The sequence below is a fragment of the Schistocerca cancellata genome, unplaced genomic scaffold, assembly GCF_023864275.1.
Source record: "Schistocerca cancellata isolate TAMUIC-IGC-003103 unplaced genomic scaffold, iqSchCanc2.1 HiC_scaffold_782, whole genome shotgun sequence".
In the NCBI taxonomy this organism is placed as follows: domain Eukaryota; kingdom Metazoa; phylum Arthropoda; class Insecta; order Orthoptera; family Acrididae; genus Schistocerca; species Schistocerca cancellata.
The window spans coordinates 3,217,003-3,289,091 of NW_026046793.1; the positions used below are offsets into that span (position 1 = coordinate 3,217,003).

The window sequence follows — 72,089 nt, forward strand, 5'->3', positions numbered from 1 at the left end:
GTTCTTATACCCTTTCAACTCATTCCTAATTTAACTACAAATTAACTGAGGCAGAACACAGGTAACATTTCATTTATGGCATTCACATCAGAACTATCAATATTACTGAAATTTCAACTGCTATAGCAGTAATGTGTGACAAGCTTGGAGTTTTGGTCGGACAGGAAGTGTGTTAAGATAGCCGAAGTTATGGCGACCGCTCGTGTAAAAGGGCCCTCGTAGTTCTGTTGGTACATTGTTATATATAAGTGAAACGTGCAACTGGTAACATAAGAAGAAAATTCTCTCTTGTCGTACTAATAATCCTGTGAAATTACCGTATTTACTCGAATCTAAGCCACACTTTTTTTCCGGTTTTCGTAATCCGAAAAACCGCCTGCGGCTTAGAATCGAGTACGAAGCAAGCGGAGGTTATGAAAAATGTTGGTACGTGCTGCCATAACTAACTTCTGCCGTCGAGTATATGTAGCGCTACGCAGGCATGCTTTGTAGGCACAAAGATAAATAATGGCGCCAAAACCTCTGCGTCAGTAAATAAATAAAAAAAAAATAGTGGAAGATGAGCTTTTTTCTCCACCGCGAGTTTCGACCACTGCATTTTCATACATTATCCAACGAAGTAAATACAAATTCCGTATTGTTCATCTTCGAATGTAGCACACTTTCAGTGTACTACGAAAATCTGACTGGCAAGACTGTTTGGGATGTTTGTCAATATGGCCAACTCTACGTTCTGAATTTTTTCCTATCTGTGAGAAGAGATGGTTGCCAATAGGAACCTGATGAAATTTGAATCACATACAGTATTCTCTTCACTATAAGAATGGTATGAATATAAACATTTTGCCATGTATTCTTTCGTGTTTGCTGCTATCTCATTTAAGTCCTGTCTGCCTAAAACTACGAAACTAGAGTGAGACAACAGCAAACGCGGAAGAATATACGTATAGTGTCATGTTTATATTCGTATTATTCTTATGTCTAATAGTGATAGTCAGAAATGAAGCACGGCAAGTGACTAGATTTTTAAATCTAAGATGACTCTAATTTGTGTGCAGAATTTGATGTAATAAAGAAGCGGCCACAAAGATTTTCAAACAGAGAAAAATTTTCGCCTAACTCTCATTCAGAACATGTTCTATCATACGCAGTCTATTATTTGATTCTTGCTGAACATTATCAAAGAAAGCAGCTGTGTAAGTAACAACAAATAGCAGTCTCTTGCCATTGTTTCGCTAATGAGATGATTCCTCTCTCTCTCTCTCTCTCTCTCTCTCTCTCTCTCTCTCTCTCTCTCTCTCTCTCTCTCTCTCTCTCTCTCTTTTTTTTTTTTTTAGAATGCGACAAACAATGCATGACACAGTGCAGTAATGCATTTTCATCTTAATGGTGACGCAAACACCTATAACAAAGAAAACGGCACTTATCAGATCAAAGCAAAATAAGCAATCGATTCAAACCAGACGAAGCACGTGAAAAAGGAAGGGTACCCGTATAAATACGGACGGAGTGCCTGACGCATAGCAATGGCTAAGTGGTAAAGCTTAACTGCTAAGCTTACGACTCGAACCAAACTACTGTAGCTGTATCGTCATTCGTTTGACCTAAATTGTGTCTCATATTACAATGGACCAACTTTGTTTCGATTTGGAGGTGCGGCTTAAAACTTTTCTCTCCCCTTGAATTTCGAGTCTCAAATTTCATGTGCGGCTTAGATTCGGGAATTTTTTTTCCTTTATTTCGAGTCTCATTTTTCAGGTGCGGCTTAGATTCGAGTGCGGCTTAGATTCGAGTAAATACGGTACAATAATACTACACTCTCTGTTACTAGGAGCAGCAGTCTTCACCATCAGAAACTCCTTCCATGGTCGAAAAATTTATAGCAGAACAGGAGGTGGTGATCGCAAAACTCGCGGAGTCTCGCATCTCGGCACCACCTGAACCGACGCCAGATGTAGGATTGTATGCTGAACTGATTGAGGCAGAAGTTCACAACGTAGCCCTGGAAAAGCAGTTGAAAGAGAATGAATCTAATATTGAACTGGCCACTGATAGTCTGGTGCAGAATACGATGGTAAGTACTACGAGACTTCCCAGATTCATTACTTTTTGTGAATAGTTCCCAAAGAAATGTGGACAGTTGTCTTATTAACAGAGCATGTTATCACCCTGTCACTGAAAATCTGAAAAAATTACTTAAATGTTTGTGCTGTTATGGTTGTGGTCTCTAATCAAAAGATAAGTTTGATGCAGCTCTCCACAGCTGCCTATCACATGAAAGCATCTTCATTTCTAAATAACTGATGCGGCCTCCATCCGTTTGAACCTGCTTATTGTAGTCATCCCTTGTTCTCTCCTACAGTTTTTACCCCTGGCACTTCCCTCCGTTAGAAAATTGACAATCCCTTCGTGCCTCAGGATGTGTTCTACCAACTGATCTGGTATTTTAGCCAAGTTGTGCCATAAATTTCTTGTTTCTCCAATTTAGTTCATTAGTTATTTGATCTGCCCATATAATCTTCCTTCTTGTCCAAACCATATTACATGTCTGCACAATGCTACACACCATATGAATATCTGCAGGAAAGAAGGAAAGACTTCCCAACCCTTAAATTTATCTTAAATCTTAGGAAACTGCTTTTTTCCCCAAAATTTAATACTTTCTCCCTGACAAGAAACAAATTGTTTATAAACAGAAGAAATGTGTTTAGAGTCTTGAAATGAATACTTCAGTATATACAACACATTATTCCATTCATCCCACTACAGATGCAGTTCTTTGAAATAGGAAATGTATTGTCAATCTCATAGGAAAAGAGCATACTTCAACAACATGTTCTATCAGTACGAATGTGATACTTCTGCATCTGTTTTATGACTTGACTTCATAGCATGTAAGTGAATTAGATCGTCGCAATTTTTTGTGGAGATCATAATACCAGACCTGATCGTATCCCCAGCAAATAAAACAAATTGCATTTATACACCAAGGCAATTACTGATCGCAAACTTTCACTTGGCTGCCGGTTGTAGAATGCTGGGAGTAGAGGCTCGCATTTGGCTCGTAGCACATTGGCTGTTGCGACAAGCCCCACCTCCTTCTCATAGGACAGCCAGCTTACAGCTGCAGCTTATAAAAGAAATGGAATAAGCATCACCTTAATGTTTGAGTAATTGAAAACAGTTATTACTACAATATAAGTATTACTTCCAAAAACAATGAGGAATGTGTAGGTAGAACTAAAATCTTACAAAACTAGTTGCTTCCACTGCAGTTGTCCATGGTTGTGTCCATGCTAGTGGACAGATTTGGTGGTGCTGGATGGACATGTGTTAATGACAGTGTTGTCAATGGCAATTTTCATCACACTGATGCGCCTCCAGTAATCTTCCTCCAGCTCTCACATTTTCAACAGTAAGGTTCCCACCCTCACTGGTGATATACTGATAGGTAGCATTGGCGAGATTTGACATGTTTCCGGCAGAAATATCCGAGGTAGCATAGTGGTTTGCAATGTGGACTCGCATTTGGGAGGACGACGGTTCAATCCTGTGTCCTGCCATCCTGATTTAGGTTTTCCAAGATTTCCCTAAATCGCTTCAGGCAAATGCCGAGGTGGTTTCTTTGAAAGGGCATGGCCGACTTCATTCCCCATCCTTTCCTAATCCGATGAGACTGATGACCTCGCTATTTGGTGCCTTCCCCCAAATCAACCCCCCCCCCCCCTCTCCCCCTTCTCAGCAGAGATATCCCTCATAACATTTTGTTCTCTGAATTGTCGTTTCAGTTTGGCCTGTGCAAACTCGGTTGCATTCAGATTGCAGTTGTATGGTGGCAACTAAATAAAATTTAATGAAAACAAAATATGATCCCTTTCCACAAAACAAATAATTAACAAACTTTATACTCAACACCCCTTCTGGCTGCGTTTCTGCCATTTACAAAATCAAGCTGACTCGGACATAAGTTGCAAATTCCCGTATTGCACAAACTTTCTCATGCATACATTTGCATAGTTCTAATGAAATATCACATTCTCAGCTTATGTATGCCATTCTCCATCCATCCGTCCATGGCTGTAGTTTCAGTTCATACAAAAGATGAATACTTTACGGTCCGTAATTCAGTTTCACAATGCCAGCACCGTTACTGTTTGTTTTAAATAAAAGTTTGTATCTCCAGAAGTATGGAGGTTATTGATTTGAAAATTTAACACTATGGTTGTGTTATCAATAGAATTTGGTATACAAAGTATGAAATAGATTAATATTTAATAGTACTACTTAGATTCGTAGAGGGTATGAGGAATGTATTGCATGCAGCTTTAGTCAAGGACATGGCTCGCACGGCCCAGTAGCCAGAGTGTGTGAGAAACAAAATCTGCTCTCCTCATGGCTCCATGCCAAGCTACGCTTTCAATGCAAGATGACAACTCATAATACAAGGGAGGATTGAAAAGTTTCGGAATCACCACAAGAGTTCAGCACTATTACAACACATATCACATATATTCATTGGACTGTTGCCTGTAAACACGTGCCACATCAGTACTCTTGGGGAAAAAACTGTTGTGGTAATGTGGCTCTGTTGTTGTTCCTGCAAAGTAATTTGCGAAGAGTAAAAAATTGAGATTCGAGCAGTTATTAAGTACTTTGTACAGAAAGGTATGAAAGCAAAGGCATTGATGCCGATTTCCAGAATACACTGGAGGACTCTGCTTCTTCATATACAACAGTTGCCAAGTGGACAAATGAATTTGCGCGGATCATCGAAGCACTCCTGACCGAATGTAGTGGTCAGCCGAGACGTCATTACTCCAGAAATAATTGCAAAAGCACACAAATTGGTCACAGAGGATTCAAAGCATGTGAAATTGCTCACGCTTGCCAGATGTCATCTGAAAGGGCATATCGTATTTTAACTGAAGAATTAGAAATGAAAGAATTATCTGCAAGATGGGTGCCGTGACTCTTGACGCTGGATCAAAAACGCACGAGAATGGACATATCAGAACAATGTTTGGCCTGTTTTAAGAGAAACGAACAGGATTTTTTCACCGGTTTGTGACCACAGATGAAACTTGGGTGCACTACTATACCTCAGAGACAAAAACAGCAGTCAAAGCAGTGGAAACGTGCCGATTCTCCGCCACTCCTTCCGGTCGTGGCATTAGTGTTCTAGGAAGCAAAAGGGATCCTGTTTGTACTTGTAGATTATCTCCCCACTGGGCAAAAAGTTACTGAAGAATACTATGCTAACATCCTGGACAAATTGCAACAAAAAGACCGAGGAGGAAAGTTAGCAAGGAAGAAAGTGATCTTCCCTCAAGACAATGCGCATCCGCACACATGTACCATCACCATGGCAAAATTACACAAACTAAGGCATTAATTGTTGCCACACCTGCCTTATTCACCTGATGTAGCTCCACTGGACTTCCATATCTTACAAAAACTGAAACTTTTTCTTGGTGGATGAAGCTTCACTTTAAATGAAGAATTGATGGCCGGAATTGGCAACTGTTTTGCAGGCCTGTAGGAAACTCATTTTTGAGATGGGATCAAGGCAATGGAACATCGTTGGACCCAGTGCATTAACCTACAAGGAGACTACACTGAAAAATAACAAACATTTCAGTGATGTAAGTACTTTTTTTTTCTATTTCGTTCTGAGAACTTCTCAAACTGCCCTCGTAACTTGCTGTGGTACAATCAGATGGCAATTTCTCGTTGTGCCTACTGATATGCTGTACAGTGCTGTTCACGACACAGTCCATCAACCACAGGTGTTGTTGATGAGCAGCGGACATGTTGAGCATTTACAGTTATGCTGCAGGCTAAAGCAATGAACTAAAATTTGTACTGTACTGAAATTGGAATCCTGGGTTTCCTGCTCACTACACAGACATGCTGATGTTATGCCAAAGTTGCCGCTGCTACCAGAGCTGCAGTGAATACTCTTGTAATCTCCCTCCCATATACAAATTCCAGTTCACACCTCAGCCCATTGCTATTCCACTTCTAAACTCGCATCAGTATTGCAGAGGCTCTCCAATATTGGAATAGTGCCTTGGCAGTGAGTGAAATGGGATTAATCCTGCCTGTACATCGTGTAAGTTGATGTTTCTGCCTCAGCCTATATCATTACTGTAGATATAGGTGAGGAACATAAACTGTATGTGATTAATCTTGAGTGCTTGTTATAAAGATAATCTTTACTGAAAATTGATTGTTGTGCTAAGTATTGCTTTTATAACAATGAAAACCATTTTTGATAATGGAATGTAATTGAATAGATAAGATTTACTCGTCAACCAGTGGCAGAACACAGATGGAACATAGCATCTTTCCTTTCCATCCCGTCCGTCAAGTCTTCCCTGACACGCAGTTCTAGGTGATTTTCCCCAAATCTGTGCCTTTTCCTGGACCTCTACAGTCCTTTTCCTTCGCCTCTCTTCCTTCCCCTTCAGCTCTTCTGCCTAGAGGAGCAGCCTCTGCCTCTGAAAGCTTGCCTAGCAACCTAATTATTGCTTTTGTATCGTACAAAGTGCTATCTGTTGGTTATTTTGCACACTTTTTGGTTTCAATAAAACCCTATGTCATTTCAAGCATGTGTAAATTTTTACATCACTACCTATGTTATTTTGCGAAGTATTGAATTTTCAAGTGTTAAGACTTTTGGCTAACCCTGTATTATTAATAATTAATGTGTACTGCATTTCTGAGTCGGCACCAATTCACGGGAGAAATCGTGTACAAAATAATAAAAACGTGTCACTGAACAATTATTACTGTCAGTCGTGATTAATGCGTGTGGCCAGTGGTTGAAAATATTGCTACAGTTGTAAGAGTCTTTTATTTAACACACGACCAGTTTTGAGCTATTAATATGCCCATCTTCAGTTGTCGTACTGGAAATGGTAAGAGACTAAAAATAATTTTTACACTCGGAAAACGCACAAAGAAAACAAAAAATCCATAAATTTAAAAACTGGCGGTCGGGCTAGGTGCCGTGAAACGTAAGTCGGTGCCAAAGTGACGTCTGGCAGCACTACGGAAGACTGCCCGGGTAAAGAAATGTGTAAATAATACCGGAACACTTACGCTCGGTACTGTGACCCCGAGGGCCGTGTCGGACGAGTAGAAGACGTGGTGTGCTTCCGACGGGCGCAGGTAATACGTTACATAAATTTTATGTCACAGCTTCCACTCAGTTTTACTACAGTTCTGTGCTGCCTCGGTCAACATCTTTCTTTACCGTGCGTAATGCACTGTTAACATTTTTTGTGTAATGTTTTTTAATGTAAATCACCAATTCAGATTGCGAATGGCCGGGCTAGTGGTCTCGCGTTCTTCTTCCCGTCAATAGATGGCAGTACCTCTGCCACTCTGGTTTACCACTTTGCTTCCTCCTTCGTGCCTGCTCTACTCAGAGCTCTGCACTCGTTGGTAGCACACCGCACCTTGTACTTGGCACTGTGGCTCTCGGAGTCACTGCACCGAGTGTAAGTGTTCTGGTATTCTGTGCATATTTCTTTACCCGGGCAGTCTTCCATAGTACTGTCTTGTCACTTTGGCATTGACTTAGGTTTCACAGCACCTGGCCCAACCAACAATTTATAAATGTTTCCAAATTTATGGATTTTTATGTTTGCTGCTTGTAAAAATTACCTCCTATAACTTCCTATTTTCAGTAAGACACCTGAAGACGGGCGTATAAGAGCCTGAAAGTGGTCGTGTGTTAAATAAAACGACCTTGCAACTGTGGCAGTATTTTCAGCCTCTGGTATAATTCTCAGTTGTGGATGTTCCTCCGACAGGATTGATTGTAGTGCGTGTGGATTAAGTTTTGAGAACAAGAGTCGGTAATATTTAGTATCGATATATTTTAGGTCGGCACCGTAACTGGCGAGCTTTTAAAATTACCGTAGTTTTACAGGATTGTGCTACCTGACCACGAAATTGTTCCACTTGACCTCCTGTAGGCATTACCGGAAACGTGCAGTGGTGTTACAGTAAACAACTAGAGCTGTGATTAAGGAAAGTGCATCACACTCTGAATTGCTTTAAGACAGTTGTGCATATACTGTCAAGTGGTTCAGCATGTCCTCACAAAATATCACGGTGAGATCTCGTGATAAGCTGACTACAGTGCCGTCACCCTCAGGTGCAATAATATTGTTTGACTAATACTACTGATAACGTTGTCGATTGACTTTTGTGGGCAGTGACAGCTGTCCTTATACCAGGGATGTTGCAGCTGTGTCAGATATTTAGCACGGTAGCTGGAAAGAAAGCAAATCAATTTGTAATTATATACTTGAATTTTTTGCAATGTAAATGTTCTGTCCATTTTCAGCACGCATTATCAGATTCAGCAGACATAGAAGTTGTAAGAGAATGGGCAAAGCTTCAAGTTACGAGACAGACTAGTGATATAGTCTGCCGTTCACTGAAGGAAATCATTTCGGCTGGTAGCTCACTTCGTTGCGACAGAGACTTTCTCCGTGTTGTTCTACTTGATGCTGAAAAGAAACTTAATGCACTTGATGAAAGATATGTAAGTATTAGCTTTTGTCCTACATACACATTACATATGTAAGCTGAAATAATATACCATTGGACATATGCAGTGCATAGTTCTAGTAACTAACTACTAAAGCACTGAGTGGTCTGTATTTCCAAATACTTACTTCTATTCTTTCAAAGTGTTGTTGTTGTTGTTGTTGTTGTTGTTGTTGTTGCCGCAGTCTTCAGTCCAGAGACTGGTTTGATGCAGCTCTCCATACTGCTCTATCCTACGCAACCGTCGTCATCTCTGAGTAACTACTGCAACCTACATCCTTCTGCGATTTTTACCCTCCATGCTTCCCTCCAATACTAAATTAGTGATCCTGTGATGCCTCAGAAGGTGTCCTACCAACCGATCCCTTCTTCTAGTCAGGTTGTGCCACAAATTTCTCTTCTCCCCAATTCTATTCAGTACCTCCTCATTAGTTACGTGATATACCCACCTAATCTTGAGCATTCTTCTGTAGCACCACATTTCGTAGGCTTCTATTCTCTTTTTGTCTAAACTATTTATTGTCCATGTTTCACCTCCGTACATGGCTACACTCCATACGAATATTTTCAGGAAAAAAGACTTCCTGACACTTAAATCTGTACCGATGTTAACAAATTTCTCTTCTTCAGAAACACTTCCCTTGCCATTGCCAGTCTACATTTTATATCCTCTCTATTTTGACCATTGTCAGTTATTTTGCTCCGCAAATAGCAAAACTCATCTACCACTTAGTGTCAAGTTTCCTAGTCTAATTCCCTCAGCATCACCTGATTTTATTCGACTAAACTCCATTATCCTTGTTTCGCTTTTGTTGACGTTAATCTTAAATCATACTTTCAAGACACTGTCCATTCCGTTCAGCTGCTCTTCCAGGTCCTTTGCTGTCTCTGACAGAATTACAATGTCATCTGTGAACCTTAAAGTTTTTATATCTTCTCCATGGATTTTAATACCTACTCCGAATTTTTCTTTTGTTTCCTTTACTGCTTGCTCAATATACAGATTGAATAACATTGGGGATAGGTTACAACCCTGTCTCACTCCCTTCCCAACCACTACTCCCCTTTCATGCCCTTAGACTCTTATAACTGCCATCTGGTTTCTGCACAAATTGTAAAAGCCTTTTGCTCCCTGTATTTTACCACGGCCACCTTCAGGATTTGAATGAGTATTCCAGTCAACATTGTCAAAAGCTTTCTCTAAGTGTAAAAATGCTAGAAATGTAGGTTTGCCTTTCCTTAACTTATCTTACGAGATAAGTCGTAGGGTCAGTATTGCCCCCCCCCCCCCCTCTCTCTCTCTCTCTCTCTCTCTCTCTCTCTCTCTCTCTCTCTCTCTCTCTCTCTCCCCCCCTCCCTCTCTCTTCATCCACTGTGCTGCTACCTCTGGTTGTTACGGGAGGTGGAGGGTAAAGTGTTGTCGCTCCGTCAACAGTGTTGCCATTCTTATTACTCCAGTTACACTGCTTATGAAATCTAGAAGAAATCAAAGGTGAGAGTCTATTTGCACCAGTGCCGATACTTTTGAATTTATTCACCATTCCTGCTGAATAGACGGCAAATGTTAGATTTGGGATGATGTCGTGCACTTGAGTAATCCAGTGCCTGTAAATATTGAAATATTCAACTTTTTAGCTTCTTGTGATTCCTTGTAAGGTCCACTGTATCATTACTCCTTTCAATACTTATTCCCATGTTAGCCATAATGGGGGGAATTGAGTATGGTTTGTAATAGACAGCATTTAACTAACTCACAAACACCTGTATATTTTATACTGTGTATTTTTCATGTAGATTTTACAAAATACTGCTCCATTTTCTCAAACAAACAGAGATTTGTACCTCTCACAACTGTTTGTCCCAACCAGAGAAGGGACTGTCTAAAAAAGTAACAGAAAAATCATGGAAATTTGCTTTTTATTTTGCAGTACTGATTCTGACATATCAATGATTATACTGGTTGTTACATAAAACTGCAGTTGTTCTGTAATAAGTACATGCTGATTCTTAGTCTTTGGAATGACCTTTTTCACAAAATTCCTATCATGTACTAAGCAACATCACATGTTTAAATAGTGATCAGATATTAAAATACATTTACAGCAGTCTTCAAAAGTTACAGAAATCAGATAAGCTACACACAGTCCCCACAGTCTCAATGTGATCAGAGAATGGAAACGTGGTCCAAGTAGTCTGTGTTCTTATCATCTTTGAAACTGACTAAGTTCAACCGTGGGTGATTTTAAAGCACCTGTAATACATTCAAAAATGGTGACGTTGGTTTATCTGTCAATTCTCTACAAGCTCTTGCAAATACATATACTTCCTAATCCAAGATACTTACCTGCTATAAACTTCCAGCTTCATTTCACATTCTGATATATCACTGGTACATGTGGACAGGTAGGTATCATATTTCTGTGTGTTTGTGGCACAGACAATACAATAGTGTACGTGATTAGGTCCCTTAGCTGACAAAACTGGGAAGCTGCCACATCATAGTATAGGCACAACTGTTGTGGCATGACCAAAGATGTTGAGTCTGATCTGTGGGTGACCAATGATATTAGGTAAGCTATTAGTGCAATATTCACTGACATATATTTGTTATTCTCACTTGTGCTATCTTATTAAAAGTAGAGGATCGAAACTCTTACATCATAAGACATGCTGCATGTAATATTAGAAACTACAGTACAAAGTCCATCTACAGAAAATTATGTTGGGCTTCTTAATGAGGTGTGCCAGTCAGTGTAGAAAATGAAATAATACTGATGTAGTAACAAATGGTATGACCCGCCAGGTTAGCAGAGAGTGCTAATGTGCTGCTTCCTGGGCTCAGGTAGACGCACCAGCCCCAGATCGAATCTGCCCAACGGATTAACGATGAGGGCTGGTGTGCCAGCGAGCCTGGATGTGGTTTTTAGGAGGTTTTCCACATCCCTCTAGGTGTAAACCAGACTGGTCCCCACGACCCACCTCAGTTAAGACACGCAGACATTTGAAACGTGTTTGCACTCATTCATGATTTACACTAGATGCAGACAGCTGGGGTACACTGATTGTGTCCTGGGGGGGTGGGGGGAGGGTTACGGGGTGGCGGCAGGAAGAGCCTCCGGCCAAATCAGATAGTCAGCACTCCAACTCTGTGAAAGGTGCGGGACAAGGTGCAAGCAATACTAAGTAACAAATGGTACATTAGAACCAGTTACAAATTTTATATACCATAGCCAGTACAGTTATTTCAACAATATATGACAGTACCGATGTTGGAATCTACAGGTGTTGTCTGAGGGAGGGGGACCTACTTTAGATTGCCTGTATGAGGAATCTAAATTACTGTAAGTCAATGCAGAAAGAAAGTATTAGCTACTGTTTTGTGGAAGATAGCCTCATTTACAGCTTATATTTGAAAGTCTTGTAGTACCAGCTGATTCATAGCTCTTACATGATGTCATGTTACATGTACAAATGTAACATTCATTGTCTAAAAATATGCCGGGCATAGACGTGGGGCATATTAGTCACACTAAAAGCTAAAATCTCCATTGGTAAATTATTAACAGGAGGATCATATTTTCCTCAAAACTGTAGCTACTACTTCCATTTCGCATAAAGTTGTTGTTATAAGCTTTAATCGCCAATAATTGCGTGGATATTCAAACACACTCACTTGGAAACAATAGCTGGTTACATGACAACAACTCAGTATCTCTCATTCGACTACCGTGCCGTGCCGTGACACGCGGCCAGCGCCGTTCGTAGCTAGGTGGCGCTCCCACGCTCAGCCGAGTTGCGGAGCGCCTCTATCACCATTTGCGCGTGCTGTCGTGGCGGCACTGTTAAATGTCGTGGCACTGTCACAACACTTTTCTCCCCTTGAAAAAAAAAGCACTCACTTCCTTGGAGACATGGACAGTGAGGAGACATCCGTGGCCTCTTGTGAGGCCCCGAGAACATCCCGCGGAGAGACACGAGAGTATGGTCGAAAATGTCCAGGACGGAAGCTCGTCTGTGGAACGTGCCTCCTGGACGAGATGATGGGTGAAAACTCCGGAGCAGCATCCGTAGGTGTCGTGGACCTGGGGTGTGCTCCAGCGAGATGGGTCCCGGAGAAGGCGGCGTATTCGGAAGCGGTAGAGACGTCGGCTGCATAAACACGTACGGTAGATCGGCAGCAGCTACAGGACTGGCTTCTCGGGCTGGTGGAGGCGAAGGAAGGGGCGGTGGCACCGGCGTGCCCACCACTCGTGGGCGCATCTGGTCGTAATGGCGAACAACCGTGCCGTCGTCCGTACATATTTCACAAAGCCAGTGGCCGCGAAGAGCCTTGACCACCCCTGGAATCCATTTAGGGCGAGATCCGTACCCTCGTGCCCACACGTCGGCACCCACCGAGTATTTTCCCGCACTAGGGGACACAGCACAAGGCCTGACAGGGTGAAGCAGGTGCAGTAGAGTGCGCGGTTGGCGGCCGTGCAAGAGTTCAGCAGAGGCGTGAAGCGATAAGAACTCAGAAATTGCAGCAGAGCGTCATCTGTGGAAAAATCACTAAGGAATTTTTTCATCTGGCTTTTGAAAGTGCGGACAAGGCGCTCGACCTCCTCATTCGATTGCGGATGGAAGGGCGGTGCTGTAACATGACGAATCCCTTGTCCGGTACAAAAATCACGGAAGGTCTGCGAAGAGAACTGAGGGCCATTGTCCGTGACGATCGTGGATGGAAGACCTTCTAGCGCAAAGATTTTGGTCAAAGCCAGCATCGTCGCCGCAGTGGTGGGTGACGGATACCGAACAACAAATGGAAACTTCGAGACGGCGTCGATCAACAGTAGCCAATAAGTACCGAGGAAGGGGCTGGCAAAGCCAGCGTGCACCCGTTCCCATGGCTGCGCCGGATCAGGCCACGGAGAGGGCATTGTAAGAGGTGCAGCCAGTCGTTGAGCACACTGACCACACGCAGCAATCGTGTGGGCGATGTCCAAATCAATACCGGGCCAATAAACGTGCCTGCGGGCCAGGGACTTAGTCCGAGAAATCCCCCAATGGCCTTCATGCAATAGTTTGAGAACATCTTTGCGAAGAGAGGCTAGCACCATGACCCGTGGAGATGCGCCATCCGTGGCCAGAACACCACCACCATCACGAACAGATGAAGGTGCAAGGCATGGTAGTTGCGAAGGGGATCCGATGCCCGGCCCTTGGTCCTGTCCGGCCAACCCCGTTGAACAAAACTGATCACCTGACACAGGACCGGGTCCTGCGCAGTACCTGACGCGACCTGCGAACCTGTAAGTGGAAATCCCTCGACCGCACGACGTTCCTCCTCATCAATGTGGAAACAGAGTAGTTCATCACGATCGAAAACCGGGTCAGGGCCCATCGGCAATCACGACAATGCATCAGCGTTGGTGTGCTGGGCCGTGGGGCGATAGTGAATCTCATAGTGAAAACGAGAAAAGTATAAGGCCCAATGTTGCAGGCGGTGAGCTGCCTTATCCGGAAGAGACGCCGATGGGCTGAACAGAGAGACCAGTGGCTTGTGGTTGGTGATGAGGTGAAACTTAGAACCATAAAAAAAAAAGCGCTGAACTTTTATAGAGCATAATGATAGCGAGCGCCTCCTTTTCGATTTGAGAGTAACGCCGTTGCGCATCGTTGAGGGTCTTGGAAGCATAGGTGATGGGTCGTTCCGACCCATCCTCATACCGATGGGCGAGAACAGCCCGTAGGCCATACTGTGATGCGTCAGTCGCCAGAACCAAGTGCTGACACGGACAGAATGTGGCAAGACAAGGCGCCGACTGCAAATGAGCCTTCAGGCGGACAAAAGCCTGCTCACACTCGTCGGACCAACAGAAAGGGACGTTTTTGCGTAACAGCTGATCAGAGGATGAGCTACCGCCGCTGCGGATGGATTGAATTTGTGATAATAAGCAATCTTGCCTAGAAACGCCTGAAGTTCTTTGACCGTAGACGGCCGGAGTAGAGGGTTAATGGCCGCAACGTGCTGACGTAGAAGACGTATACCCTCACGGGACAAGTGGAAACCAAGATATACAATGGAGGGTTGGACGAACTGTGACTTGTCCAGATTGCACTTCAACCCAGCCGAATGCAAAACCCGAAACAGTGAACGCAAATTGCGAAGGTTCTCCTCAGTGGAGGCCCCCGTAACAACAATGTCATCCAGATAGTTGATGCAGCCGGGAACGGAAGCCGTGAGCTGTTCCAAAAACCGCTGAAAAATGGCCGGCACGCTAACGACGCCAAATGGTTATCGCTGGTACTGATACAACCCACAAGGAGTGTTGATGACGAGAAATTCCTTGGAAGAAGCATCCAACGGCAACTGATGGTACGCCTCCGATAAGTCAAGTTTGGAAAAGAGCTGGCCCCCAGTGAGGTTGGTAAATAACTCCTCAGGACGGGGAAGAGGATAAGTGTCAGTGAGGCTCTGAGCGTTGACAGTGGCTTTAAAATCGCCACACAATCGCAGACTCCCGTTGGGTTTAGAAACCACCACGATTGGCGATGCCCATTCGCTGGAGGTAACAGGAAGGAGAATCCCTGAAGCTGTTAACCTGTCTATCCCAACCTCAACAGGTGCACGCAACGCCACCAGAATAGGGTGTGCCCGGAAAAAATTAGGGCGAGCTGTAGGTTTAAGAGTAATGTGGGCTTCAAAATCCTTGGCACGACCCAGACCAGCAGAGAACACGGACGGAAATTCAGAACACAATCCATCCAGCTGTTGATACGGAATATCCTCAGAGATGAGGTGCTCATCATCATCAACGGAGAACCCGAACAACTGGAAAGAATCATAACCGAACAGGTTTTCAGTGCCCGCATGATCCACCACATAAAACGTGAGGGGCCTAACAACAGACTTGTAGGCAGTGGAAGCATCGAACTGGCCAACGATAGGAATTTTCTGTTTATTATAAGTTCTCAGATTTCGCGTAACTGGAGACAAGGGAGGGGAGCCCAACTCCAAATACGTGCGAGAATTAATGAGAGTTACTGCAGAGCCAGTGTCCACTTGCATGCGAATGTCTTTATCCAGAACACGAACAGTAACAAACAACTTATTTGTTTGAGAAAGCACACAGTTAACATCCGTGTCCGATGCCTCGTCCTCGTCGACAGGAACTTTAGGGGACCGACATACAGAAGCAATGTGGCCTTTTTTCCTACACGAATTACATGTGGCCCAACGTTTCGGACACGTGGCCCCGTCATGCTGTGCGAAACAACGTGGACGAGAAGGAAGTGCGGAACGAACCTGTTTCTGCGGTTGCTGTTTTCGCTGCGAGCGTCGCGGCCCAACGCGACGTTGTTTACGTGAGTGAACCGCCGCCACATCTTCGTTCCCCTGTGAAACAGGCAAATTGTCCGTGTCGAAAGTTGACTGTACAGATGTTCAATCCCGTCTCCAGCCATCCTGATTTAGGTTTTCCGTGATTTCCCTAAATCGTTCCAGGCAAATGCTGGGATGGTTCCTTTGAAAGGGCACGGCCGATTTCCTTCCCAATCCTTCCCTAACCCGAGCTTGCGCTCCGTCTCTAATGACCCCGTTGTCGACGGGACGTTAAACACTACCCACCACCACCTTGACTGTACAGCGCCTCCGTCACACCACACGTCTATTTGCGCGCCAGCAGTGTGAGACACTTCAAAGGATTGAGCGATGCTTAGAACTTCAGACAATGACGGGTTTGGCAGTTGTAGGGCACGTTGTCTAACTTCTTTATCAGGAGCAAGCCCTAGAATAGCATCCCTAACCATTGAATCAGCATAAGACTCGTGTTGAGTGTCCGTGACAAACTGACTCAGACCGTGTAGTTCCGCCACCCGAGCCCGGTAAGATTGATTGGGCTGTTTACGACCCCGGTAGAACGCCACGCGGGCGGCAACGATGTGGGTGTTTCTGCGGTAATAGTTAGACAATAAGTCACACATTTCTTGGAGGGACAGAGAGGCAGGTTCCCGCAGAGGGGCTAACTGAGATAGCAGCTGATAGATCCGTGGGGGAATCCAAGATAGAAATAACGAATTAAACATAGGAGTGTCGACAACGCCGAAAGCCGAGAAGTGTTGCCGCAAACGCTTCTCGTAATCCTCCCAGTTTTCAGCGGCCTCGTCGTAAGGAGGGAACGGAGGCTGAGAAGAGGAAGACAGACGACGAGTAAGCGACGTCGACAACACCTGAATAGCAGCAGTCAACTGTGTTTGCTGTTCAATGAGTGCTTGCATAAGCTGTTCCGTGTCTGCCCCGTCACGAACACACAAATCCACAACGCAGTGAAAATATCCGACCTCGTCGCCAAAAAGTGTTATAACCTCTAATCACCAATAATTGTGTGGATATTCAAACACACTCACTTAGAAACAATAGCTAGTTACACGATAACAACTCAGTATCTCTCATTCGACTGCCGTGCTGTGACATGCGGCCGGCGCCGTTCGTAGCTAGGTGGCGCTCCCGCGTTCAGCCGAGTTACGGAGCACCTCTATCGCCGTTTGCGTGTGCTGTCGTGGTGGCACTGTTAAATGTCGCGGCACTGTCACAACAGTTGTAGTGTGGTTTAGGTGGTCCGTACAGGCAATCCAAAGTAGGTCCCTTCTTCACATAACACTTGCAGGTTCCAATATCTGTACTGTAATATATTGTTGAAATGACTAATGACATGGTGCAACCAACTATGGTTTTCCTGTTTCATTATAACACTGCATGGTGAAAAAAGATTCACCTACTGTGTGTGTGTGTGTGTGTGTGTGTGTGTGTGTGTGTGTGTGTGTGTGTGTGTGTGTGTGTGTGTGTGTGTGTGTGTGTGTTTGAGGGAGCGAGAGATATTTATTTTAATACATCAGTATTATTTTATTTCCTAAACTTACTGGCACACCTCATTAAAAGGCTTCTGTGGTTGGACTGTACCACAATTTCTAATATTACACGTGACATAATATCTGATGTAAGAGTTTCAATCCTTTACTTCCAACAAGATAGCATGTGAGAGAATAACAAGCTTATGCCAGTGAATATTCCACCAGTACCTTACTTAATGTTATTGACCATCCACAGATAAGATCGTAAACATCTTCAGTCATACCATAACAGTTGTACCTATACTATGACATAGGAAGTTTGTTTTTGTCAGCTAAAGGACGTTATCACATACATTGTTGTATTGCCTTTGTGCCACATACGCACCAAAATAAGAAGCATACCTGTTCACATGTATCGACAATGTATTGGAGTGTGAAAAGAAGCTGGAAGCATAAGATATGTAAATAACTTGGGTTATAAAGTGTATGTCTGTGCAAGATCTTGTCAACAATTGATGTATAAACCAATGTCACCATTTCTGAACGTGTTATGGGTGCTTGAACATGACCCAAGGATAATAAAAAGAATAGTCTACTTGGACCATGTTTTCATGCTCAAAACACTGGACTGAGTTTACCCTCTTCAAAACAACAAACTGTGGAGCTCTGATTGTGTGCCTCTTCCTGTTGGCGTGGCCAGCAATGCAACATAACCAAAAAAAGGTTCATGCAGACATAAGATCAGCTGTGCAAGATGTCTTTAGTGCTTTTGAAAGTGAAACCTGCATTGCCAGTTTGTCAAAGGATAAGTTTTGGTCCTGTGTGAAATCCACCAATGGATCAAATTTATCATTTGTAGATAGCAACTGCACAAAAATGGAAGATGGAAAAATTCTAGAGTTAGAAACAGTTACTCAGATCACATGTTCTCCACATTTACTTCCGTGCACACATTGACATATATGCATGTGACACGTGTAAGCAGGAGCGTTTGTGGAATGGAAAACTAAGAGTCAGGAGGAGGGGGCGAGGGTCCAGTGGACATTATGAAACAACTATTAGATAATACCTGTAGCCTCTCTTAAAGTAGTTGATGACAGACCTGTGGAACAATGAAAAACCTGTGATTACACACACACACACACACACACACACACACACACACACACACACACACACACACACACAAATATATGCATAATCTCCTGAATATTTATATCACTAACCTCAGTTTGTTGATTAATTATGGATCATGTTTCCCACGTATGACTTTCTGGAAATGAATATGTTGTCAGTGACTGTATATCCTCTAACACACAGTAAACAACTGTTTTTCGATATCTGAAGGAGCATGAGAAAATTATCATTTCCATAATTTTAGGGGCTCCGGACAGGTTGATATCTTAATTTCCATTCCCCCCCCCCCCCCCCCCCCCCCTCTAGTCATGGTCTACAGAATTTACCATTCCCAATAATAAATAAAACACGTATTATCTCCTTAGTTCTGGTTTATTCATTTGTTTCAACAAAACATTGTGCGAGTAACCATGTATACGAGGGGCATTTGAAAAGTCTGTGCATAAATAAAAGCTACTTATGTGTTTGGCGTAAACCTTTGTTTTTCGAAATAGTCTCCTTTTAGACTTATGCACTTCATCCAATGTGATTATAATTTGTTGATCCCTTCCGAATAATAGGAATTATCCGTATGCAAAACAGCTATTAGTTCCTGCAATCACCTCCTCGTTTCAATAAAATCATTGTCCTGCCAGCTATTTCTTCAAATTGGGGAACAAATAGTAGTCTGGAGAATAGGGGGGATGTGAAATGAGTTGGAATCCTATTTCCATTAATTTTGTGACCACAACTGCTGAGGTGTGTGAAGGTGTATTGTCGTGATAAGAAAGGACTTTTTTGTGGTCCAATTGCCAGCGTTTTTCTTGCAGCTCGGTTTTCAAACAGTCCAATAATGATGAATAATATGCACCTGTAATAGTTTTACCTTTTCCAGATAGTCGAATCCCAAAAGACAGTCGCCATAACCTTTCCGGCCGAAGGAATGGTCTTTGCCTTTTTTGGTGCAGATTCTCCCTTGGTAACCCATTGTTTAGATTGTTGTTTGAGCTCAGGAGTATAGTAATGTATCCATGTTTCATCCACAGTGTTGAAACGACAGTTAGTCCTGTGGATTCTTCCTGAACGGCTGCAAATCATCCTTGCAATGCTTCGCACAATTCAGTTTTTGGTCAAGCGCGAGCAATCGCTGAACCCATCTTGTGGATAGCTTTCTCATGTCCAAATATTTATGCAAAATAATATGTACCCATTCATTTGAGATGCCCACAGCACTAGCAATCTCACGCACCTTATCTCTTCTGTCATCCATCACCATATCATGGATTTTATCAATGATTTCTGGAATTGTAACCTCCACAGGGCATCCAGAATGTTCAGCATCACTTGTGGCCATATGGCCACTCCGAAAATTTTGAAACCACTTATAAACTGTTCTAATCAAAGGTGCAGAGTCACAGCAGTGTTTATCAAGCTTCTCTTCAGTCTCCTGAGGTGTTTTGCCTTTCATAAAGTAATGTTTAATCACCACAAGAAATTTTTTTGTCCATTTGTTTGACAATGACTCCACTTCCTTGATTCACGCGAATGTCAAACACAAAGAAATAGACCAATATGGCTGAAAAGATACTACTAACTGAACATGACCTCGATACGGGCCAGTGGTGCCATCTCTTGGACTTTGCACGGACTTTTCAGATGCCCCTCGTATGTAATAGTTCTCAGATTGAAATTTGATTTTTGAATCCCCCACCTCTGAGAGCAATTATTTAGGAGGTAGTGATTCAGTAGCTTTCAAAACACTTGAGGAAGAGAAGCTACGTGGAGAAAACGTAACGATCACCAAGCAGGAGTGCAAAAAAGCAAATGGGTATGAGGCTATGAGGACTGAAAACTGCATATAAGGGAAAGAAATTGGAAGATGGCTGACGATTAGATGGTAAGAATAGACATGAAAAAATCTGTCAAGGAAAGAATTCAAAACTATTATGGCATAGCAGTAGCATAGAAGATATTAGAAAAGCTGTGTGGGCAGTTTTGTTTCACCTCTTCAAGAGACAATAAACCCAGTCATAGGCCTTCCAGAAAGTGATTCTATTTACAAACCAGCTATTTCTTTTGCAAGTAGAAATCTTGAAAGAAACTTCCAAGGATTTGTCAGATGTAAGTCCACTGACGAAAATCACTCCCAAAATCCTAACGAGTCCACGAGCAGTGTAATCTGGGAGAGAATTCCCGAGAGTTTTGGTGGCAATCGGTATACTGCATTTTGGTGTCTTGGATGCAGTGACAACATTCAGTGAAGGAAATGTTGCAAGATATGAAGTACTGAAAAGGCTGCTTGAAACCTTTGGTCATTTTGCAGTAAAACAAATGTTAAATTTAGATAAAGAAAGGCTTTTTGTGTCTGAGAACTGTTTGAGACTTTGAAACAATGGCAAGACAGGGAGGAAAAAGGATATTGCAAGATGAAATGGAAGAGGATGCAGACAACTCAATGTATGGAGCTGGGAGGCATTGACAACTTTAATGGCTGTTTTCTGTAAGTTGTATTTTTCAAGAAAAAGTGTACTTTCTTAGTTTCTATTAACCAGAATTTGTTCAAAATTATGGGGTATACTCATTGGAGTATTGTGCATATTTTAACACGGGGATTTTCGTATTTTGTAAATCTCAAAGAAGTTAGCCTTATGTACATCGAACGGTGTAGAAAGTTTGTCTACTTTTCACAAATATAATTATCTTAAAAATAATCAATACTTTCAGAAATACCTTTGTTAGTGGCTAGAAATGTGCAACCCAAGGCATATTTTCTTCAAATTTTTATTCCCAATAATTGCTGAAAAAGGTACCTTTTATATGAATAAATATTACATTGTTTAAGATAGGGATTTTTCCAATCTGCCCAAAACTCTTTAAATGAAGTAAAATCATATCAGCCATATTATGTCTTATGTAACTGTGTAAAGTTTGTGATTGCTATTTGTCCTGTGGTTAATGCTTTCTCACAAAGGCGACACTGTGTGTGCAGTAGAATCAACATTCATTGGTGCTGAAGAAATGTAATACTTGCCAAGAAATAACTCCTGTTCCTCTATACCTGCAACAGCTGAAATGAATATTGTTTTAATGTATGACCCTTTTTTTCCAGAAAAGTGCTCAGAAGGAATTAATGAATTTAGCTAGCGATTTGTCTCATAGCTGGCACAATATTGAGAAAGCAGCGGAAAAAGCTAGAAGGAAACGTTCACAGGTAGACATAGAATGCAAGGAAGCACCAAATCATCTCACAGAACTAATGAACCAATTGAGAAGAGCTTCAGCAGAGGAACTTAAAGCTGTAAGTTACTCCTTCTCTTCCATGCAGATAAGCGGGTCTTGTATAGCTTTCATGTTGCATGATGCATATGTAGTTACACCATCATTTCTGTATATTTGATGTGGGAGAAAAGTAATGAGACTGATTTTTTGTGTACCGTAGTTTTTATTTTTTCAGTCAATAATATTGCCCAAGGGAACTCCCTTGGGCAACTATACACTGGCAGTCATTGTTCCCACTCTGGGTTGCAGTGCTCTCGGTCACATTCTTCTGAATGTTCCTGAATCCCAAAATGTCATTTTAAGACATTTTTCAATTTTGGGGAAAAAATCAAAAGGACTCAGTTCAGGTGAATAGTGGGCCACAGAACAATATGAAAGCCTTTTTAAGTAAAAAATTCCACGATGGAAGTGGCCGCATGGCATGGGGTGATCTCACGAAGCAGCATCCACTTGTGTGCAATGTCCAGTCTCAGTTAATAATTCTCTCTTTCCTGAGCCTTTCAACTTTAGCTTTGTAAAACATTTGGTTGAAAGTTTGTCCTGGAGGAACAAATTCTTTATGCACGATAGCCCTACTGTCAAAAAAGCAAATTTGCTTTGTTTTGATCTTTGATTTGCTTATTTGAGCTGTTTTTGGTCAAGTAGATGTGTGTGTGCCACTCCTTACTTTTCCACTTTTTCTCAGGATCCCACTCATAAATCCACGTGATGACTCGACTAAACCATTAGTGTGCCAAAGATTGATGTACAGTGAAAGTGTTTAACAGGTCACCCATCATCCTTATTGTTAAACTTCAGTCTGATCTCACAAGAGCACGCTCACTGAAGTGTTTTTCTTGGTGTTTTAGGGTTTCGTGTAGCTGCTGGCTCGCACCTTGTACTTGAAACTGAGTCAGAACACTTAACAAGATCTGTTACCCGACGTAACATCTGAAGTATTTACCTTTTCCTTTTAATCGAGTGCTACAGTTGATTTTCTTGAAGTCGGGGTCCTGCTAATCAGTGCCTCAGAAATCCTGTGTGTTGCTGAGGAAAGGCTCGACTTCTTAACATTCTGAAGTTACTGGAGCAAAAGAAGAAAACTTAGACTCATATCATAAAAAGCACGTCCTCTAGTTTCAGACATATATTTCCTTGAGTAGTTGTATGGCTCATTAGTGTGATTCACGAATTAGAGAAGAACACAACTTTCATAAGACATATGCCTTGAAGGCTCAATATGACAGTCCAGATTGCAGTATATTTCAACTGTCGCAAAACCATCCTGTCTCTCATGTTAATTTTTGGAGAGTGTGGTTGCTCTTTGACAGTCAAGCCACTGCCAAGCCACCACCACAAAACGTAAAATGTGCCACCCACAGCGGGTGAAGCAATTTGTCACCACTTCTTGCTGTTTCCTTGTATTCCACACTGCCCGCTTAATGTCTGCAAACACGAAAACAGCCATGCACAGTATATGTTCTGCGACTTACTTGCTACTACTTAATATTATTCTGTCATGTTCATCTTTCCTTGCACCACATGACGAGTGTTATACAGGCGCCCACTAGAACTGATAGACTCAATTCAGTGCGTACACATACAGGGGGCGCACACGCGTGCAGACGCACACAGTTTGAAGCCTGTGTTACTTCCCATCAAGTGGACTCTCCCAACATTCACAAAGTCTCTCTGCAGTGCCGTATAATTGTTAACCAGTTATTTTCAACAAGATGGTGTAACTTCACATACAGCTCGCATTTCAATGTCACTGCTTGCTGATGTTTTTTGGTGATCGCATTATTTAACTGACTTTGGCCTCCACGATCGCCTGACCTAACACCACCTGACCATTTTTTTTTCCCGGGGTTTAGCAAAAGCAACTGTCCAAAATCCATCAATGAATGGAAAACTGCAATATCTACTTTCACTGCTTCTGTTACAGAAGAAATGTTACAGCTTGTGTTTGGGAACATAAGACGAAACTATCTTTGGCTGTAGTTTAAACTATTGTTTCTTCAATAAACTGCCTCTGAGTATAGTGGCATCAACATAACATGGTTTTACACCCAGAACTGTTTTATTGAAGATGACAAAGGCTGTAAAAGCCTATGCTCTCGTAGGCAGTTGTACTGTTATATTTATTGTAGAATTGGAATAAATCCCCCCATGAACCATGGACCGTGCCGTTAGTGGGGAGGCTGGTGTGCCTCAATGATACAGATAGCCATACCGTAGGTCCAACCACAACAGAGGGGCATCTGTTGAGAGGCCAGACAAAGGTGTGGTTCCTGAAGAGGGGCAGTAGCCTTTTCAGTAGTTGCAGGGGCAACAGTCTGGATGATTGACTGATCTGGCCCTGTAACACTAACCAAAACGGCCTTGCTGTTTTGGTACTGCGAACGGTTGAAAGCAATGGGAAACTACAGCCGTAATTTTTCCCGAGGGCATGCAGCTTTACTGTATGATTAAATGATGGCGTCCTCTTGGGTAAAATATTCCGGAGGTAAAATAGTCCCCCATTCGGATCTCCGGGTGGGGACTACTCGAGAGGACTCGGGAGAAAGAAAACTAGCGTTCTACGGATCAGAGTGTGGAATGTCAGATCCCTTAATCGGGCATGTAGGTGAGAAAATTTAAAAAGGGAAATGGATTGGCTAAAGTTAGATATAGTGGGAATTAGTGAAGTTCGATAGCAGAAGGAACAAGACTTTAGGTCAGGTGGATACAGAGTTATAAATACAAAATCAAATAGGGGTAATGCAGGAATAGGTTTAATAATGGATAAAAAAATAAGAGTGCGAGTAAGCTACTACCAACAGCATAGTGAACGCATTATTGTGGCCAAGATAGACATGAAGCCCGCGCCTACTACAGTAGTAAAAGTTTATATGCCTACAACCTCTGCAGATGATGAAGAAACTGATGAAATGTATGATGAGATAAAAGAAATTATTCAAGTAGTGAAGGGAGACGAAAATTTAATAGTCATGGGTGACTGGAATTCGACAGTAGGAAAACGAAGATCAGTTTGGATTCCGTAGAAGTAATGGAACACGTGAGGCAATACTGACCCCTATGACTTATCTTAGAAGCTAGATTAAGAAAAGGCAAACCTATGTTCCTAGCATTTGTAGACTTAGAGAAAGCTTTTACAATGTTGACTGGAATACTCTCAAATTCTGAAGGTTGCAGGGGTAAAATACAGGGAGTGAAAGGCTATTTACAATTTGTACAGAAACCAGATGGCAGTTATAAGTGTCGAGGGGCAAGCAGTGGTTGGGAAGAGAGTGAGACAGGGTTGTAGCCTATCCCCAATGTTATTCAATCTGTATATTGAGCAAGCAGTAAAGGAAACAAAAGGAAAGTTCGGAGTAGGTATTAAAATCCATGGAGAAGAAATAAAAACTTTGAGGTTTGCCGATGACATTGTAATTCTGTCAGACACAGCAAAGTACTTGGAAGAGCAGTTGAACAGAATTGACAGTGTCTTGAAAGGAGGATATAAGATGAACACCAATAAAAGCAAAACGAGGATAATGGAATGTAGTCGAATTAAATTGGGTGATGCTGAGGGAATTAGATTAGGAAATGACACTTATAGTAGTAAACGAGTTTTGCTATTTGGGGAGCAAAATAACTGATGATGGTCGAAGTAGAGAGGATATAAAATGTAGACTGACAATGGCAAGGAACGCGTTTCTGAACAAGAGAAATTTGTTAACATCAAGTATAGATTTAAGTGTCAGGAAGTCGTTTCTGAAAGTATTTGTGAGGAGTGTAGCCATGTGTGGAAGTGAAACATGGATGATAAATAGTTCGGACAAGAATAGAATATCAGCTTTCGAAATGTGGTGCTACAGAAGAATACTGAAGATTAGATGGGTTGATCACATAACTAATGAGGAGGTATTGAATAGGATTGGGGAGAAGAGGAGTTTGTGGCACAACTTGACTAGAAGAAGGGATCGTTTGGTAGGACATGTTCTTAGGCATCAAGGGAGGACCAATTTAGCATTGAAGGGCAGCGTGGATGGTAAAAATAGTAGAGGGAGACCAAGAGATGACTACACTAAGCAGATTCAGAAGGATGTAGGTTGCAGTAGGTACTGGGAGATGAAGCAGCTTGCACAGGATAGAGTAGCATGGAGAGCTGCATCAAACCAGTCTCAGGACTGAAGACAACAAGAAGATATTTGCATGCAGTGGGGAAGGGTAAAAAAAAATTAGATATTTGGGTAGCACATGGCCCAAGCCAAAATCACAAAATTGAGTGGGTGGCCATATATGCATCTCCGCTTGTGTCATCAATTAGCTCATGAACAACACCGACCATTTGTATGTTGTTGTTGTTGTTGTTGAGAAATGATGTCTTTATGCTAACTTAAGGAAAACGCAGCAGCTACTCACTGTACAAGACGTGCATGCATCCACAAAAGATAATGTTATGCATCTGGTAGAACAATGACGGTATGGTGTACTACAAATTGCTTCGCTAAGGCGTAACCATTACTGCTGACATTTACTGACAACAACTGAAATGTCTGGCAAATGCAATCCAAGAACAATGACCGGGAAGATAGCGTGATGTGATGCTACTCCACAGTAATGTCCTCCTGCATTCTGCAGGACTGAAAAGTAATACTGGAGCTGGGTTGGAAAGTCACTCCGCACCCACCTTATTCACCTGATTTTGCGACCTCAGATTTCCACGTTCTCTGCTCTCTATCAAACAGCTTTCAAGGTACTCCCTTTCCAGATGGAAACACCCTCTGAGCATGGCTCGACTAGTTCTTCACCTGATAGCCACATGATTCCTACAGTTTAATTGGAAAGTTACCCTGGCATTGGCAGACTGTTGTAAACATTGAAGAAGAATATGTCAGTGATGACTAAATCCTTGTTACGTGTATCTGTTGTGTTTAATAAGCTTAGGTACAAATGCTATGAACTTACGCAGCAACCTAATAGTATGGAGGTTAGTGCTTAATGAAGAAAAGATTGTAGAAAGTCAAACAATGGAAAATTCAGGTTGGAATGCAACAGTATTATGAAAAGGATAGTTGCTTCTCACCATATACCGGAGATGCTGAGTTGCAGATAGGCACAAACATAGGTTGTATTTGTGTGTGGAGAAGAGGGAGGGGGAGCATATTTTTGATAAATATCTTGTTGGCTGAAAGCTGATTTTCTGACAGTTTTTTGTTGTGCCTTTCTGCAACTCGGCACCTGTGCTATATGATGAGTAGCAGCTGTCCTTTCCATAATATTGTTAGATTTTAGAAAGTGTTGCAGGTATCACTAAGTGGAAGGAACACCTTGGCATTTTATACGAAGCTGGAAATTTAATTAAGATATGAGGATGGTTTGAAAAGTTCTCAGAATGGAATAGAAAAAAAAGTACTTACATCACTGAAACATTTTTTTCATTTTTCAGTGTAGTCTCCTTGTAGACTAATGCACTTGGTCCAACAATGTTCCAGTGCCTTGATCCCATCTCGAAAATGAGTTTCCTCCAGACTTGCAAAAGAATTGTTAATTCCAGCTATCAATTCTTCATTTGAAGTGAATCTGCGTCCACCAAGAAAAATTTTTAGTTTTGGGAAGAGATGGAAGTCTGTCAGAGCCATATCAGGTGAATAAAGTAGGTGTGACAACAATTTATACCTTAGTTCGTGTAATTTTGCCATGCCGCTGGCACGTGTGGGGGCACATGTCAAGAGTCGCAGCACCCATCTTGCAGATAATATTTTCATTTCTAATTCTTCAGTTTAAATGCGATATACCTTTTCAGATGATATCTGGCAAGTGTGAGCAATTTAACGCATTTTCAATGGGCGATCCTCCACACCTATTTTGTGCACTTATGCAATGATTTCTGGAGTAGTGACACGTCTTGGCCGGCCACTGTGCGAATCATCTAAGATCTCTCGACCAAATGTAAATTCGTTCACCCACTTGGCAACAGTTGTATATGAAGATGCATTGTCCCCTAGTGTATTCTGGAAATCGGCATGAATGTCCTTTGCTTTCATACATTTCTTTACAAAGTTCTCAATCTCTGCTCGAATCTTGAATTTTCATTTTTTTTTTTTTCTTCCTTTTTCCCCCCATCTTTGCAAATCACTACGTGGGAGCAACAGAGCCAAGTCACAGCCACAGCTCTCTTCCGAGAGCATGACACCTGTTTACAGACAACAGTCCAATGAATATCACGTGAAACACTCGTTGTGCTGGTGCTGACCTCTTGTGGTGATTCCGAGAACTTTTCAAACCACCCTCGTACACCAAAGAAAGGAAGGAGTGCCTTACTTGTTGTTGGTAGACTAAGCTACATGAAGACATGTGAAAATTTGTTCAATAAAAATATTAGAATGGAGGAGGGATCATGCGCTTCCGTTATGATACAATGGTTAAATTGTGTTGAAATTATTTCAGTAATGTATGAGATCATGGAAGTAAGTGCAGTCAGCTGGTTATCACCATTCCCTACATCTACATCTATACTCCACAAAGCAAAGTCAGGTGAGGGTGGATGGTACGTTATGTATCAATGTCGCACCCCCACACTCTTCCCCATTCCATTCACAAATGACTCGTGGGAAGAAAGATTGCTGATAAGCTTTCATGTGAGGTCTGGGGTATCTCTAATTTTCCCTCCACGGTCTTGTCGCGAAATAGTGTGTACATAAAGTTCAAGAATACTTTAAATTATCGTCGACTGCGGCAGTCGCTTCCCGTATTCTCTCCCAGAGCTCTGCTACATCACATGCTAGGGCGGTACATACACCAGATCTATGTGTCCCCACATTAAAAAGTCACACGGAGTGAGATCTGGTGATCGGGAAGGCCCTTTCATGAAACAGCTGTCCCCTTTTGTAGCAAGGACGATCTATCGATGCGGCAGCTCCGTGTTCAGGTACCGATGAACTTCGCAATGAAAACGGGGTGGAGCCCCATCCTGCTGAAAGATGAACGGAGAGTCTGATTGCATTTGAGGCATCAGCCATTGCCCCAACATGTCCAAGTAGGAATATCCAGTGACAGTACTCTCGGCAAAGAACAATGTGGCCTGTACAGTTTTTGACGCGACACAGCACAAAGAACATTTACCTTTGGGGAATCGTGCTCAAATTCAATGCATTCATGTGGATGCTTTGAACCCCATATTCAACAATTATGCCTGTTCACTTTCCCATTAGTGTGAAAAGTGGCTTCATCGCTAAAAATTAAGCGATCAACAATGCCATCCCCATCCTCATTCAATTGTTGCAACTGCAAACAAAACTCAAAACACTTGTCTTTGTCGTCATTGAGCTTCTGCACTAGCTCCAATTTGAATGGTTTCATGGACAGCTTCTGTCACAGGACTTTCCACACTGTCATTGGAGCAGATTCCTTTGGAGTCTTTACAAATGTCTCTCGTACGTGCTCCACATTCACTTCACTTGCACTGGGACATCTGCCTCTCTCTGTCGGGCACAAGAAACCCGTCGTAACAAATTTGTTGTGCCAGTGGTAAATGGCCTTCCATGTTGGTGGCTTCTTGCCATACTTGGTTCTAAACAATCATTGAACAGCTGTAGCACACTTGTTTTTCTCGAATTCCAACACACAGAAAGCTTGCTCTGCACCTGAACGCGCTACATTTGCAACTAGCACTGATTATCAGCAACTTACCAAACTACGCTGTGGTGGTATACATAAAAAAAAAACTTTCAGGGTTTCTCTTCAAAATGACATGTATAATATCTGTCCAATGTTTGGTTCTTGTGCAATAAATAATTGAGTGTTCCCGGACTATATGTACACCCTGTACATGTTGTAGGAAGCAATATACTAGTAACTCTTCTAGGAATGATAATTAATTGAAACCCTCAGCTCCCGACAGGTGTTGTTGATATACGTCGATGGGGACAGCTGAAAATGTGTTCCCCGACCGGGACTTGAACCCAGGATCTCCTGCTTACATGGCAGACGCTCTATCCGTCTGAGCCACCGAGGGTACAGACGAATAGTGCGACTGCAGGGACTTATCCCTTGCACGCTTCCCGTGAGACCCACATTCCCAACTGTCCACCGTCTATATACGTAATGTACCTAATAGATATTTGCCCTTCCACTCATTACTCGCGCACACCAAGTTGTCTATTCCCATAAGAGTTCAGGCAACCTGTGCGCATTTGCACAGACGAACGTCAATGGCTGGATAGCCTTTAACTATATATATGAAGATAGTAATTGTTCTCGAAAGAACAGATACCATTGATCACCGTGCAGCTTCTCTAGAATAAATGATAATTAATTAAAACCCTTATCTGCTGACAGGTGTTGTTGATATACCTCGATGGGGACAGCTGAAAATGTGTGTGTGTGTGTGCCATGTAAGCAGGAGATCCCGGGTTCGAGTCCCGGTCGGGGGGCACATTTTCAGCTGTCCCCATCGAGGTATATCAACACCTGTAGGCAGCTGAAGGTTTCAAGTATCATTCATTCTAGAGAAGCTGCACAGTCATCAATGGTATCTGTTCTCTCAAGTACAATTACTATCTTCATATATATATTCTAGGAATGTACGCTCTTGGAAGTTTTGACAGTAAAGAGCACAGTGGTGCAGAATGCTTCTCTTGCAGCGTCACTCTGGGATTAGCTGAGCATCATCTTCACTCTCTTACTAAATGAACCTTTAACGAAATGTGCTGCTCTTCTTTGAATGCCCTTGTTCTTGTGTCTTTCCTGTCTGATACAGAAACCAGCCTGACGAGGTTCATAAAGTATTGGTTGAACAAGGGTTTTGTAAGCTGCCTGCATTGTGGGTTGCCTCCATCTCCACAGGATCTTCCAATGAGTCTGTTTGGTGTCAGCCGCAGCAATAAGTTTCATGTGTTCATTCCACTTTAAACTGCTCCATACGTACATTCCTAGATGTTTTATGGGAGTGATTGCATCCAGTGAGTGTTCTGCAGTTGTTCAGCCATATAGCAGTGGGTCTTCCTGCCTATTTATTTGCAATTCATTAAATTTGTTTTACGTTGAGGGTCACCTGCCAATCCCTGCACCAAGCATTGATCATTTGCAGATTGTGTTGGATTTCGATTCAATTTCCTAGTGTTGCAACATCTCTGTACACAACAGTATTTTCCATGAATATCTTCATGGTACTTTCAACATTAGGACATTTATGTATTGTACATCTGAAGGTTTCTCTCTATTGAAAATGACATGTTGTTTTCTGTTACCTAGAAAATCTTCAGTCCAATCACTCAGCTTGTCCAATATTCCATATGCTCCTGTTTTGTTGTCAAAGGTATGAAATTGTGTCGAACACATTCCGGAAGCTGAGAAAATGTTTTTTTCCCCTTTAAAATTCATTTTTGTAAGTTAGTTTCTGTAGTTGTAAATTATTTTTATTGAGGTTGGATTCCTCTGGAAACCATGTTCTCAACTACCACAGTATTAGTGCTGTAAACAAGAAAAATGGCAGCGTCAGTTGTAAGAGATTTGAAATAATTTATTACAGCAAATTGATTTGTCACCGCATGGCCATTTTCAGTACAAAAATAAGTATTGAAGACTCGTGTAATAAAAGCACATACTAACAACTTCAACATGGCCGTCCGCAGCTTGTGGTCTAATGGCTAGCGTTGCTGCCTCTGGATCACAGAGTCCCGGGTTCGATTCCCGGCTGGTTCGGCCATTTTATCTGCCCAGGCACTGGGTGTTTGTGTTGCGCCATCATTTCAACATCATCATTATTTGTGAACATGGCTAAAATTTGACTGTGTAAAGACTGGGACACTGTACAGGCACTGATGACCGTGCGGTTAATCAGCCCACAAACCAATCATCAACATCCTCCTCATCCAACGTTTATTGTGTGTTGAGGTCATGTTGAAGTTATAATATGTGCTTTTATTGCACAAATTTTAAAACTAATATTTGCACTGAAGAGGGTCCTGTAGTGAATGAAATAGATTTTCTGTAATAAATGATTTCATCTCTCTTAGAATCGAGTCTGCCATTTTTTTTTTATACAGGAGCTATTATTATTATTATTATTATTATTATTATTATTATTATTATTATTATTATTTCTTTACTTTCTCAGACGTTAAGTCTGGTTAAAAATGGAAAGTGACGTGGACCTTGATCAAGCGTCACTTCCTTTTAACTGTACGATATATTGCATTTAGGAACTTTCGGGTAATTGAACATGTATCAATAATTACGGATTTCTGTAATTGTATATATAAGTTTGGATGTAGCTGTATTGCATTGATGTACTGGTGGATATTGTGTGGTATGACTCCTGTAGTTGATAGTATAATTGGTATAATGTCAACTTTATCCTGATGCCACATGTCCTTGACTTCCTCAGCCAGTTGGATGTATTTTTCAATTTTTTCTCCTGTTTTCTTTTGTATATTTGTTGTATTGGGTATGGATATTTCGATTAGTTGTGTTAATTTCTTCTTTTTATTGGTGAGTATGATGTCAGGTTTGTTATGTGGTGTTGTTTTATCTGTTACAATGGTTCTGTTCCAGTATAATTTGTATTCATCATTCTCCAGTACATTTTGTGGTACATACTTGTATGTGGGAACGTGTTGTTTTATAAGTTTATGTTGTAAGGCAAGCTGTTGATGTATTATTTTTGCTACATTGTCATGTCTTCTGCGGTATTCTGTATCTGCTAGTATTGTACATCCACTTGTGATGTGATCTACTGTTTCTATTTGTTGTTTGCAAAGTCTGTCTTTATCTGTTGTGGTATTGGGACCTTTAATAATATGCTTGCTGTAATATCTGGTGTTTATTATTTGATCCTGTATTGCAATCATGAATCCTTCCATCTCACTGTATATATTGCCTTTTCTTAGCCATGTGTTGGATGCGTCTTGATCGATGTGTGGCTGTGCCATGTAGTGTTTTCTTTCTCCAATTTACTTTTTTTGTATCTGTTGATGTTATGTGATCTAAAGGATTGTAGAAGTGGTTATGAAATTGCAGTGGTGTAGCCAATGTATTTATATGAGTGATTGCTTTGTGTATTTTGCTAGTTTCTGCTCGTTCTAGAAAGAATTTTCTTAAATTGTCTACATGTCCGTAATGTAGGTTTTTTATGTCAATAAATCCCCTTCCTCCTTCCGTTTTGCTTAATGTGAATCTTTCTGTTGCTGAATGTATGTGATGTATTCTATATTTGTGGCATTGTGATCGTGTAAGTGTATTGAGTGCTTCTAGGTCTGTGTTACTCCATTTCACTACTCCAAATGAGTAAGTCAATATTCGTATAGCATAAGTATTTATAGCTTTTGTCTTGTTTCTTGCTGTCAATTCTGTTTTCAGTATTTTTGTTAGTCTCTGTCTATATTTTTGTTTTAGTTCTTCTTTAATATTTGTATTATCTATTCCTATTTTTTGTGTGTATCCTAGATATTTATAGGCATCTGTTTTTTCCATTGCTTCTATGCAGTCGCTGTGGTTCTCCAATATGTAATCTTCTTGTTTAGTGTGTTTTCCCTTGACAATGCTATTTTTCTTAAATTTGTCTGTTCCAAAAGCCATATTTATATATCATTGCTGAATACTTCTGTTATCTTTAGTAATTGGTTGAGTTGTTGATTGGTTGCTGCCAGTAGTTTTAGATCATCCATGTATAGCAAAGGTGTGATTTTGTGCAGGTATGTTCCAGTAACATTGTATCCATAATATGTATTATTTAGCATGTTGGATAGTGGGTTCAGAGCAAGGCAGAACCAGAAAGGACTTAATGAGTCTCCTTGGTATATTCCACACTTAATCTGTATTGGCTGTGATGTGTGATTATTTGAATTTGTTTGGATATTAAGTATAGTTTTCCAATTTTTCATTTCTATGTTTAGGAACTGTATCAATTTAGGATCTACTTTGTATATTTCCAATATTTGTAGTAACCATGAATGGGGTACACTATCAAAAGCTTTTTGGTAATCAATGTATGCGTAGTGTAGCGACCTTTGTTTAGTTTTAGCTTGATATGTCACCTCTGCATCTATTATCAGTTGCTCTTTACATCCTCGAGCTCCTTTGCAACAGCCTTTTTGTTCTTCATTTATAATTTTGTTCTGTGTTGTATGTGTCATTAATTTCTGTGTAATGACTGAAGTTAATATTTTGTATATTGTTGGTAGGCATGTTATGGGGCGATATTTAGCTGGGTTTGCTGTGTCTGCTTGATCTTTAGGTTGAAGATAAGTTATTCCATGTGTAAGTGTATCAGGGAATGTGTATGGGTCTGCAATGTAACTGTTAAATAATTTAGTTAGATGTGAATGTGTTGAGGTGAACTACTTTAGCCAGAAATTTGCTATTTTATCTTTTCCAGGGGCTTTCCAATTGTGAGTAGAATTAATTGCTTGGGTGACTTCATGTTGCAAAATTATCACTTCAGGCATTTGTGGTATCATCTTGTATGTGTCTGTTTCTGCTTGTATCCACCGTGCATGCCTGTTATGTTGTACCAGGTTTGACCATATGTTGCTCCAGAAGTGTTCCATGTCTGTTATGTTTGGTGGATTGTCTATTTTAATGTGTGTGTTATCTATTGTCTGGTAAAATTTCTTTTGGTTTGTGTTGAATGCTTGGTTTTGTTTCCTTCTATTTTCACATTTTTTGTATCTTCTAAGTCGTTTGGCCAATGCTTGTAATTTCTGCTTCTTTTCATTTAATTGCTCTATCGCTTCTTGTTGTGAGATTTTACCTAAACTTTTTCGTGTTTTTTTTTTTTTCTGACATTTCATTTTTTATAAATTGTGTTAGCTGTCCGATGTCTTTCCTCAGTTTTTCTATTCTGATCGGTAGCCTGTGTTGCCAAGCTGGTTTTGTGGGTTTCTTCTGTGTGTTGGTTGGTTCTGATCTCTGCCTAGTGTGTATATTTAGTGTCGTGAGTGCTCCTATATAAACCAGTAGTTGTAACTCTTCCATAGTTGTGTTTTCATTTATTTTGTTGTGTATGATTGCGTTGGTAGTTTTTATTGTTGTTTCGACTTGTGGGTTATTTGGCGGTCTATGCAAGAATGGTCTAATGTCTGTATTTGTGTCTTTGTATTCTATATATGTCAGCTGAAATTTATCTTCTATATCTAACATGTGTCACTTCGTATTCTATTTGTGCTTGTTCTGGTGGCTGTCTGAAGATTTTGTTTTCCTCTGATTGTTTAAAATTGATGTGTGTTGTCCTTTGTTTGCTCTGGGATGTTTGAGTCCATTACTGTATTTTCTTCTTCTTCTGATTGCACATTATTTTGTTCCAGTATTTGTTGTACTTGTTGTTTGATGTTTTCTAATTCTGACTGGGGTATCCTGTTATTTTTTATTATTACACGGATCTGATCAGCTAGTCGTTGTTCTGTTAAAAATTTTAATTCTGGGTATCTGGTAATAAATTTTGTGTATACTTGTGATCTGTATCCAGTTGTGTTGGTTCCTAGGTTTTCTTGCTTGGTAATAACAGAACATGAGGTGTTGGTTAACTTCATCTGACCATCTCATCCTCTGTCTTTGTTTTCCTTCTAGGGTGGTTGCAGGAAGCATATCTTGCAAAACACCTCTATTTGGATTTAAATAATTTTCCAGTTGGCTAGCAGTGTCGTTACCATTGTGCGCGGGCATAGGGTTCAAGCGTCGTCCCCGACCATGACGGCGCTTGTCCGAGGCTTCTTTAGTTCTGTCCTGAACCAACTAATCACACTAGCCCTATTAGTGGTTTGTTCTTTTCGTCGCCTTTTACAACTGGCAGAACATACCGGAGGCCTATTCTTTTCCCGGGCCTCCACGGGATATTATTATTATTATTATTATTATTATTATTATTATTATTATTATTATTATTATTATTATTATTTGAGGTGTTAATGACAGAACTGCAATATCCAAATTGTGCCCCCAATCTTTCTTTGATTGCAGTTGCATGAAACCATGGTATCACTGATGAACAGAGATTCTACTTTACAAGAGACATTGGACTTTGGTACAGCATATAATGACTTGTTCTATATACTGGATCTTGTGGCGCAAAAGAGGATGGCAAGACATGTGACACTAAGTTTACCTGAAATGTCTATCCTCGCAGGTAAGAAATGGTAACTTGGAAAAACATTGCAAATAATGATTGGTCTTTAGATTTATGTGCCAGAACTTTGTAAGAACTGTGTTCACGATGGTCTGGCTGAATTAATTTCTGCAAAATGCTGCATTTTTAATAAAATAGAACAAAGTGACACCTGTAAAATCATTAGGATGATGAAACTTTGATATGGCTTATGAAACAAAAATAATTTTCAGACGATCCTCGTTTAGAGCATCTCATTGGCATGCACTCAGATGAAACACGTGAATCTGAAAGTTCCAACAAATTCTCAAATACCTGTGAGTGGAATCAACATATGGATGCTTTACTGTCTAATAATGATCAACTGGTTCAATCATTAAGAGACCTCATTGCTGTATGGTGAGTTCCAGCAAATGTATGTTTCTATATTTCAATTGATGTCCAGTGTATAATCTTGATTTAAATAATTGAAAGAACAAAATTCATATCTTCGTGGACTGACTGACTACTATGTTACAGAATATAAAAACTGTAACATACATATTCAGAAGTATTTATTGCAGTGTCATAGTGTAATGTCAGTTTGAAACAGCAAGGTGTGAGGAAGGGACCTCCAGGAGTACGTACATCCTATTTGTTCTACACAAGTATCACACGTTATTACTCTTGCGTTTTGTTTTGGAAGTTTCAATTCGAATTGCTTTGTTCACCAGTTCGTTGTTTTCATTTCTATGAGAGGTATATGTGGCATCTTGAGTGCTCTCACTGTTCATCTCATTTACTTGTGATTGGAGTATATTCTTACAACATGACTCGTATTCTATAACCAATGTATAGTATGACAGTTCCCAAGACTACAGGAAGAGAACACACACACAATCATTAAACCGTCCAGTAGAGCTCAGATGCTGCTTACGGTTGCCACACCAGGGAAGGTTTGGGACGTTTACCATTTGTAATTTTGGTTCCAGGGTTCCCTAAATGAGTTAGACTGTGTCTGCTTTCCTAACTACTGATACAAAGACCCAACTGCAAGATGAGATCTATAGGTAGCACATTTCTCAACACTTTATTGCAGTAGACTGTGCGGAAAATGTCTCAAAGAGATCTTTTGCAGTGTATGTTAACTCTGCTGCAATCTTAAAGGTTTTGCAGTTTTTGATCCTGAATTACACATTTAATGCTCATTGCATGTATTCAATCTATATGTGTGATAAAATAGTGGTGTTACTTTTAATCACATGTCGTGTGCTGTGTTTGACTGACAGAAGCAAACTAAGTGCCGAATTTGAATTGAAATGTATGCGAAGATAATGTGCCTTTTTTTTTACTCGTGCTTTTGTATAATGAAATGTGCAGATTGGTATCCCACATTAAAGATCTGTCCTAAACACATTATTTCCAGTATCGTTTGTTAAAATAGTCTCAGGAAAAGTGGCATAGGTAGCAAGCTATTACCATTACAGGTATATTGTTCTGTTGGAATTACGTGTACCCTTACCTGGATCTGCACTGTTTATAGTTCTCAGTTGTTATTCAGGTATGGTCTGGATGCACAACTTACCTCACTTTCACCCTGGACCCATATTCCAAATATTTGTCTGATACACAGCACATTCTATTCATATTTTGCTATTCTGACTCACAATATGTACACTTATTTGTAAGAAAATAAAATTCTCAAGAACTCTGGTACAATACACTCAGAAGAAGAAACTTGCTAATAATGCATTTGAATCTCCCAAATGCTGTCAATGAGTGAGGAAATTCTCAGCAAGTAGCAACTGAAGGTAACAGGACATGTTTCACATGCATCTTTTATGAAGCTCTGGTTAGATGGTCCTACTTGTGTGAACATGTGCTAGTGCTTTCCGAGACATTTACAAACTTTGCATTGCTTCTCTACAGCAGATAGAATTCCCAATTGATATTGTCATTCTACTAAATTTATTCCAAACCATTGTGGCATGGTTGTGCAGCAGCCTTATAATGTGATTAATATTAAAAAACAGTCCCGGCCCACATGTTTGTTCTCAGTGGTTTTTAAACCATCTTCTATGGTTTGCTTCCTGTTAGGTTACCATTTAACCTAATAATTCCATAACTCTCTCTCTCTCTCTTTTTCTTTCTTTCCAGCTCCACACTGGTGGCATCTTCTACATGGTTGAGAAAAACCTGGGTATTTAGGAAAAACTCGGTGGATAAATTATTTATTTTTTTTTGCCATTTTTTTTCATATTGGTAATAAAGCATCTAAATTTAAAGTCCCATGATTAAGTTATTCACAAGTCTAACCCATTCTAACTTCTGCAGAAAAGATAATTTACATGTAAAAGTTAGTTTTATTGATTACCAGCTTAGCATCTGCCGCTTCACTCACTCAGACTGTGTGCTCTGCACAGATTTTTTAAAACTGAATTTTTATGTTGTTCACAAATTGCACTAACTTCTAAACTTTTCATGCAAATTAAGGCCATAGAAGCATGGTCTTTCCCAAATGTACTTCTTACCAAAAAGTGATTCTTTTAGCTGGAGTCAAAGATGGGCATTAATCATGCCTTTTGCATTCTTGTGGAGACATTTCCATAGAAATGTTCATCCCTAAAACACATTTTTTATATGTAACTGATAAGTGAAATACCAATTTTCAGATTTTTAACGTTAAAATGTTTTTTAATACAAGAAAATATTTTCTTACACACTTTTATCTCTCGTTTCATTCCCTAAGGAGTTGAATTTCCAGCAACAGTGTAACAGCTAGTTTTTTTTTATTTCTAACTGAGAAGCCAAATTGCAGTTTTGAGATTTAGCTTTAAAATATCTTCATAATGAAATATTTGCATAAACAATCTCATTCTCTGTTTCACCACATTAGCATTGTAATTTCCAAAAACACTAACACGACATTTTTTAAAAATGTCTATAACCAAGAAGACAAATACCAATTTTCATAGCTGTAGCTTCAAAGAAACTTCAGTTCTTTAGAGCTATCTTCGAAATCGACTTAATAGCTAATATTTTCAAAAAGCTTTCCTTCTATTATGCGTGGGATTTCAAAAATCCCTTCCTAAACAATGGCTTCAGTATAAGATCGACAGTCTCTCCAGATTTAAAGATCCTGTCTTTGGCAGTTTGGTTTGGGTGTGATGAGTCATTCACGACATTGCGTTTTATATGTATGATAGATAGATTGTAATTTAGAGAGAAACCTTCAAATCATTTGGATAAAGATGTATAAGTAATAGCTAGATTCCTTACAGTTTGATGCAGGATACAAATTCATCTGTGCAAAATAGCTCAGTCAGAGCAAATTTTCAAAGGATAGAAAACCCAGGATGGAACATGGACAATATGAAAGGAGATAGTGCTGCTCACCACACACAGCAGGCATTGAGTGGCTGGCAACAGATGATTGCTGGGAGGACTGTTGCCAGCTTTCCATGGGAACTACTGGTGGAAACTACAGTATGATTAAAATTATGTGTTAGTTGACACTTCTGGCTTTGTATTTGCTTTCCTGAAATAGGAGTGCTCAATGTCACACACATTCACTGTTGCCAAACTGCCACAGCAATTGGTTCATTTCCAAGTGCTTGTCTGGCTTTCTTTCTTGACGATGTTTTCAGATCCCGAATCCTGAGTCTGGCCCTCTTGTTTTGTATTTCAGTATACCTGATACACAAGGCGCAATTCAGCGTTACATATACAGTTTTTATAATCCTAGAGACGAGCTTATGTTAGACGAGCTTCGCATGACATTGCATGAAGCAGAATTTTAATCTATTTGCACTTGTTTTTCTTCCTATTATTCCCTTTTCATTGAAATCTGCTTGTGCTGTCTATAACCTGCAACTGAGTGCCAAACAGGACTGCTCAATGGTTGGTAATACGGCAGCTGGTGTAGGCAGTGAGAGGATGGTTTCAGATAATCAGTCAGAGAGAGAACTTACAATTTGCTTTTAGCACTGCAACTGAAGTTTTTCGGTCTCAGAGTTTGCTTGTAGAGGTTAACTCTAATAGCCGTGAAAAAAGTGATTGTGATTTTTTACTTCTGCTGTAGATTGTTGACTGCCACTTTGTTGGCTACATTGCAAATCATTAGGTTTTGTTTAGTTTAGGACACAAGTTTAAATTCAGGGCTGTACAATGATCCTTCTGGCGCAATTAAGTCGTGTGTCACTTAAAATCGGCTGTGGACAGATCATCTCCTATTGCTGTCTTATCTCGTGCCAACCGCTTCAGACATTGCTCTACATTACACAATAACAGCATTCGAGAAGCGAGCCCGCCGTGTTTCTGTGCCGCCTGTAACAGAGCGGTAGCCGGCAACAGATGTGGCAAAACTGTAGCAGCAAGTGACAGACGTCAACTATTGAGTAATTGTGATCGGAGCATAGTCGTCTGTAGAGCACTGACAACATGGAGGTACTGTGTACGTGCGGAAAGCAGGTGCACCAAGTCAGTTGCAACTGTCAGTGATCTCCTCTCGCGACTCCACTGTAGTTGATTACTGTGAAATTTGGTCGATTTTCCTCACCGAACATGAATATGTATCCATCTTAAGTGCTTATGCATTCGTACTTGTTATTCATTATAGGAATTAGATAGTGTTTAGACTTAATGGACATGTTAATCTACTGACAGTCTGTTTGAAACAGTAGATGAATGTTATCAGTTTATTAAATATGTGATTCCCTTTCTAGTGAACTGACTATCCAATAAAAAATTCATGTACATGTGAGTTAATGCCTGATCTTATTTGTCCTTATTGTTACATGTGTAGCTGGATATCAGTGTCATAAGTCTCTTTCTGCCAGTGATGTCCTGTGAATCTGTGCTTGTAGTTCTTTGCTGATTGTATCACTTACATCCACTGTCTGTTGCTGTGGGTAATCAACACAAAAAGCACTTTATTTCTATATTTTAGGTGGCAACAACCATTTGAGACAGGTGTTCCAGAAGATATGGTTGTAAATGGAAAGAACATATTGCAGCATACAGCTCACTGGGATCGTGTAACAGCTTTCGTGGAAAGAAAGCAAATGAAGGAATAAGTTGTGGGGAAATCATATTTGAAAATTAGGATTTACAAATTTATTTATAGATAACATCATATTGTTTTAATACTTGACAAAAGCTATGTTGCTCTGTTAACTTGCAAGAACCTGGTTGAGTTATAGGTTTTTACACGTTTATCTGTGCAATATGTAAATTAAAATAAACTACTTTCTTCATATACTACTACAAAGTAATGGTCTTTGCAATGCACCGATGCACAACTGTGATTTCATATATATAAGTATCTGAGTATGTGGCACTGCCTGTGTATGCAACCCCCCCCCCCCCCCCAACCGATTATGCTCCCACCCCTCTCCGTCCATCTGTCGCCTCCACCTCGTCCATGTCTGCCCCCTCCCTTCCCTCTATGGTACATTCAGCAGCAAATGTGAATACTGTCTGCTAAATGTGTTGGTAATAGAGTTAGCAGCAAAGTAGTAATAAATTTAAACATCATCCCTGATGTGACATTTTAACTGCATGAACTGCAAAATGTACTATGTGATAACTTTTTTCGTCTCGTAATTTTGTGAGGGCTGCAAGTCAGAAAAAAATTGAGTAACGGTTTGAAATTAAGGATAAAGTTGGTTGCAAGTCACTAAGTACTCCCGTTGGCAAATACTGGATAGCAATCATAGTAGCTACATGCTATGCAACAAATAGTTTGGAAGTATGGATTAAACACATCGAAGATTGTATAAGCACTGTATTCGTTTCTTTCAATTTTATCAAGTAGCACAAATTGATTAACACAAGCATTTTCTCAAAAATGATAAAGTTCTAAAGTGAAAGAGTAAATACTTCCCCTAATTCACGTAAGGTTCTTAAAGTCGGTAAGTATCTTGTACTGTAAACTTTGTAAATAAGGCTTGTCCTTCCTCAGGACTTGAGCTATCTTGTTATCAAGTTTTATGAAATCTGTTCAGCTATTTAGTTATAATAAATTTAAACGTCATGCATGATGTGACCATTTTTCCATCTCAATGTGTATGGCATTTTACTCCTGAACTGTAATAGGTAGGTGGTTCTTACCCACACAGCAATTGTTGCCTGACAGTAAGGGACGTGTGTACCAAATTTGGTTGAAACTGATCCAGTGGTTTAGGAGATGTGGAATATACATATGTGTATACATAAGTTTTTGTAATATGGATGGATTATCTAAAGTTTAAAACTTTAGAGGTTGTAACTTTTCCCCGTCAAATAAATTGATAGGCTCAGCAGAACAAAACTTTGAAACTCTCTGTAACTGTTTCACTAAAATTTTGGATGGTGTAAGAGCTGAAGTGCTAAACCACTTGATTTCCCCAACTGTATTAAAGAGAATTTCAAATGACCATTGTTGTTTTTCTGACTACTGTGTAATATGAAAAAAATTAGTATCCTGATAAATTTTTAATTGTAATGTGAAGATAATTGGTTCAAAATTGTTCAAATGGCTCTGAGCACTATGGGACTTAACAAAATAATTGAGAGACTTTCTAATGTAATGAAACAACTGTTTATCCTAAACATGAATACAACAGTAGCGCTGGTCGATTTTGCCAATGTGGCCTCTCTGTCTGTAACAAGTAAGTATACTCACCATTTTTCAGAATTTGTAATATTAATATGGAAGTTACAAAATTCCTCAGTTTGAAAATAACAGTTAAAATAAAATTTTTTGTGTCGTCTCATTCTCACGGTAGGCACATACCGTGGGAAGCAAGGAGGGGATATTGTTTGGTGGCCGGTATCCTCTTCTATAATACAAACTGTGTGCAAGTATTAGTTGGGTTCTTTACTCAAAAGAATAGAAAATTACTCAACTCAAGATAGTCCAGGTGTTGTGGTACAAGCTCTCCATAGTAGTCCACATTAGCCTCGCTGCTGGTGACGTGAAAGTACGCTATATACACTGCTCTGGTCACTAGGTAGAGGCTGAGCTAAGTCAGTTTCTTTTCCAGAAAGGCATTTTCAGTGGAAAACACTATATATACTTTCACTAACGAAATATTAAATGCTCTGAATAACTGGAAGTCACCCGTTGGGATTTTTTGTGATCTCTCAAAGGCTTTTGATTGTGTAAATCATGGAATACTTCCAGATAAGCTCAAGTACTGTGGTATGAATGGGACAGCGCTCAAATAGTTTAAATCATACCTAACTGGAAGAGTGCAGAAAGTTGAAATAAGCAGTTCACATAATATGCAGAAAAACTGGTGGTTCCTCAAACTGGGGAACAATCAAGAATGGGGCGCCGCAAGGTTCGGTCTTGGGTCCTCTGCTGTTCTTAATATATTTAATGACTTTCCATTCTATATTCATGAAGATGCGGAGCTGATACTTCTGCCGATGATACAAGTATAGCTATCGCACGCAACAGACAAGAATTAAGTGGTGAAATTGTAAACGATGTTTTTCAGAAAATCATGGTTCTCTGCAAATGGGGTCTCATTAAACTTTGGCAAAACATAGTACATACAGTTCCACACAGTAAATGGAATGACACCATTAATAAATATAGACTTTGATCGGAAATCTGTAGCTAAGGTAGAATATTTAAAATTTCTAGGTGTATTCATTGATGAGGGGTTGAACTAGAAAACACACACACTGAAGATCTGCTGAAACGTTTGAGTTCAGCTACTTACGCTATTAGGGTCATTGCAAATTTTGGGGATATACATCTTACCACGCCTATTTTCATTCTTTGCTTTTGTATGGCATCATATTCTGGGGTAACTCATAATTGAGTAAAAGAGTGTTCATTGCACAAAAGCGTGTAATCAGAATAATTGTTGGAGCTCATCCAAGATCATCCTGCAGACACTTACTTAAAGAGCTAGAGATCTTCACTGTAGGCTTACAATATATAGTGTGTGTGTGTGTGTGTGTGTGTGTGTGTGTGTGTGTGTGTGTGTGTGTGTGTGTGTGTGTGTATACCTGTCCTTTCTTCCCTCTAAGGTAAGTCTTTCCGCTCCCGGGATTGGAATGACTCCTTACCCTCTCCCTTAAAACCCACATCCTTTCGTCTTTCCCTCTCCTTCCCTCTTTCCAGATGAAGCAACCGTTTGTTGCGAAAGCTTGAATTTTGTGCGTATGTTTGTGTTTGTTTGTATGTCTATCGACGTTGGGACCTTGCTTGTACAATTAATAAGAAAAATTAGTTTTTGTTGACACTGAGAAGACCAGAAAAGTTAAAATGAAGAGTTGGAACATATTTTACATTGACTAGAGAAATTAAGTCATTATTTTTGTTAGATATTTCTGTTGATATTTTGGAGGCTTGCACAGCTTTCCAGTAACAAATGATTTTCTATTTTCTAGCAGATTATATTTTTGTATTTCATGAATATCTCCTCAGTTTACTCTGCCTTTCATGGTTTGACTCAATTTTCTTTCTGTCGACTTCTCTTTGGAATATTTTTGCGGCTTGATAATCTTCACTAAAAAAATTTTACAATTACTTGAAGTGGTCTTCATGAATCATGAACTGTTTTAAATTTTCAACAGGATTTTTTAAGATCTCTGTTCATCATGAAATGCTTCTCTAGTTTACTCAAAAGGTTTTTAAAATCAGTGAAATCGTATGATGATGCAAAGACATCATGAAATTGTGGATTTGTCTTCATGCTTGTAATCTACTGAACAGTGATGTGAAACAGACATTGCTTCCTCACTTCATGTCCATTTCATTTGGCAAATATACTCATCTCCATTTCTTGTATGCTCTTTCATGAAGTATTTAGTTTTTTAAAGGAGAGAATTGTCTGAGTAAAATATAAAGTCTGCAGAATCTCCTACATGTGAATTGACCATCTTTACAATAAATTTGTACATGGGTGTTGAAATTTCCCTTCACTTCCATCTTCCACGTGCCACATACAGCAAGTTCCTTGTTTCACTTTATAGTCAAATATTGTGATATTGTAAGTTCTGCAAACTCACTTGAATCTGTGTTGGCCACAAAGATTTATTGAATTTAATTTTGAATACGTTTTTAAATGTAGAGAGATTAGCATTGTCTCCATAGATAACTGCTATAGTTCTTCCTCCTATAAACTTGTGCGACTTCTGTGTTGGTAGATAACGATTCTCAATGCATGGGACTGATTTAATAGGTGTGTGCATGTAATTTTTAGCATTGCCGCCATCTGAGAAAGGATTATCTTGTTTGTCCTGAAGATCTACTGCAGATTCACCTTTAATTTTTTCAAAGTTGAATTGTCAGTTAATATCACAGCATGCATGTAATACAAACTTTGACACTCAGTTGTTGTCCGTTATTTCAAAAATATAAACAAGGGTTATCCTTTGTCTTTCTTAGGATACTTCTACTGATGTTTTATTTCAACAGTAGGGCCTACGATATATTCATGTTTGCTTGGACAAATCCTCGGTCTTCCAGTAATTAGAAACCATCAATATTCTGCCCTCTTCTGTAAACAATTTTGAATACAGTTTTACGTGGTTGGCTTAATACTTTTTATATACAAGAACTCTTGGTCTGAAATATTTAATGAACTTTATATATGCTTATGTTTGGAAGGATGGTTTTCTTCTTTCCCTTAGTGTTTACATAATATTTGGCGGCCCAGTTTTTGTCATCATTGATACTAGTTGGAACGAAAAGTTGATCACAATCCATGTGACAGTTCTCTTTCAATAGTTGATGCTCAGAAGTAAAAAAAAACTTCATGCATTCTGTACTTTTCAGTGGAATCTTGATAGGAGCTCAGTGATTTTAGTCTGCTGTGCATCCTTTTATTGTCACTGTGGTCTCCAAATGAATTGTATTCTTCTTCTGCTGTTGATATATTGGTACACTGAAAGTCGAAATCAGGATCTCCTATTTTGTAATCAGTATTAAAGACTTCTTGGATACTGTTTGGTTGGAAGTGTGTTACTTCATTTCAGTATTTGTCAGTGATATGGCAGAAATTGTTTTCTCAAAAGAATAGAGTTCTGCTCAGTTACGAATTGCAAGTACTGAGCATATTCATAATTGAATAGAAGACAAAATTCCACCCTATCAACCTGCTTAATAAAATTAAAGCAAGCATGCTTAACAAAACTTTCAATGTTTTCATCTTTTTCTTTCATCTTAAGCAGTCAATCTGGTTCTTGATGGTCCTCAGTGTTTTGTCCTTGGAAATTAAAACCATTTTTTCAGCCTCTTTTGTAAGGCGTGGGATTGTTGATATGCGTTACGCCTAAAAATGTGAAGAAAGAAAAATAAAAGGAACGTTTCTGTGCGGCAAGTAACATACTTTTGCCTTCCAATTGTAGACACAAAGTTCAAATGGTGTCTCAGCAAGATTATTTGTAGTATCTAACAGTTCTGGGAACATAGTAGTTCACCGTGATGACAAAGGAGGTTGAAACATAATATGTATGAGTGTAGTTTGGTGCAAATTGCATTATTATCTGAGCTTTGGATCACGAAATTTAAATTTCTGTTAAGCACAGGAATCAAAATTTCCTGTAGCACGCAATGTCTAAAGGCATCCAGTAGAGTCGAACAAATGGGTCCAAAGAAACAACTAAGGAGATGGTCTTTCGTGGTTCACTTCTGTCACGTCTGGTCTCATTCCGTGGAACATTGTTCACAGTTCACTTCAGCTAGTCTCGTTCTCTTGCCTCGATCTCACTTGACTGGTTTTGCTCTTTTTTTGTATAGTCACTCATTTGATTTCAATTTTTTTAAATTATGTACTTTATACAAAAATTAACTTGTATGTAATACATATATATTTTTCTGGTAACATGAAGAGAATTCTACATATCTCTCATTTTGATGGACTGCAGAACAACAATTATCAGAGGAAAGTTGTTTTATGTTGACCAATTAAGCGAGCAGCCATTGCTTTTTATTTCATATGTTCTTTCGTTTGTTTGATTTGGCAACTAGTTTTTAAAATAACTTTAATAATTTTTTTAACTGTAGTGTAAAAATGTTTAATGTAAACTTCCAATTTTCACATTATTTCTAAAAATGAAACATGACACTTAATGAGGCTCTTATTTTTCAAGCTGAGCCAGGTAATTTACTACTTTTAATTCAGTAACTAGGTGTAGAATGTTAGCAACTTGACACTGTGAAGAATCTGCCTGAAGCAAGATCAACACATTTCCTCTATCAACCTAGATTGGCAGCCAGGGTATTACACATCAAGGATGATGCTGTAGAAAGTATGTATTGGTCTGCCAAAGTAATTATACCTGAGGTGGCCTTTGAAGCGCTGGTAAAGGGGGGGGGGGGGGATGGGAAAGGAAGAATCAATGGTGGAATATAGGAGAGAAATTGGTGAAAATGAAAAAGGAGGCTTATAATAAATAGCTCAGCACTTGGCTTGATGAAGTCCATAAAACATACGAAGCTAAATAGAAAGAAGCACAAAGGGCCATTACTAAAGCATAAAATGAGGTGTGCTGAAAGTCAGAGAGGATATAAACAAAAACTTAGATGGTAGTAGGGCAAGCAGAGTGTGAAAGGTGGTGGTGGTTCGAAAAGTGCTGAGATTCCTCTGATAAGCTTAGGAGTGGGTTAAGTATTACCAAGCACTGCTCACAGAGAAAAGAAACCAATTTATACAAGACATGTTAAACTTGATGGAAGAAGATAAATATCCATGTCCACGACAGATAACCTCCCAAGAAATTTGTAAAGCTGTGAAGCCTGTGAAAAATGGGAAAGCACTGGGGTCAATTGGAATAAAGCTATAAATAATAAAGGGAGCTCCTAGGGTTGTGTATGATATCCTTGCCGAGTTGAATTATTGGCATGATAAATGAACCTGACACTTGATAGCCAAAGTTCCAGGCCTTCCTCCACAAATCCTCTTACAGATGTTTTAAAACTTAGAAAAAAATACTTAAGTCTGACATTCTGCCAGGAAGTACAAATTTTCGATGCACAATTTCATGTACATAAAAAGTACTACGACCATCGTCTGCACATTCGACCGCAACCGTCGCTTGCTGGGTTTTCGTGTCATATCAGTAACACCAACTCTCATCACCTGTAATGTCGTTGTTCAAAAAGTTTTAATTACTTTCTCTGTTTTCAAGTCCTGACACACATTCATGCGCTTTATTATTTATTTATTTTTTTTTTCGTGTGGGAATGCGCGACAAATTTAGTGGCAACATGTCACGTGTGCAAATCCTCACTCAAAATACGCTGGTTACCCTAGGTAAGTGATGGAGTGGGAACTTTTCAAAATATGGTATCTCGTAAATGACTCGCACTAGAATCCTTCAACAAACACCACTGAAACTCCAATTTACTCTACTTTTAGTTTGTTGGTGTCAATGTTCGTTGTTCCATTCAAAAAAAGTGTGTGTTTGTACGAAAAATACACTACCAAGAATTATTACAGACACTCTACGAGCTAACAATACAAGCCTCTGACTAGCAATCCGTTCTGTGGATATCGCACATCAATAGCACTTTCCATTTCTGCAATGTTTGCGGTCCAAGTTTCATATAATTCACTCTGTGTAAATTAAATTTTCTGTGTGCTTCGTATGTTATAACGGTTGAAAAATATCTTGTAAGGGGGCCGGTTGTACAACGCCCGGTTAAGGTTAGCTAACCACGGTATAACTTTGACAGCGCGTTGTACGCATGGAGGTGGAATAAGGGGAGATGCCGCTACAGACTTCCGCTGTACGTTGTTTTGAAGCCAGTGGGTGGGGCCTGCCGCCATCTTGGATCCCCCAAAACAAAAGCAGACGAGTGTTTACAATTGCTTCTTGTTCGCTATTTCTGTCATGTGCACGCGATATTTATTTTATATAGTAAATGTTACACCTGTTTTAGTGAACAACACAGCATAAGGAACGCAACTTTAAACGTTTTTCTGGTCTTAAATGCGTATTCGATACAGTAATACGACACGAAAATATGACGGTTCTGTCCTCAGTACTGTAATTCCTTTTTGTTTATACACTTAGAATAACTATGGAAAGCGTGATTTCGTAATCCATTTGAATTCACTTTCATTGTGTTTGTGTCGATGATTGATAAAGCCAGAACTCCAAAAGCAATGATTGATAGTTCAGAAGCACCGATTTGTAATCGTTGCATTTTCAAGTCAAATGCAAATTTTAAATGTCCAAATTTGCAAGAAACTTATCTTATTTCCTTTGAAGTCCCATAGATGTATGCAGGGAAGATATAAACAAGCCAGCTGTCACTCAACAAAGTGAAAGATTCGTTAAATTACGATGGAAAAGAACGGAATTTAAGATTGTCAGGCCCATTGCAGTTTACACATCTGCATGGTTTTTAAATTGTACCTACCAAGTGACATTCGGTGTGCCAAATAACAGCAATTTACAGGATAACACAACACTGTGATTAATGTCATTATCTAAATTGCCTGGACTTAGATAGGGAGCTTTGCTTTAACAAATATGTAACCCTTTAAGTACTTATAATTTAACCACTGTAACAGGTGTTCCACACATTTTACTGAAGATTTAATTAACTACATGTAGTTACATTACATTTATATTAAATTATCGCATTTTAAAACATTAGTCCCCATTTCCAGGATATTTCTTGCCAGGACTTTTCAGTTACTTGGGAATAACCAAATAATGAAAACCAAGCTCACCTCCAGAGAGCTCTTTGCGTAGGATTGATAGGAAATCTAAAGTCAAATCATAGAAATAAAACCATACTGTACAAATTTACAGTGCATCAGAATTTCAAGTACTACATATAAGAAAATAACGCTTAAATATGTCCACTTACGAATGAAATGTGATTTGTTTAAACTTTAGATTGCAATTAGAACGATTAGTACACCCGTAAGCGATGTAGCAGTCATTTTTTTTATCAAAACACTTCACGACTACACGGAATCAAACCACCAGAAGCGAATGCTTTGGGGTAGCTAACATGGCGGATCTTCACTTGGGTTGGCTTCAAGTTTGCGACGTCATGACAACTCCTCTTGCCGGCCGTGTGGTTCTAGGCGCTCCAGTCCGGAGCTGCTCTTCTGCTACGGTCGCAGGTTCAAATCCTGCCTCGGGCATGGATGTGTGTGATGTCCTTAGGTTAGTTAGGTTTAAGTAGTTCTAAGTTCTAGGGGACTGATGATGACCACAGCAGTTGAGTCCCGTAGTGCTCAGAGCCATTTGAACAACTCCTCTTATTTTTACCTCCATGGTTGTACGATGCCTTTTTATTCTCTGGTTTGTTAACCCTGGAATAGCGATCTCGTTCAGTTAAGTTGGTAACAGTGGGAGAACACTCAGGGTATTTTCGCGCGTTTTTGAAGTTTATTTACGTCTAGTCATCTGCAAAAAGAGCTCGATTAAAATGAGTGAAAAAATGATCGAGAGCCCAAAACTATTCCCTGGAAGATATATTAAAGCTTGTCGATATCGTTCACGATTTCAGAAGCATAATAGAGAACAAGAAAACGCATGCAGTATCATGTAGTGAAAAGGTCAGTCAAAACATTTAACTAAGCTTGTGATGTGTGTATAATGAAATATCTCTTGAAACTGGTTAAATGATTGAGTATTCGTTGTTTGACTAATAAGATATCTTTCCAAATTTCAGAACAAAGCATGGGAGAAAGTATGCGATCTCTATAATTAACGATCATCATCATCATGCAGAACCAGTGATCAGCTGCGACAGAAATATGACACGCTAAAGAAAGAGACCAGAAAATATTGTGCTGCATTAAGGCAGCATAGGCTCCAGATTGGCGGTGGACCTTTTGTCGAACATAAATTTGTAATTGTGTATACAAAAAAACACAATTTAATTAAACTTTCTTCAGATGGCCGCACTAGTCATTTTGATTCTGACGCAACGTTTCTATGTAAGAATATTCCGTCCAATATGGTAGATGATGAATTTTTCGTAGGCAGATAATGTAGTAACTATTTTGAAAGGCAAGCAGCTTTTTGAAATAATGAACGTCATGTCATCTTTTCAGAGACCACCAACAACACAGGCGTCATGGAGTTTAATTTAGAAATTAACATCTGGAATGGAATTTTTTAAATACATTGTGTAATTACTGTGTTATAAAATCTGCAGTGTTTGTTAATCTTGATGATCAGCTGTTTGACCACTGCAGATTTTATAATGATAACACAGTAATTACACAACGTATTTTTCAACCATCCGTGTGTATTACTTTTCTTCCTTCATGATGGTTGAAAAAACCGAATGTACTAGAGAATAAAGTTACAATGTACAGCTGATGGCAAGAAAATGCATTGTTTCAAATACATAACAGCTGTTGACAGCTACCTTATCTCCATCCATCTGGAAGTCATATAAAGTATATACAGATAAACTGAAGGAGAGGTCGAGATGTTTTCAGATGGGCTGGTGTGGATAATACTAATGTTGAGGAACACAACAGCTATGTTCCATAGTTTCCTGATAATATTACTGTGTTCAACGTGGCTTGAGTAAGCGCAAATACACTCCTGGAAATGGAAAAAAGAACACATTGACACCGGTGTGTCAGACCCACCATACTTGCTCCGGACACTGCGAGAGGGCTGTACAAGCAATGATCACATGCACGGCACAGCGGACACACCAGGAACCGCGGTGTTGGCCGTCGAATAGCGCTAGCTGCGCAGCATTTGTGCACCGCCGCCGTCAGTGTCAGCCAGTTTGCCGTGGCATACGGAGCTCCATCGCAGTCTTTAACACTGGTAGCATGCCGCGACAGTGTGGACGTGAACCGTATGTGCAGTTGACGGACTTTGAGCGAGGGCATATAGTGGGCATGCGGGAGGCCGGGTGGACGTACCGACGAATTGCTCAACACGTGGGGCGTGAGGTCTCCACAGTACATCGATGTTGTCGCCAGTGGTCGGCGGAAGGTGCACGTGCCCGTCGACCTGGGACCGGACCGCAGCGATGCACGGATGCACGCCAAGACCGTAGGATCCTACGCAGTGCCGTAGGGGACTGCACCGCCACTTCCCAGAAAATTAGGGACACTGTTGCTCCTGGGGTATCGGCGAGGACCATTCGCAACCGTCTCCATGAAGCTGGGCTACGGTCCCGCACACCGTTAGGCCGTCTTCCGCTCATGCCCCAACATCGTGCAGCCCGCCTCCAGTGGTGTCGCGACAGGCGTGAATGGAGGGACGAATGGAGACGTGTCGTCTTCAGCGATGAGTCGCTTCTGCCTTGGTGCCAATGATGGTCGTATGCGTGTTTGGCGCCGTGCAGGTGAGCGCCACAATCAGGACTGCATACGACCGAGGCACACAGGGCCAACACCCGGCATCATGGTGTGGGGAGCGATCTCCTACACTGGCCGTACACCACTGGTGATCGTCGAGGGGACACTGAATAGTGCACGGTACATCCAAACCATCATCGAACCCATCGTTCTACCATTCCTAGACCGGCAAGGGAACTTGCTGTTCCAACAGGACAACGCACGTCCGCATGTATCCCGTGCCACCCAACGTGCTCTAGAAGGTGTAAGTCAACTACCCAGCAAGATCTCTGGATCTGTCCCCCATTGAGCATGTTTGGGACTGGATGAAGCGTCGTCTCACGCGGTCTGCACGTCCAGCACGAACGCTGGTCCAACTGAGGCGCCAGGTGGAAATGGCATGGCAAGCCGTTCCACAGGACTACATCCAGCATCTCTACGATCGTCTCCATGGGAGAATAGCAGCCTGCATTGCTGCGAAAGGTGGATATACACTGTACTAGTGCCGACATTGTGCATGCTCTGTTGCCTGTGTCTATGTGCCTGTGGTTCTGTCAGTGTGATCATGTGATGTATCTGACCCCAGGAATGTGTCAATAAAGTTTCCCCTTCCTGGGACAATGAATTCACGGTGTTCTTACTTCAATTTCCAGGAGTGTAGTTCAGACATCAGTGAAGAATGGTGGGATTCAATGTTTTTGCTCTGAAGCAAAAATGGGCCTCTCATCCAAATATATTCACTAAAGGCTGAATTTTTTCTTATTAACTTATAAATAAATAAATAAATAAAAAGTTCTGCGACTGCTGTGGTGTTTACAAAAAGGATCATTTCCAATAGAAAACAGTGTATCAATATTGACGTCATGTCTGAAATTGGGACACTAGCGTTTTATCAAAGCGTTTTGCAACATGAGAATTTACGTTTTTGTTAAAACTGCCATACAAATAGTACCCATAAGTGGTGTGGATTTTCGATTTCGTTAAGTCTATTATGGGACTGTCTTCTAAATAAAACGAGTCAATCCTTTCTACTACTGCAACAACTGTAACACACGCCAGATATGCAAGACTATTTTGGCACGAATAGTCGTTTTAATGTGCCTAATTTAGAGAAATAACACAATGGAATTCATGAAGTACGGAAAGGAAATACATTTTACACAATTTAACAATATTATCTTAGAAAACAGAGAAATAGTTTCACCTGTCCACCCTATGTTTCCAGTTTCTGATGTACAAGATTGAAAAGACGAAGCACGGCTTCCTTTGACAAGCGAAATCTGCATATAAATTCTGAGTCGTCGAATTCATCAAAATAATTCGGGCGGTGTCTCACTTTCTTCACCTTCCTCATTGTTATGAACACTTCAGCCAAAAAATCGTCACCGCTGTCTGAATCTATGGGTGTTCCTGCACTCTTTAAAACTTATTCCGTGGTTAAGCTCGCTAACCGGCCAGAAATCACCGCCTAAGCCATCCCCGAGTTTATTCTCAGGTTAGGCGTTAGCCCGGGTTCGTACAAGGCGTTTCTCGCCCTATTCCGGGGTTAGAGCTTAACCGGCTGCTAACTGGGTGTTGTACAACCGCCCCAAGGTGCGCAGTTACTGCGAAAAACAGTTTAGGAAAGCGAAAACTGGGTAATATCATGTGATCATATTCTGTCATCAATGAGTGATGCTGTACTGCAACTTAGCGGGACCACGAAATGTGATGAAGCGATACTAGTTTCATGTATTTTGCTGTTTTCGTATTATAATGCCATTTTAAGGCAACTCTTAGTACGATTTGTTTTACTCACATGTCAGTTAATAACATAGCGATAGTAAAAACCTTCAGGACAACGTAAGGTGAAAGAAAATATCGTGTGTTCATCACAAAGCAATGAATAGGCTAAGAGCTGTGGGCCGATGGTAGTTTCACATCCTGCTAATACCTGTTTTCCGTCTTCACATTTGTAATAGATTCTGGGACTTTGTTGATATTGTAGTATGAATATGTTCTGAAATATTAGATTTGTGCTCTCTTAGGAATGAACTAATAAACGTGAAACTGCAAAGGCTTTTAAGAATATTTGGTTGTTGCGAGTTATGAAGGTGCAGTTAAGCCAGAAGCTAAGAGGACAGTTAACAGTTTACATGCCAGTGGACCTCTTTTCACCTAACTCAACAGGTGGCACAGAGCACACCTAACTGCCTTTCTTTCTTACTTTCCTTTCTTTCTTACTTTCCTTTCTTTCTTACTTTCCTTTCTTTCTTACTTTCCTTTCTTTCTTACTTTCCTTTCTTTCTTACTTTCCTTTCTTTCTTACTTTCCTTTCTTTCTTACTTTCCTTTCTTTCTTACTTTCCTTTCTTTCTTACTTTCCTTTCTTTCTTACTTTCCTTTCTTTCTTACTTTCCTTTCTTTCTTACTTTCCTTTCTTTCTTACTTTCCTTTCTTTCTTACTTTCCTTTCTTTCTTACTTTCCTTTCTTTCTTACTTTCCTTTCCCTTCCTTCCTTCCTTCCTTCCTTCCTTCCTTCGCTTTCCTTCCCTTTCTTCTGATTTCAAAAATGTTAGCCAATGAGCAACGAATTATGACATCTGCGAGATGCAGATGTGATGTTTAATGGAGATATAATAATGGTGGACAGTGCTACAGACATAAGCCAGATTCACGCACGAATCTAATGTGGCGCCACAGCTTGTAGCTTGGTGTAGTGGCATCATGAGCTACCGTTCACACAGGACGCCACAAATTCTACGTGGTTGCACAGCTTGCAATGCGACATCAACTGAAATGATACGCGCGGGTATGAACGTTATATTGCCTTAGCGCTGCGACGAGTTAAATAAAAGGACGACGAAATCCGAATGCCGGATCTGAAAATAGATTCCGCACGGGAATAAATCGGGGGGGGGGGGGGGGGGGGGGGAACAAAAAGGCATTTATAAAAGAAATAATTCTCATAGATTTAAATGCTGTCTGCAGTGACAACATAACAGCTGACATGTAAATATAATTTGCAGACACGCAAATTTTCCAGGATTTTACACTCTATTTATTCGTTGATATAGGTATTTTGAGTAACTAAATTTTGGTTTAACAGCTGCGACATGACACACTACAGCTTTTTCCTCCATATAATTCACAATTTACCCAATGTCTGGCTTTACAAATTACGAAGTTTTTGTGACTCGCTTTTCTGGCTACATGTTTTCTCTCTCTCTCTCTCTCTCTCTCTCTCTCTCTCTCTCTCTCTCTCTCTCTAAAAAATGTATCACTCAAATATTGGTTTATACTTTCCATTTTTTACAGAAACAAAATAAAACACGCGAAAATCGAATGGAGTAAAATAGCAATTACTACACGATAACTGCGACAGAATGCTCGTGTTTCGAAACACTGCCACCAGGACGCAGTGGTAGTAGGAAAGTGGCGCAACAAAGTATATCCAAGCTGAACTTCTTGTGGCGTGACAAAAGTTGTGTGGCTGAAGTTGCGCCACTAAAAACTGGGAGCTCCAACTGGCAACTGCAATGGTTTTCTTGGGCGTATAAATGCGGCTACATGCTGTACATTACTTTAATGGGGGAAACCACATCAGGAGGCAGTTGGACACTGATTTTTTGGGTGGGAAGAATTAATTAGAATTTAATCAAATTTTGACATTTAATTTATACAGTATTTCGAACAGTTTTGTGATTTTTTTTTAAATAATTTCAGCTAAAAATAAGTTATGCTGTGCTGTCTACTGAAGGTTGTGAGTGTAGTTCTCCAATTGTGTGCAGTGTACCCATTCCAATTTTCATCTGAAATCGAAAAGGTTTTGATTTTACATTAATAACTTATTTTCTATGAATACGAACCTCCACACAGGTGAACATAATGAAAATTAAAAATTTTGCTGTAGTTGGAACAATTTACTTCGATTTTCACCTCTAATTATGCAAAGAAAAGTACCCTTAAATCGTATCATCTGACAAGTTGATTTATATAATACGTAATTTTATAAAGAATCATACTATAAATTTTCATAATGATCGCTTCTATACTTTGAGTTAGACTGCACGCAAATGTGATGTCATTTCGAGAAAAACGCATTCGAAAAATACATTCTAGCAAACTGGAAATTCAAGGAAATTAACAATAACATAAAATTCTTACCGATTAATCTGAGATTCCAGCTCCATATAGTAATCCTTCTTCTTCATAGCCGGCCGAAGTAGCCGAGCAGTTCTAGGCACTGCAGTCTGGAACCGCAAGACCGCTATGGTCGCAGGTTCGAATCCTGCCTCGGGCATGGATATGTGTGATGTCCTTAGGTTAGTTAGGTTTAACTAGTTCTAAGTTCTAGGGGACTAATGACCTCAGAAGTTGAGTCCCATAGTGCTCAGAGCCATGAGGCTGGTGCTATGGGGAGGTGCGATGGGGAGGTTCCCTTGTAAGTACTGTTGTGTATGTGCTAAATGTTTTGACTAGAAAATTTAATAGTGCTATTGTGAATAATAAAAATCCAGAAAGAAATTTTAAGACTTTTTCTAGTCTTAAATCCATATTTGATCCTGCACTAAGACACATTTCGCTTTGTTAATGTAACTTTCTTTTCATTATAAGTGTCGAATAACAAGGAAGAGAAGTATGTGATACGATAAGTTTACTTCCACAATCCAGCATTTTCCTTAATATGGTTTACCAAAGCTGATGCTCAGTTTATGCCCTCTTGCCAAAAGTGGTGAGATCTTATTTCGCTTTATTTGGCCAGTTTCCAATCTTCCCTTCTCACAGAGTTCATCCAGGGAGCTTTTCGAGATGAACTGATTTTAAGTCTAAAGCCAAGTGACAAAAACAAAACTGCTACATTAAAACGACACAGCGCAGCCAAATTTCATGTATATAAAAGAAAATAACGCTTGGAAAAAGTCCACTCACTATTGAAATGTAATTAATTTGCACTTTAGACTATAACGAGCATTATTAGTACACCAGTAAATGCTGCAAGCAGGCATTTTCAATCAACACATTTCCCCAAAGAGCTAATGTTTGGGTGACTACCATGGTGGATGTCAGCTTAAACTTTTTGACATATCTACAATATTCCTTATTATATCTTCATGGATCTCTAATATCCAGGCCACTGAACAAGACTGTTCCTGCAACAAAACACAGGAAGTGACACAATACACAATCGTTAGCACATCAAGTTGAAGGTATTGTGGGTATTTTGGTATTATCTTCGAAAATGAAATTTTTGGCGGTTATCAAGGTCTGTGTTCGTTACTGTTTTCATCAAGATTCCTACATGTTGCACCAAACTGTTGTACCAACTCAGCAAAAGGCATCAAGCTATACAGAATTTTAAATGAGGAAAACAGGAACGCGAAATGGTTGCAAAATTGTTCTAAAGAGAAATGGAATTGCGCTTTACAAGTAAAGCTATGAGAGATACGTTGTTCAAATAAATGACTGCAACTAGAATATCGTACTTTTCTATAGAATACAAATACATAAGATTTAATTAAGCTACATTCTCAACTCGAAATTAAGAGAGATTATGGGTGTTTCCAGCTTTTTCGCAGCCTTGCTTTCGAACAAATGGTGTTAAATTTGCTGAAAATAAAATTTTAACTTCCATGAAGTTAAATTATATAACTACAGGAACTTAACAGTAAATGTGTTGTCATGTAGAGCATAGTACAAAATTTAACTGCTGTATCTTCAAAAGTGTGAATAAGCTGCACCTTTTAAATAATATGTGTTTTCAATGAGTGTCCTCACTTAAGAGAACTCTTTGAAATGTCACATACTTTTTTTCATCATGGTGTTGTGTAATCTGTTCGAAATGCTCACTCCAAAGTCATTTCTACTCTATGGAATCGACCATGGAGGTATAATCTGAGTTGTTGTGTCACAAACCTGAAGGTGACATCTGCCATGCCAGTTGTTTTGAACATTAGATTCTGGTGGAAGTGTTTTGATCAAAAATGCCGGACTGCGTCGTTTATGAATGAACTAATTGTTCTAATTATAGTCTAAACTGTGAAGGTCTCACATTTCTTTCTTAAGAGAGGACATTCATAAAACTGACCGAAAATATAATGGACTAGAAGAACTCAAAATTTCAGTAATTAAATCGCATCTGAAGTACCTGAAAAACAACTGTGTGATGCGACTTTCATGCCACACTCGCTTTTTGAAGCAACACTTTAATACTAGCTCAGTGAACAATAATTCCAAAGACTACCTTCAAGCATTCTATGGCTATCTAGTTGCTGTGATAATATCCTTTGGTTCTATAAATGGTGCATTACTCTTTCCTTCATCTTAGGAATAATAACAAACCAGCTGCTTTGTTTATGAAGAAGAAATTCCTGTTTTGGCTTACGCTACTGATGGATTTCATCCAGAATTGCAACTTATGATGGAGCTCTTGTTTTTAATAGGGGGAATGTAGGGAAGCTGAAGGTATTAGTTCTTGAAGTTATTTTTGTTCTGCCATTGTAACCACAAAAATGCGTGATCTTTTTTTACCTCAATAAAGCAAAACGTTTCTGGTGAAAAAAATCACGCATTTTTGTAGTTGCAATGACAGAAAAAAAATACCATGAAGAATTTTAAACAACTATGGCCACACAAATAAAGAATTTGAAGGTATTAGAGAGAATGTGCTTTAAGATAGGAAATTTCACTCAAGACATATTGAAAAAAACATTTACAGCGCCACTCTGTAGCTAAAACGTAGATGAGATCTGGTAAGGCAAAGAAAACAGAAAATAAGAAATCAAAACAGAGGTCTTGAAGGGAAAGAGGATCCTGAGTACAAATTGGCGTCCGTCTGAAGAGCTGACCTAAGAAAAAATTACATATTGCATTTCCAGAAAATTAACTTTTTAGTGTTTACATACCTTTTCCTCCTAATATATGGTTACAATTATGAAATTTTGTACACTTATTTCTACAAATCCACTAAATGTTGTTTACAATTGACTCCATCCGAACAGACCTCGGAAGGCCAGATGGCACCAACTGGCCGCTGTGTCATCCAAGAGTGCTCGACAGACCTGGCCAGACAGCCATTCAAATTCTAGCCAAATCTGATATTGCTTAACCTCTGTGATCTGATGGGAACCACCATTACTGATGCCACAAGACCATTGGCTGTTATATTATACTCACTAATTATTAAAATTCTCCTGTTTGATACATTAAAAAAACCTCAATGAGATTAAGCTGCTAAAATTTTGTAGAAATCTATTGAATGGTGTGAGGAAAAGGTACTTATATTATTTACTGAAAATAAAATTTTTAAATCCTATAAAAAAGATAATTATATATAATCCAAACAACATAACAGTAAATATATTAATTTCATGTGAAGCATGGTACAAAATTTAAGTACCATATCTTGAAAATTGTGGATTTGATGCATATTAACATAGTTTGTGTTTTTCATGAACATCCTCCCTTAAGTGGACTCATTTAAGCATCACACACTTCTCTTATTGGTTATCCGAAATATATAACAAAAACGACGCGAAATACATCTTATTACTGAATCAAATATGGAATCGACCATACAGTAGAAATATTTCTGGAGTGAGCATTCAGAGTCACAGGCCAATATTGTGTTGTCAACATACGTTGGTACCATGTTTATGTGGTTTTGGAATAGTGTTGGTTTGCCTGTAAAGTTTCCAGTACATTTAGAATATCATTACATCACTAGTACAGACTGATTCCCTTCGTAAGTGATGATATTTGGTACAGGCATGTTTTAGACACCATAAAAATTTGTATTCGATACCCAGAAAAACTAGCTTCTTCACTTTGAATATAAAAAATCAGACCCATTTTTTTGTTTTTCAGACAAGTTTCATAGCTCAATTTACCTGTTTTTTTTTTTTTTTATTTGCGTTACAGTCAGCGCTAATTTTCAGATTGATATGGCATCATTTTCCTGTTGCCGAAGCTGTCCTAATAATCTATAGCTTTGTAGGCGTTGTAAAACGAGTAGATGGTAGCACACTGCCTTTGAAAGTGTCCTGGAAAACATAGTTTGGCAAATTTTAGTGACTATACCATCCATTACATTATATTTGTGTATTTACTTTTCTCTTTTTTTATGGTCTCGCATAAGCTGACTGGTAACTGTTCGACACTTTTTAGCGCAATTTTTGTATAAGCTGCCATTAAATTATGGAATAAGTAATGTATACCATTATACACACCTCAAAAAAAAAATCTTCCATCACCTCGGTCCCGAGAGTTGCGGAACATGAACCGAAAATTGGAATAGAGATCATCATAAACATTTTCGCCCTTTTTATTGCTCATGAAAACCACACATTGCATGTTGTACCACCATACAGCGAGACCTTCGGAGGTGATGGTCCAGATTGCTGTACACACTGGTACCTCTAATATCTTGTAGCGCGTCCTCTTGCATTGATGCATCCTGTATTCGTCGTGTCATACTATCCACAAGTTCATCAAGGCACTGTTGATTCAGATTGTCCCACTCGCTAATGGCGATTCGATGTAGAACCTTCAGAGTGGCTGGTGGGTCATGTCATCCATAAACAGCCCTTTTCAATCTATAGCAGGCATGTTTGATAGGATTCATTATCCTGAAGGAAGTCATTCACAAGATGTGCTTGAGGGGGCCTGAATTGTCGTCCATGAAGACGAATGCCTCGCCAATAAGCTGCCGATAGGGTCGCACTATCGGTCAGAGGAGAGCATTCACGTATCGTACAGCCATTACGGCAGCCACCAGCAGCGTACGTTGGTCCCACATAATGCCACCCGAAAACAGCAGGGAACCTCCACCTTGCTGCACTTGCTGGACAGTGTGTCTAAGGTATTCAGCCTGACCGGGTTGCCTCCAAACACATCTCCGAAGATTGTCTTGTTGAAGGCATATGTGACACTCATCAGTGGAGAGAACGTGATGCCAATACTGAGCTGTCCATTCGGCATGTTGTTGGACCCTTCTCTACCGCACTGCATGGTGTCGTGGTTGCAAAGATGGACCTCGCCATGGACATCGGGAGTGAAGTAGGGCATAATGCAGCCTATTGTGCACAGTTTGAGTCGTAACACGATGTTCTGTGGCTTCACAAAACGCATTATTCAACAATGTGGCGTTGCTGTCAGGGATTATCCGAGCCATAATCTGTAGGTATCTACATCCACATCCATACTCCGCAAGCCACCTGACGGTGTGTGGCGGAGGGTACCTTCAGTACCTCTATCGGTTCTCCCTTCTATTCCAGTCTCGTATTGTTCGTGGAAAGAAGGATTGTCGGTATGCCTCTGTGTGGGCTCTAATCTCTCTGATTTTATCCTCATGGTCTCTTCGCGAGATATACGTAGGAGGGAGCAATATACTGCTTGACTCTTCGGTGAAGGTATGTTCTCGAAACTTTGACAAAAGCCCGTACCGAGCTACTGAGGGTCTCTCCTGCAGAGTCTTCCACTGGAGTTTATCTATCATCTCCGTAACGCTTTCGCGATTACCAAATGATCCTGTAACGAAGCGCGCTGCTCTCCGTTGGATCTTCTCTATGTCTTGTATCAACCCTATCTGGTACGGATCCCACACTGCTGAGCAGTATTCAAGCAGTGGGCGAACAAGCGTACTGTAACCTACTTCCTTTGTTTTCGGATTGCATTTCCTTAGGATTCTTCCAATGAATCTGTCTGGCATCTGCTTTACCGACGATCAACATTATATGATCATTCCATTTTAAATCACTCCTAATGCGTACTCCCAGATAATTTATGGTATTAACTGCTTCCAGTTGCTGACCTGCTATTTTGTAGCTAAATGATAAAGGATCTATCTTTCTTTGTATTCGCAGCACATTACACTTGTCTACATTGAGATTCAGTTGCCATTCCCTGCACCATGCGTCAATTCGCTGCAGATCCTCCTGCATTTCAGTACAATTTTCCATTGTTACAACCTCTCGATACACCACAGCATCATCTGCAAAAAGCCTCAGTGAACCTCCGATGTCATCGACCAGGTCATTTATGTATATTGCGAACAGCAACGGTCCTATGACACTCCCCTGCGGCACACCTGAAATTACTCTTACTTCGGAAGACTTCTCTCCATTGAGAATAACATGCTGCGTCCTGTTATCTAGGAACTCCTCAATCCAATCACACAATTGGTCTGATAGTCCATATGCTCTTACTTTGTTCAATAAACGACTGTGGGGAACTGTATCGAACGCCTTGCGGAAGTCAAGAAACACGGCATCTACCTGGGAACCCGTGTCTATGGCCCTCTGAGTCTCGTGGACGAATAGCGCGAGCTGGGTTTCACATGACCGTCTTTTTCGAAACCCATGCTGATTCCTACAGAGTAGATTTCTAGTCTCCAGAAAAGTCATTATACTCGAACACAATACGTGTTCCAAAATTCTACAACTGATCGACGTTAGAGATATAGGTCTATAGTTCTGCACATCTGTTCGACGTCCCTTCTTGAAAACGGGGATGACCTGTGCCCTTTTCCAATCCTTTGGAACGCTACGCTCTTCTAGAGACCTACGGTACACCGCTGCAAGAAGGGGGGCAAGTTCCTTCGCGTACTCTGTGTAAAATTGAACTGGTATCCCATCAGGTCCAGAGGCCTTTCCTCTTTTGAGCGATTTTAATTGTTTCTCTATCCCTCTGTCGTCTATTTCGATATCTACCATTTTGTCATCTGTGCGACAATCTAGAGAAGGAACTACAGTGCAATCTTCCTCTGTGAAACAACTTTGGAAAAAGACATTTAGTATTTCGGCCTTTAGTCTGTCATCCTCTGTTTCAGTACCATTTTGGTCACAGAGTGTCTGGACATTTTGTTTTGATCCACCTACCGCTTTGACATAAGACCAAAATTTCTTAGGATTTTCTGCCAAGTCAGTACATAGAATTTTACTTTCGAATTCATTGAACGCCTCTCGCATAGCTCTCTTCACACTACATTTCGCTTCGCGTAATTTTTGTTTGTCTGCAAGGCTTTGGCTATGTTTATGTTTGCTGTGAAGTTCCCTTTGCTTCCGCAGCAGTTTTCTAACTCGGTTGTTGAACCACGGTGGCTCTTTTCCATCTCTTACGATCTTGCTTGGCACATACTCATCTAACGCATATTGTACGATGGTTTTGAACTTTGTCCATTGATCCTCAACACTATCAGTACTTGAGACAAAACTTTTGTGTTGAGCCAACAGGTACTCTGAAATCTGCTTTTTGTCACTTTTTCTAAACAGAAAAATCTCCCTACCCTTTTTAATATTCCTATTTACGGCTGAAATCATCGATGCCGTAACCGCTTTATGATCACTGATTCCCTGTTCTGCGTTAACTTTTTCAAATAGTTCGGGTCTGTTTGTCACCAGAAGGTCTAATATGTTATCGCCACGAGTCGGTTCTCTGTTTAACTGCTCAAGGTAGTTTTCAGATAAAGCACTTAAAAAAATTTCACTGGATTCTTTGTCCCTGCCACCCGTTATGAACGTCTGAGTCTCCCAGTCTATATCCGGCAAATTAAAATCTCCACCCAGAACTATAACATGGTGGGGAAATCTACTCGAAATATTTTCCAAATTATCCTTCAGGTGCTCAGCCACAACAGCTGCTGAGCCAGGGGGCCTATAGAGACATCCAATTACCATGTCTGAGCCTGCTTTAACCGCGACCTTCACCCAAATCATTTCACATTTCGGATGTCCGTCAATTTCCTTCGATACTATTGCACTTCTTACCGCTATAAACACGCCTCCCCCTTCACTGTTCAGCCTGTCTCTGCGGTATACATTCCAATATGAGTTTAGGATTTCATTACTGTTTACGTCTGGTTTCAGCCAACTTTCTGTCCCTAGTACTATATGGGCGTTGTGATCGTTTATTAATGAGAGCAGTTCTGGGACCTTTCTATAGACGCTCCTGCAGTTTACTATTAGCACATTAATATTGTTATTCCCTGTTGCATTTTGCCTACTCCTATCTTGCCGCGTCTCAGGAGGCGTCTTGTCGGGCCTAGGGAGGGGATTCTCTAACCTAAAAAACCCCCATGTGCACTCCACACGTACTCCGCTACCCTTGTAGCCGCTTCCGGCGTGTAGTGCACGCCTGACCTATTCAAGGGGACCCTACATTTCTCCACCCGATAGCAGAGGTCGAGAAATTTGCACCCCAGATCTCCGCAGAATCGTCTGAGCCTCTGGTTTAAGCCTTCCACTCGGCTCCAAACCAGAGGACCGCGATCGGTTCTGGGAACGATACTACAAATAGTTAGCTCTGATTCCACCCCGCGAGCGAGGCTTTCCGCCTTCACCAATTCCGCCAACCGCCTGTACGAACTGAGGATGACCTCTGAACCCAGACAGCAGGAGTCATTGGTGCCGACATGAGCAACAATTTGCAGTCGGGTGCACCCAGTGCTCTCTATCGCCGCCGGTAGGGCCTCCTCCACATCTCGGATGAGACCCCCCGGCAAGCAGACAGAGTGAACACTGGCCTTCTTCCCCGACCTTCTCGCTATTTCCCTAAGGGGCTCCATCACCCGCCTAACGTTGGAGCTCCCAATAACTAATAAACCCCTCCCCCCGTGTGCCTGCTCGGACCTTGCTGAAGGAGCAGCCACATGTCCCCTCACAGGCAGAGCGGGCGATGCCACACGGCCAGCCTCCACATTGACCTTCCGCCTCGTGCGCCGCGAACGCCGCTGAACCCGCCACTCCCCTTGGGGAGAGGGTGGCCCAACCGCGCCCGGTACCCGCGAAGATGTCTCGACAGCAGGGACAGTGGGTGAAGCATGTAACACCTGGGGTGTACCTTGCGACGCACCAGACTCCCCACTGCCGCTACACTCCGAGGCAGCAGCCTGAAGACGGCTGACCGCGGCCATCAACACGCTCAGCTGTTCGCGAACAGTGGCCAGCTCCTCCTGCGTCCATACACAGCAGTCGCACATCCTATCAATCCTAAGGAAACAATTTACTGAAGGGAGTTAATGAACCTTTAACTAGACTGCTAATTCACTAAAGGCGGCTGCTTATTCACTAAACTGTGGTTGCTAGCCACTTCTTGTAGAAAACAATGAAAATAGCACTACCTGTCTCTGGACTGTATTGAAAACAAACTCTAGCACTACTGGCACTATGGTTGACTACAGGGACTCTCTCTTACTGTATTCAAAACAAACACGAAATCTATGGAACACTATTAAGAGCACTCGAAAATTAAAGCTTCCTAAAAGCAAATACACACGGAAGAAGAAGTGACAAGTAAGAAAATACAGTTAATACTTAAATTAAGGTAGCTCGCTGCACAGCAGACGTGAAGCAGACAGCAGTTACGACGACACTGACACTACTGGCACTATGGCTGACTAAAGGGACTCTCTCTGACTGTATTCAAAACAAACACGAAATCTATGGAACACTATTAAGAGCACTCGAAAATTAAAGCTTCCTAAAAGCAAATACACACGGAAGAAGAAGTGACAAGTAAGAAAATACAGTTAATACTTAAATTAAGGTAGCTCGCTGCACAGCAGACGTGAAGCAGGCGGCAGTTACGACGACACTGACACTATTGGCACTATGGCTGACTAAAGGGACTCTCTCTGACTGTATTCAAAACAAACACGAAATCTATGGAACACTATTAAGAGCACTCGAAAATTAAAGCTTCCTAAAAGCAAATACACACGGAAGAAGAAGTGACAAGTAAGAAAATACAGTTAATACTTAAATTAAGGTAGCTCGCTGCACAGCAGACGTGAAGCAGACAGCAGTTACGACGACACTGACACTACAGGTAGCGGTCATCCACTGCAACAGATGCAGCGAGTTATGTCATCGACAGTTCCTGTCTCTCTCTATCTCCTCCACATCTGAACAACATCGGTTTGGTTCACTCCGAGACGCCTGGACACTTCCCTTGTTGAGAGCCTTTTCTGGCACAAAGTAAGGACGCGGACGCGATCGAACCGCGGTATTGACCGTACAGGCATGGTTAAACTACAGACAACATGAGCCGTGTACCTCCTTCCTGGTGGAATGACAGGAACTGATCGGCTGTCGGACCCCCTTTGTCTAATAGGTACTACTCATGCAGAGTAGTTTACACCTTTGGGCGGGTATAGTGACATCTCAGAACGGTGAAAGGGACTATGTCTGTGATACAAAATCCACAGTCAACGTCTGCAGGAGTTTGGGGAAGCGGGAATGCAAAACCTTTTTTTGATGCATGTATAGAGGCAAGTTGCAGTTTGACACTGTTACCAAAAATCTTGAATGTTTCTTGACCTATTTACTTCAGATGTTTACACAATACTCGTATGAAAGTTCAGATAGAGTACACATTTTTAATGTATATCGTACATAATAGCGAAGTGTTTTTAGCAAAAATCTCGAAAACTTTCTGACGATTTTAATTTCTTTGTTACATAAATGTCACAAAAATTAGGACAGGAATAGGGTGTACATTTTTGAATATACAGAGTGGTGCACATAATACCGGCCCAAACTGGACTACGACGTGTGAGTAGCATTACTAGCTTGTCAGTCTCTTTGCTACCTTCAAACAGCAGCAATTTATTATTATTTCTTTTCTCTTAGTTTTAGCTTGTTTTGCTTCTTGTTTGGCAGAGACTAATCGTACCCCTTTTGATTTTTCTGAAGGTGACTCTGAGTTAGTTTCAGGCTTTAATATCAAATATGGTGCAGGTGGTTTTACTTTAATTTTTTTAGCTCAGTATACTAGAATGGGTTTTATAAGAATACTGTTAGCTTTAATTTCTTTAGGAGGTGATTTTTATTCTTTTATATTTTTTATTAACCTTGCTATTATATCTTTTGGTTTTATTTGGGTTAGAGGTACTTTATCATGGTTCCGTTATGAAAAGTTGATATACTTAGCTTGAAAAAGTTTTTTACATTTATCTTTAATTTTTTTTTATTTTCTTTGTTGGTTTAGATTTTATTTAGCTCATTTATTAGTGAAATTTTTTAAGAAAAGTTAATAGAAGGGTTAAACTTCTAGTTTTATGTTTTCAAAACGTATGCTTTTCCTAAGATAATTAACATATTTATTAGTTAATTAGCTTATCTCATGCATTTGCAACATGGACATTAATTAAGAAGTTTGTAATGTAGATAATTGTTAAGATTTGTCCTGTTATGATATAAGGTTCTTCAACTGGTCGTTTACCAATTCATGTTAATAAACATACAACAACTGCTCTAATTCAGAACAGGATCTGATTGATATAATAAAATTGGATACTCGGAATGGTGTTTTGTTATAGAATGGTAAAATTATTAAGATTCTAATTGATAAGAATAGTGCAATAACACCTCCTAACTTCTTAGGAATTGATCGTAGAATTGCATATGCAAATGGGAAATATCATTCTGGTGTTGCTAATGGATTGGTGGGTACAAAATTATCTGGGTCTCCTAGAATTTAGGGGTTAATTAAACATAATATAATTAATAACGATGTTATTATTTCAGATGTGATAGAATCCTTGAAAGTGAAGTATGGGTGAAATGGAATTTTTTTGATATCCTTGTTTAGCCCTAATGGGTTATTAGATCCTGTTTTATCGAGGAAGAATAAGTGAATTGCTGCCATAGATGCAATAATAAATGATAATACAAAATGAAATGTAAAGAATCGATTTAATGTTGCGTTACCAACAGCAAATTCTCCTCTCACTCATTGAATTAAATCTGTTCCTAAGTATGAAATTGCTGATTATAAATTAGTAATTACTGTTGCACCTCAGAATGATATTTCGCCTCTAGGTAAAACGTATTCTATAAATGCAGTTGCTATAACTCTGAATTGTAACACTTCTGTCACTAAATGTAACTGGGTTTTCCATTTTGATGCTAGTCAATTGCCAGGATGAGCATTACTGCAAAGGGCATTTGATTCTAAAGCATTCTGTCAGGGTGAAAATACTAAATTAATTACTTTTTCTCTCTTAACAGCATGTGGGCAGGGTGGGTTCTTCCTTGGCTCGGGTATGAGGTGGAATGAAACAGTATTTTTACATAAGATAACTTTTATTGAAGATTTGTACAACTGTTTCCTTACTCGATGTTCTGGCTCGGAGAACGGCAGCTGTGTCGTTTGCGAAGCCTTATGCTGTGGCAGCGGCGGCGGCGGCGTCTGATTACGCGTGGCAGTGTGTATCTCGTGTTGCCATCTCGCCCAGTTGACTGGAGATGCGCAGTGCGAGGCGGCCCGTTTAATTATTGCGAGCGAAGTCGTGCATCGGATGGTGATACCTTGGATGTGGCGTCCCAGTGTTTCTCTTCTCTAAGTGGCCGCGTGTGTTGTGCGTCAGCCAGCGGAGTGGCGCGGTGGGGGAAGGCTGACGGCTGAATCGGCAGTGTCTGCTTATGTGGGGAGGGCGATGGCTTCTTCTGAACTTGCTGACTTCACGGTCATTGTCTCTTTCTGCTCTGCTGTTCTGCCCGCTGTTTGCCAGTGTGTAATTCTTCTAAACTAAACTAAGTTTTTCATTTATTTTATAATTTCTACTTCACTTTGATTTCACTAATTTATTTACTTATCTTAAGTACCACTCAACAGAATACAATTACTGTATCAATTGTCCAGGTGTGTGTGTGTGTATATATATATAAGATCGATAGTAAATTACTCGTCCTACATGCAAATAAAAAATATAGATGCTCCATTTGCATGTAAAGTTCGAATAATTCAACCGTTATTTACGTCCCAGCAGATGTGTACTACACTACTGAATGCTATTTCAATATTTGATATATAATGTATAGCTAAAAATAGTCCAGTTACGATTTGAATTACCAAACACAATCCTAGTAGGAACCCAAAATTTCATTAAAATGAAATATTCGTTGGTGCAGGTAAATCAACTACGGAGTTGTTAATACTTTTAATTAAAGGATGTCTTAATTGTAAGGGTTTATTCATTAGTAAATTATCTTATTTTACGAATAGGCCCCTAGTTAATATTAGTAATTTTAACTACTGCATATAGTGCTAAAAATAAATAATATATTTTTATTATTGTATAAATGCTTGTTGGTCTATTATATAATTTTTCTAACGATATTGTTATTTCTTGGTAATTGATTGAATTATCAATATTTATAGTTCGGTATTTTTGAAGAAGTCTATAAATATTATGTCTAGGATAATTAATGTTGATATAATAAAGTCCCATATTGTTAAGGTGATAATTATGATAATTGATTTAGGTTGAAATATTTCGTTTGATGCAATTATTGTAATATAAGGAAATAGAATTAATATCCCACCAAGAAATGTTAAGAATAAAATATATGATAGTCAAAAGCTTTCCACTATTGTTCCTGTTATTAATCCAACTAAGAAAGTTTGAAGGATAATGAAAAGTATTATTGATATTGGGAGTCTTAATTTAATAAAATTAATATTTATTACATTTGATAGTGATATAATTATTATTTTAATCATTTCAGGGTTTAGTTTATTTAAAAATATCGGTTTTGGGGACTGACGATGGAAGCTTTCTACCTCCAAAGTTTTAAAAGTGAAGGCTAGACTTATTTCCGGTTTACAAGACTGGTTTTTTTTACCATTAAAACTATTGTTTATTTCTCTGTTTTTCCTTCTTTGTGGTGTAAATGTTTTTTCTTCTAAACGTAAGCATTTGTTAATGGTTCTTCTGAGATTGGAGTATATTGTTCTTTCTTTATTTATATTAATTATTGTTTTTCTTATTGAATTAGATTACGTTTATTTCTTTTCTGTAATTTTTTTAGTTTTTTATATTTGTGAAGGTGCTTTGTTTCTTTCTATTTCGGTTTCAATAATTCGGTCTCATGGTAACGATTTTTTAATTCTTTTGGTTTATCTTTATGCTTAATTATTTATTTATAACTATTTCTTGATCCCTCTTTGTTTATTAAATAATTGTTGGTGCTTGGTTCATTCTTTAATGTTTTTGTCGAGTTTTGTTTTTATAATTTGTGTATATTCATATGCTGATTTAAATATAATTACATATAATTTTGGTATTGATTATTTTTCTTTTAGTTTAATTTTGTTGAGTTTGCTCTTTAATAATTGCTGATAGAGGTTCAGTTTATTTTAAGTTCTTATCATTCTAATTTTTTTGTTTTTATGGTTTTAATTTTAATAATTATGCTCTATTGTTCATTTGCTAGATTATGTCTTCTTTCTTTTTATATATTTTTAAGCTAGATTAGTTCCTACTTTGCTTTTGATTTTAGGTTGAGCTTATCAACCTGACCATTTGCAGGCTGGTGTTTATTTAATTTTTTATACTTTCGTTGCTAGATTGTCTTAATTGTTGGTTTTATTGAAGGTTTATGATTTTTCTAACACTTTGTATTTCCCTTTATTGGTTGATTTTGGTTGTTATTATTTTATATTTTGTGTGTTCATAATTCTGGCCTTTTTAGTTAAGACGCCAATATTTTTGTTCATTTATGACTTCCTAAGGCTCATGTAGAGGCTCCTATTTCAGGTAGAATAATTCTTGCTGGTGTTTTATTAAAGTTATGGAATTTTTCATGTTATGAAGGTTATTTCTTATTTTGGTTTAAAGTTTAATTACTTTTGATTGTCTTTAGGATTTTTCTGGTTAGATTTATTTGTTTTCGTCAGGTTGATTTGAATTATCCAATTGCATATTCTTCTGGTGCTCATATAAGAATGATTATTGGTGGATTGATAACTATAAATTGATGGGGTTGTATAGGTTCACTTTCTTTACTGGTTGGTCATGGTTTATGTTCTTCTGGATTGTTTCATTTATGTAATATTATCATCCAATATAGCTGCTCCTCCATCATTGAATTTGGTAGGTGAACTTAGATTATTAAATAGAATTTTGTCTTGTTTTCTTTTAGATTTTTTGTTTTAATCTTTTTATCTTTTTCTAGAGCTGTTTATACTTTGTATATATATTCTTATTCTTAGCATGGAAATTATTATTCCCGTGTTTATACTTGTTCTCTTGGCTATTTTCATCTTTTACTTTTTCATTGATTGCCTTGAAATATTCTTTGTTTGACAGGTGAGTATTTCTTTGTATAAATAGCTTAAGCCTTTTTATTTAAGATATTGTTTTGTGGAATCAATGATTAGAAGTTTTTCATCTTAGTACATGAATTTATTTTCTGTTCGTTCTTTGAGATTTTTTGTTTTTTTTTTGAGAACTGTAATTTTTATTTTAGGGATTTATCATTTAATAATTGATTGTAGAGTTTGTGTTGAATGAGAACTTTTTGAATGGCTCTATAGTTGTTATAACTATAATTTTGGATTGAATATCTCTTATTTTTAAGTCTTTTGTTATGTATATTTCTTCTTTGGTGATTTACTATAGAGAGGGTTATATGTCAGGAGAATAAAAAATATAAATTGTTTTATTAATATTGTTTCAATATTTATTCTTTCTATATGGTTTTTAATTATTAGTCCTAATTTTATTAGAATTTTGTTAGGATGGGATGGTTTAGGTTTGGTTTCTTATTGTTTAGTTATTTATTATCAAAATGTAAAATCTTAATAGTGCTGGTATATTAACTGCTCTTTCTAATCGTATTGGTCATGTTGCTATTTTAGTTTCTATTTCTTGAGTATTAAATTTTTGGGGGTTGAAATTATATTTATTATTATGATTTTATTTCTAATTTTTTGAAATAAAGCTTATTACTATATTAATTGTTTTGGTGTCTATAACTGAAAAAGCTCCAATTACTTTTTCTTCTTGACTTCCTGCTGCTATGGCTGCTCCTACTCCTGTTTCTGTTTCATTCCATTCTTCTACTCTTGTTACTGCTGGAGTTTATTTATTTATTCGTTTTAGACCAATATTAGATACTTATAATTGTGGTTTATTTTTACTTTTAATTGGATGTGTAACTACATTTTTGGCTGGATTGGGTGCTAATTTTGAATTTGATTTAAAGA

The 72,089-nt window shown here is 39.6% G+C and overlaps 1 protein-coding gene across 1 annotated transcript; it reads left to right on the forward strand.

Moving 5' to 3' along the window:
* Nucleotides 1-1,835: 1,835 nt before the first annotated feature.
* On the forward strand, nt 1,836-41,079 carry LOC126143136 (uncharacterized). Its single transcript, XM_049915347.1, has 6 exons — nt 1,836-2,074; nt 8,360-8,560; nt 21,623-21,811; nt 35,719-35,884; nt 36,097-36,262; nt 40,791-41,079. The coding sequence occupies exons 1-6, from the start codon at nt 1,865-1,867 to the stop codon at nt 40,915-40,917; spliced, it is 1,059 nt and encodes a 352-aa protein (XP_049771304.1). The 5' UTR covers nt 1,836-1,864; the 3' UTR covers nt 40,918-41,079.
* Nucleotides 41,080-72,089: the final 31,010 nt, after the last annotated feature.

Excerpts from the sequence above, each read along its gene's own strand:
- LOC126143136 (XM_049915347.1), top strand. The coding sequence starts at position 1,865 with ATGGTCGAAAAATTTATAGCAGAACAGGAGGTGGTGATCGCAAAACTC. Across the intron at positions 2,075-8,359 it reads GTCTGGTGCAGAATACGATG|CACGCATTATCAGATTCAGC; the intron begins GTAAGTACTACG and ends GTCCATTTTCAG. Across the intron at positions 36,263-40,790 it reads AGAGACCTCATTGCTGTATG|GTGGCAACAACCATTTGAGA; the intron begins GTGAGTTCCAGC and ends TCTATATTTTAG.